At 35.7% G+C, this 60,948-nt stretch overlaps 9 protein-coding genes across 12 annotated transcripts; 5 read left to right on the top strand and 4 right to left on the bottom strand.

Annotated features, from left to right (window-relative positions):
- Positions 1-1,396: 1,396 nt before the first annotated feature.
- On the bottom strand, positions 1,397-2,419 carry LOC113697339 (EG45-like domain containing protein). The gene is made up of 3 exons (XM_027216922.2): positions 2,220-2,419; positions 1,674-1,947; positions 1,397-1,567 (listed from the first exon to the last, which is right to left on the bottom strand). Exons 1-3 carry the CDS (start codon positions 2,326-2,328, stop codon positions 1,561-1,563), a joined length of 390 nt encoding a protein of 129 aa, XP_027072723.1. The 5' UTR covers positions 2,329-2,419; the 3' UTR covers positions 1,397-1,560.
- Positions 2,420-14,305: 11,886 nt separating this feature from the next.
- Positions 14,306-15,357, bottom strand: LOC113695400 (EG45-like domain containing protein). Its single transcript, XM_027214485.2, has 3 exons — positions 15,151-15,357; positions 14,577-14,850; positions 14,306-14,476 (listed from the first exon to the last, which is right to left on the bottom strand). The coding sequence occupies exons 1-3, from the start codon at positions 15,257-15,259 to the stop codon at positions 14,470-14,472; spliced, it is 390 nt and encodes a 129-aa protein (XP_027070286.1). The 5' UTR covers positions 15,260-15,357; the 3' UTR covers positions 14,306-14,469.
- A 3,914-nt stretch (positions 15,358-19,271) lies between these two features.
- LOC113696358 (F-box protein At3g07870) lies at positions 19,272-20,471 on the top strand. The gene has a single exon (XM_027215784.1). The coding sequence runs from the start codon at positions 19,272-19,274 to the stop codon at positions 20,469-20,471; it is 1,200 nt and encodes a 399-aa protein (XP_027071585.1).
- A 1,577-nt stretch (positions 20,472-22,048) lies between these two features.
- On the top strand, positions 22,049-23,572 carry LOC113696357 (xyloglucan galactosyltransferase XLT2-like). The gene is made up of 3 exons (XM_027215783.1): positions 22,049-22,823; positions 23,116-23,230; positions 23,347-23,572. The coding sequence occupies exons 1-3, from the start codon at positions 22,049-22,051 to the stop codon at positions 23,570-23,572; spliced, it is 1,116 nt and encodes a 371-aa protein (XP_027071584.1).
- Positions 23,573-24,818: 1,246 nt separating this feature from the next.
- Positions 24,819-26,325, bottom strand: LOC113694964 (EG45-like domain containing protein). The gene is made up of 3 exons (XM_027213903.2): positions 26,176-26,325; positions 25,364-25,643; positions 24,819-25,283 (listed from the first exon to the last, which is right to left on the bottom strand). Exons 1-3 carry the CDS (start codon positions 26,285-26,287, stop codon positions 25,277-25,279), a joined length of 399 nt encoding a protein of 132 aa, XP_027069704.1. The 5' UTR covers positions 26,288-26,325; the 3' UTR covers positions 24,819-25,276.
- Positions 26,326-28,455: 2,130 nt separating this feature from the next.
- Positions 28,456-29,418, bottom strand: LOC113694674 (EG45-like domain containing protein). Its single transcript, XM_027213527.2, has 3 exons — positions 29,265-29,418; positions 28,648-28,921; positions 28,456-28,542 (listed from the first exon to the last, which is right to left on the bottom strand). Exons 1-3 carry the CDS (start codon positions 29,395-29,397, stop codon positions 28,536-28,538), a joined length of 414 nt encoding a protein of 137 aa, XP_027069328.1. The 5' UTR covers positions 29,398-29,418; the 3' UTR covers positions 28,456-28,535.
- A 7,202-nt stretch (positions 29,419-36,620) lies between these two features.
- Positions 36,621-41,162, top strand: LOC113696355 (uncharacterized). Of its 4 annotated transcripts, none has more exons than XM_072055257.1 (3): positions 36,621-37,577; positions 38,443-38,528; positions 38,714-41,162. In XM_072055257.1, exon 3 carries the CDS (start codon positions 39,998-40,000, stop codon positions 40,955-40,957), a length of 960 nt encoding a protein of 319 aa, XP_071911358.1. In that variant the 5' UTR covers positions 36,621-37,577; positions 38,443-38,528; positions 38,714-39,997; the 3' UTR covers positions 40,958-41,162. The 4 variants fall into 4 exon arrangements, with proteins under 4 accessions (XP_071911358.1, XP_071911357.1, XP_071911359.1 ...); XM_072055256.1 differs by having other exon boundaries at positions 38,650-41,162; XM_072055258.1 differs by lacking the exon at positions 38,443-38,528.
- Positions 41,163-42,790: 1,628 nt separating this feature from the next.
- Positions 42,791-43,342, top strand: LOC113696354 (uncharacterized). Its single transcript, XM_027215780.1, has one exon. The coding sequence runs from the start codon at positions 42,791-42,793 to the stop codon at positions 43,340-43,342; it is 552 nt and encodes a 183-aa protein (XP_027071581.1).
- Positions 43,343-53,897: 10,555 nt separating this feature from the next.
- Positions 53,898-58,617, top strand: LOC113695220 (uncharacterized). The gene is made up of 5 exons (XM_027214239.2): positions 53,898-54,051; positions 55,268-55,352; positions 57,131-57,244; positions 58,117-58,218; positions 58,326-58,617. Exons 1-5 carry the CDS (start codon positions 53,948-53,950, stop codon positions 58,368-58,370), a joined length of 450 nt encoding a protein of 149 aa, XP_027070040.1. The 5' UTR covers positions 53,898-53,947; the 3' UTR covers positions 58,371-58,617.
- Positions 58,618-60,948: the final 2,331 nt, after the last annotated feature.

Here is a 60,948-nt window from a genome sequence, read left to right as displayed (position 1 = left end):
ATTAAATCTTGGAGAAAGTGATATTGTTTAAACAAGGATCAATCAATATAATGAAAATTCTGGGGATATAGTGGCAAAAGCCAGGCGCTGGTATGCACCTTTAATTGCGTAAACTGCAACTTTCTTGCTCAATTATTTTGATAAGTAATGAGAATTAAGATCATGGTGATTCAAACGCCATAGTGAAGACGCTTTTCAAGACGGCGAGGTTTTTCTTGAACTTGCAACAGAAATGGTCGAGGAGGAGAAATTTGCTAGCAAGTGCATTAATCAAATTTTGACGGTATCTCATCAATTAAGTACTGCAGGCTGTCTATTTTGACTTTTGGGACCAAACTTTAATTGAAGAACATGGTCAAATTAATCGGCAAAACATTCTGCACTCGATTTTTGATGGTTGCGGTGTACTGGTAACTTCCTTTTGCAAATCCACATATGTTATCATATTAGCAATTTGGCAGTAATGGTGTGAAGTTAGAATGAAAAGAAAATATCAACTTTGCCACTTCCACCGATATTGCATATCTTGGGTGTATCCATGCACATATAACAGGAAAAAGAAAATCAACATGACTGAAATTTTACTGCTAATTTTTCTTTCTTCTCTTTTCTTCTCCATTTAAGGATTCCAACAAAAGGAAAACTTATGCGTTATGTTATATTCTATTTAGTCCTTAATCTTTAATTTCACCGTTTAATGTCCTTTCATAGATGTTTTGAGTCAATTGAGTCCTTATTTGTAAATAGTTCACTTCGTTATTACACCCAAAAGATCCTAAATATACTTTGACCCAAACTTCTGTTCTGCTATTGAATATATTCCTTTTCAAAAAAAAATTTATACGACTAAATAATGTAGAACAACGCAATGAGCAACGTATAGGTCATCAAATTTTTATCACTATAATGTATTAGTTTTGAGCACTTTCATAAAGTTTAATTTCTCGAGTATTAATTATTTGAAAAAAGTGAAAGGTTCAATCCAATAGTGGTTTTTGACTGTATTGTGGTAGCAAATTAATTAGTGGAATAAACTGAGGACTTAATAGAAATTTTCAAAAGCTTTAGCATTTACTGAATCTTTTGGAATACTCTAGGAGTTTCAGAAGTAAATTTCACAAAATGAAAGAAACTAATGGGGGCCAAGTAAACTATCGGACTTGGGGGGAAAAGCTCCTTTTCTTCCCTCTCATTGAGCTTCAGTCTATGGTCCTGAAAATTGCAAATGTTTCATCATACAAAATGAATGAAACAAGCAAGTGTAACTAGAAGACGACGCTTAAAATTAGTCATAAATTTTACTCCAAAGGAAAAGAAGAAGAAGAAGAAGAATCAGAAAATGGTAACTCAAGAAAAAGAAAAAGTTAAAATCCAAATGAAACAAGCTAATGCACCATTAAAGTTTCAGAGGCTTTCACCAGATGTAATCTTATTTACTCATAAGTTCATGCTACAAAGTAGTAGCTCATACATAGATTTTGTAGCGTACATATTCCCATGGGAAATCTACTTATTTCTGGACATCCTTTTCGGCCTTCTGAAAGCTTTTAAAATTCAACTTCAAACCCTGAAAAATACGAAGAAAGTTGGAAATCAATTAGTATTTAGTACTTCAAGTCTAAGCAATTCCGTTAGATGAAGAAAATTTTTTTGTCAAGACATAATAGGCTTACTGGTGATATTCAATGTTAACTTTTCCAGCATTTGGATCAGCAATGATAGCAAACGCTTCTTGGGAGAGATCAATTGTTCCTCTACAGCCGGGTGGACAGTAATCAACTATTTTAACCACAACACTGCCCCTGCATGGTTGAAGGACACCTAGGTTTGTACGTCCAGTGCATGTCACTCTGTAGTTTCTCCCACAGGCAGCCCTATTGTCCCAGATTGCATCACTTGCAGCTGCAATCATCACCCCATTGTTTTGGAAGCCATAACAAGAAGAGGCTGGTTTACAAGGCAACAAAAGTACAACATTTGTGAGAAGAGAAGGTCGTAATACTTTTGTCTGGCTAATATCACATGTTGCACTTTAAATTATACTAGTGATAGTACTAAAGAGACACCCTACGAAAATGCTGAGAGATTAAAGAAAACGATAAAATAACTAGGAATCATGCAAGACGTATACAAATATATCTTAACTAGTTATCTCTCGAATTAAATGACAGATTTGCAAAATCTTGTGCAGTGCATGATAGTACTGAAGAGAAACTTACGAACATAAGGTGGTGTATAGAAAGTTGCAGTCCCCGTAGCTGCATAGGAAACAGAAACAAGGCTTGCCGCCATGGCAATCATCATCAGAACTCGCATTGTGGCTCCCATTCTTTTTTTTTTTTGGCTCTCTCCTAAAGGATTTAAACTCTTCAAGGTTTCGCTTTGAGTTTGAACTTTCTTCAAGAGCTTGCTTGATGAGAAAACTGGGCGATGCCTCTGCCTTTTATAAGCGAAATGTTGAAGACATGGGATGTTGCCCATGTTTATGAGGACCTCAACCGAATAAATTAATTCATTATTCAAGCCCCGCCAGGTTTTACTTTTCTTGATTCAAATCGTATTACTTGGTATAAACAATGAATTTTTTGCTTTGATGGTCGGCGATAATTTATCTCCTGTAGCCGTAGGAATAGGGTCAATTTGTTGGCAAACAAAACTAAATCAATTAAGTTTAGAAATTATTGCTGAAAAAAAAAGGTTAGAACTTACAATCACTGGTTGGATTTTTTTCCCCTTATTATAGTCAAAGTGTAAGAGTTTTTTTTATTTTAATATAAGTGAAAGGATTTGAATCTGAATCTCTCATTTACAATCTCGTCCTCAAATCACCCAACTATCCATCTCCTAAACTGTAATAGTATGCTTACCTGCATAGTTGTCCGTTATAGTAGTTACTCTGGCTTCCGAGAACTTTCTTTTGCAGTTTACACAGAGAAGGTTTCATTTTTTTCTTAATAATTATACTGAGATTATACCTCTTTCAATATACTTTGGAGTTAAAAATGTTCTCTCTAATATGATTTATCATTCAAGAATTAGTGTCAAAGCTCAGAATTTGAGCTCCCCACGATTATAATTACTTTCGCCCTAACTTTGACCGTGTCCCATTATTGTTCCTTCTTGTCTTCCATTCTGGATAGCGGAGAGAGATATTGTGAATTAGTCTGATGGCTTCGTTGCAGGCGGACAAATACAGAAACAGGGTTTCTCCTTGTTCCGGGACGGTACAGGTCTGTTTGGATTGTGAATTATTAGAGATATTTTTACTGTAGTACTTTTTGTGATGTGATGTATGTGAGATAAAAAGGTAATTGGAAAGGTAAAAAGGTGTATTGGAAATTGTAATGATGATGTAAGCAAATAAATTTGGGAAAATAAAGCCCAATCCAAACAAACCAGAAGCATTTTCTGAGACGAAAAAATGACCAGACAATTTTTTCTGTGCCGTGACACTAGGGGTATTGTACAGTTTAAATAGACCGCAATCGATGAGGTTTAAGCGTCTCATGCACGGTATTGCTCTTTCCATTTTCTATGTGGCTATATTTAGAAAAATGTGTAGTAGACTGTTCTATATAAGAAAGGTCAAACACTGGACAAATAATTTTTGAGAGGTTGATAAATGAATGGATGCCAAAGAGCCATTTGCAAGTTTAGATTCTTTTTAAGTGAAGAAAAAAAGAGCTATAAGTGGTCAATGCAGTCCAAGAAATAACTAGTGATCATATACAAGCACCTAAATAAAAAAAAAAAATTTTTAAAAAACCTTAATAAGAATGTTGCCATGTTTGTAGACATATAAACTTTCCTTTAGTTTTGTCTTTGCGATTCCCTGGGACGAAGAGGAGGAGATAACTCAAGGAAACATTGAGCTGAAATTTCGACTCAAATGTATTAGATTAGATTAGATCCAATTTATAGCTGTAAAAAGATAGATTAGCTGTTCTTTTTGTGGCAACATGCTTATGAATCTTGAATATTCTTTTTTCGGCCAATTTTTAGTTTCAACAAAATCGGTTTGGCAAGACTAGCAGTCATCCAGGAATATCACTTTTGACTCGTAACTCTTGGATAGAGTAGAGTGGTACTGCAGATTCGATGCTGTTTGTTGACAATCTGGCCTTATGTCTTGGCAGCCAGGCACATCCCATGCTATCAAGTGTAAAGAAAGTCCATGCTTCAAGTTAAGGAAATTAGGCCTGACTTTAAAAGTCAATATTTAAGCAAAAAAACCAGGGAAACCCCACCAAACAAAAAAAAGAGAGTTCAGATTACTTGCTAGGCTTTTTCACCTATCTATTACATCTCGATGTAAAAAATTGTATGAAAACTTAGCAAGTAATCTGAACTTTTTTACATCTCGACTACAAAGTCATACAATTTATTTATGATGAATTACAAGATGTTAATTAATTAATGAACTTGTTCCTGGTCCCAAATCTAACACGTCTTCCCTTAATCTGTTCTTGACTTTTAACCTTATTAGACGTGAACTTCTGCTAAACTTCTTCTATTCTCAACAAATGTGATTCTACGAACTTAGCCTCCTAGCTAGGATAAGCAAAATTATTATTGTAGTCCTCTTCCACTCGAATCTATAAGTTTGAATCACGAATATTGTGTAGTAGATGTGTGATTTTGTGCACCATCGTCACAGGATTATGTCTGCCCTCGTAACAAATTGAAAAGACAGTTTCTAGTTCTTTACATTGAAAATACCAACAGTTTCTTGTTTTTGGGTCAATGACGAAACAAACAACAAAACTTTACTACTACAACTTATTAAGTCTCTAACTAATTTAGAGCCATTACAGAGATAGGATTGAGTGGTTGGGGATGAAGGAGGTTAGTGGAATCCCTTGGCGTTACATGCAAAAATATGTATATCATGCATGTGTACGTAACATTTTGCTTGTGCTGTATAGGGGTGGGCGCGGGTCGGACACCCGCCCCATTCACCATTTAGTTGACTCGACCTGCACACCATTTTCTGACCCTTACCCGCCCCACATATTAGCGGGTACCCGATTATGATCGGGTTAGCGGATACCCGCCCCGTCCCATTTATAATTTAATTTTAAAAAAAATGATTTATACCAATTTAATTTTATATTTTACACATTCATCTAAAATTTAATAAATTTTTTTTCTACAAAAAGGTTTCCCACCAAGAAACAAACATGTGAAGAAAATATAAGATAAAGGAAAAAAAATTAAAAGAATTCAAAATCAATAAAAGTTTGAAATAAGTAGCACAATTTTTAATATATATGTTCCACATTAATTAATCTTTTTTCTACAAAATATAAGATCATGGCCTCTACAAATGAATTTTGTAAATAAATTATAGTCTCTCATATTTGTAATGTAATTTGTTCAATAAAATTACTTATTTAGTTCTAACTTATTATTTTATAGTGTGTGTATAAAAATAAAAATAAAAATAAAAAATATATATGCGAGGCGGATCGGGTACCCGCAGGTTTTTAATTATGTGACCCTAACCCGCCCCGCATCTTAGCGGGTACCCGACTCTCTTTTGACTCGATCAAATAATAAAAATCGGATATTCTAATTTTCGGATCGGATCGGATCGGATCGGATATGACGGGTTTTCGGGTTAACGGATAATTTTGCCCACCCCTAGTGCTGTATATGTCTGTTATTAAGAATTTTCAGCTGTATTATTTTATACTTAGCAATACTATGCGCTTCATGTGAGGCCTATAACTAGTGAAATTATAAGACAAAGTGGCATACATAGCAGCCACTAAATGGCATCCAAATAACTGGTTTGGATAAACATTAGTCTCTCTCTTTTATTTTGTTTGACATTCATGTTACATCATAAAAAGATGTTTTGATTTTGAATGTAAAATGGAGCAATGTTAATCTCAATCATAGGATGGTAATTCGATAATAGAAGTATGAGACAGACATACACACTTAAAATGCTTGGTATAGAGGAGCTATCGTGCTAACTAATAGCATTGTTGGACTAACCAAAATTTCATTTCTAGCTAGACTCCTTTATTTTTTGTCTCTTCAAAAATAATTCATTTAGATATTTCAAATATGGGCATTGATATTCTGGAGTTTTCTTGGAAAATAGTTTATTTTGACGGGACTAAAATAGTTAGTTCTTACTAATTCTTATAATTCTGAATCATCATAAAACATCAATTATGCATTATTCATGGTACCTACTAGTATTATTAATCCTGTTGTATGATCGATCAAAAAAAGGTCTTTTCGTAGTCCTTTCATCCCTCAATTAATGCATGCATCCAGCTGAAGGACACGAGGATGGCCTGTGAGTTTTGAGCCCATGTCGTCCTACCTGTTTGTATGTTTTTTTGATAATTTTGAATCCATAAACTTTAGGCAAAGAACGACCCAAGTCTCAATCGAGCCGAAATCTTATTTCAGCCCATCAATATGTCTCTTCGTTTGAAGTGTGTCGTTTGTACTTTATGTGCTAGTTCCGTGAGATGCTTCAGAAATTTCTCTATCCATTTGAGTTACAAATGGCTCTTTTTCTAACATAGACTGAATTGCCTAAAAAAAAAAGACATAGACTGAATTTTCTTTTTAAATGAAATTAATAATTGTATTAGATATTGTGAATACAAAATTCACTACAATTGGCTGGCTAGCTCAGCTCCAATTACCGATAGGACAAAAAAAAAAAGAAAAATGAAAAAAAGAAGAACCAATGGAAAAACTGTGACAGCCCCACTTCCCCCTAAGGCGAACCAAAGGATTCGGCGGACCGCCTGCCAAACTCTCGCCAGGACTCACTCAAACTCTTCAAAAGAAATAAGAAATGACCTCGAGGATAAAAAAAATAATTCCCAAACTTGAAACACATACTTACATTCATTTCTATCTCAAAATAATATACAATTCCCAAATAAAACGAACGTTCTCAGTTCTTAATACATCCAACCATATTCAAGCACTAGGGCGAGAACTATTACAAAAATTCAAAAGAACTAGACTAGATTAGTCTATATAGATCTCTCGTCCTTGCTCGCATCCCCTATTAAGGAAAACAAAACTAACGGAATGAGCTAAAAGCTCAGTGAGATTCCAAACACATAATCAAACAATAAGTCCAGTGCATTAATAATAGATATCCAATAATTCAAGAAATACTTACAATGTAAAGCAATAATAACACATTCATTAAAAGGATACGTGCTCACATGGAGCCATTCATTCATTCATTCTCCTTTCATTTCCTTATTCCTCCAATTATTTGAAATGCATTTTTGTAAGTAAAACCCCTTCATTTACATTACCACTCGTTCATTCATTTTATTTCACCCCCTTCCGGACGTTGGCCGAACTCCACCTGACAACAAGGTAATACTCGAGTATACCAATAATTCACCCAGGGTTACCAAATCGCCCGATCGAGTCCGCTTCTGGCTCGAGTCGATCGGTAACGAAGGGCAGGAACCAGTTCAGCCATCAGGCTTACATTCATGCACATATAATCATTCAATCATTGTAAATTTCACATTCATTTAGGTCGAGTGCGATAAAGTACACACTCGCCTAGAAAACTCGTTTTAGCAATCATAGAATGCATTTAACATGTTATCAATCATTCATAACAAGCCATATAATCAAGAACATAACAAATAAGAAACACTCACCTATTTAAACAAAAGAACGTCCAAAGTATTCTTCCGGGTGATACCCTCAATCACCAAGGAACCCTAATATAACCAAGAGAAACTATCACAGTTCAACCATCAAAAGTTTAAGTAATTCAAAGAAAATCCGAATACTTACTAGTACAATATATAAATGTGACTTTTAAAGTAAAAAGTGTACATTTAGATTTTACGGCCGAGAAAAGGAAAATAAATAAACCCTAAATTCACACCTAAAGCCTCGCTTGATAAAATTAGGTTTTACGGCCAAGAAACCCTAGAAAATTCTTCTTTGTTTCGGAAAGAAATGAGTAACCATTTGAAGTTCAAAACTTGACATTTGTAGCTAAGTAACATGCTTAAAATGGTTGTCTCATTCACCATGCAAAAATGTAGAAGTTCAAATGAAAGGTAGCTCAAATAACACTATTAAAGTGGACCTAAGTATGTCCAAACAAAGTAAGTCCAACGCATCACCAAATCACATTTCAAATCTCACTTTTATGCACTCAAACTACAAGAAAACAAACGGACAGCATTCTCCCTTACTTTCTTTACTTTCCATCCTACAATCAAACAACAACTCACATTCCAAAACAACCATAATTTCACATACAAATCATAGGCGATAAAATACACATTTCGGCATAACAACCACAACTGAAGCTACACTTATCGGATTGAAACGAATCTTATGGCGTTTCGAAACCAAGACATATACCTACATTTCTTATGAAGACCTCAAAAGCCAAATCATGCATTTTCAGGGTCAAAAATGAAAATCTCCACGAAAACAGAAAGCTGTCCGCGGAACAGGGCTCATGGGCAGTCAAGGGTATTTCAGTCATTTCACAAGATACAGTGTTCCGATTGAGCTAAAATTTTACAGGTAGCTAGCTAAATCAATTACCAACAAATTTCATGTTTGGAGCTAAACCCAATTCGGCCTCCATCATGGCCGAATGACACTGGTCAGAACATGGCAGAATTGAAATCCTAAAACTGAAATTGAATATAACTCTAGCTCAACCCATGAAATCTTCCACAAAACAACGTCTATAACAACTATAAACCACTAATTAACAATTAATTGAAGTAAAGAGGAAGTTCTTGGCAAAATACCTTGGAAACTCAAGAAAAATGGTAGCTTAGACTTTCCTCCTCCAAAACAATTCCACCAAAACCTTTAAACTTCCTAGTTGAGCACTTGTATGGTGTAGTTTGTGATTTGGGTAGTTGAAACTCAAGATTTGAGCAAGAATTGAGGCTAGAAAATGAAGAAGTTTCCTTTCTTGTTTTGCTCCTCAAATGGGTCGGCCAAGACCAAGAAAATGGAAGAAATTTGGGTCAAAAATTGGTTTTTAGTAAATGTGAAAGTTAGGTCAGGGACAATAGGTTTGTAACACTTGGCACTTTGAATGTTTAATGTTTATCTTCTCACTCCCAATGGTTAGTCTATCTAACTAACCTCTAATCATCTCCTAGCACCTTGTAAAATAATAACACTTAACACAAAAATCACGTAATCACCAAAATTTTATCGCACTAGCGGGTCCCACGTCTATAATGCGTTTCAAATTTAACATACACTAATTTATACTAGAAAAATGATTTAAAACTGTACTTGCTTATAAAAATGAATAGAAACTTTAATATTTTAAAGGCAAGTATAAAAATGTAGGCAAAAATAAAATAATGCCTAGAAAAATGTGAACATTGTCGGATTCTCACAAAAATTCTTTTTTTTTCCCTTTTATTTTAGGGTAAAATACACGGAACCCCCCTATGGTTTCGCGAAAAGGCACATTACCCCCCTATTGTTTAAAAACATACACATAAACACCCTAAACTTCATAACTAAAGTGGAAATAGACTTTTTAACCGGTTGAGTTACTGGCTACAGGTCGAATACCCAAAATACCCTTATTTATAATAGAGAGGGAGAGAGAATCAAGAACTGACTCTCTCTCGTTCATTCTGTGTGAGAACAACAAACCCTAAAACAAGGGATTTGTATACTAAATTGTTGCTGAAATATCATGAATCTGAGTTGAAAACGGCGTGGCTGCATTCGGTCGCGAAGAAAAGAAGGTCAGATTGGTGGTTGTATCTTATCGTGAAGCTGCATTCGGTCGCGAAGAAGGGAAGGTCAGATTGGTGAGGAAATCTGATCGTGAAACTTGTTCGACATTTCTAGGTAAGAATCAGAACTTATTGTTCAATATTCAATCCATTTGATGTTTAGGATTTGTATTCTTTTTCCAATTTGTTTATTCCTTTTCCACATCACCCCCTATCTGTCATTTTATAGTTGATGGTCCATATGTGGGTGATTTATCAGAGAAAATGGGGTTTAAAAATGTAAAGTTCTTAACTTTTTTAGCTTTTTTGAAGAATGTGGGTCTTTTTTGAAGTATGTGGTTGATGTCAGGAGGAAATAATATGTGTCGGGTCTGGATTTGACTACTAAATCAGATTTCACTATATAATCTGATTGTTGTTATAACTAATTGTTGTTATAATCTGAAAGTGTGATGTAGCTTAAGATAGTTTATTAATCTATATTTGAGTTCTGAAAGTGTTGATTAAATAATTTAGGTTGGGGACCATGTCAGATCCTTTTAGGACAGTGGATATCCACATGCACTATGGTGGACGGTTTATACATCATCCTAATATTAGGTATACAAGTGATTTAGTGAGAGTGTTTCACAATTGCGACCCTGATGAGTTATCAATATTTTCATTGTTGAACCTGTACTCCAAAATTGAAAAAGAAGTGGCGTGTGCACAATTTTGGTATTCTATTCCAAACCATGATGTGGATGTAGGTGTTATCCCAATAAATGATGACGTGGACATAGAATTGTTGACTACCTATTATGAAGGGATTCCTTATATGCATATATATATGTAGAGACAGGTCAGACCCTTATCTAAATTGTCTCATCGGATGACAAGCTCTTATTCGAAAGAGTGACAAATGATGGTCCACTTGCTTTACCGTATAATGAAGGTTCTTCAGAAATCAATTTAAATCTGACTAGAAATCGTGCTGGAGTTTCACAAAATCCTGTTGATCTGACTGGTTCAGATCCATATGTTGGTATGAAAGAGGGCAAGAAAATGACTTAGATGGCACAGCTGCTGTAGAAACTAATGATGGCACATAAAATTCCTTCGAAACAACTAAGAAAAACAGAAGAAATGGTGGTAAAACTCCAGTGAAGAAGAGGCAAACTGTGGTGCAACCTGTGAAGAGAGCAGCTAGAAAAACTGTTAGAAATTTATTTCAGCAAAATACCAGAATAGATGGCGTCGACAGCCAGCAAGAGGTTTCTTCAGTGAACCAAAGTGCAGAAGAATTTGGAAATCAAGGTAACTTTGACAGAACCTCTGTTGAGACCAATCAAGTCAACAATGAACAGCACCACAATGATGGAAACGAAGAATCTGATCCGGATTGATTGAGAGAGGGTCTAGAATTTGCAGAAGATGAGGATATCTTTGCAACTGCTGGTTCAACTGTACCACAAGGTGACTTGAATGAGCAGCAGCAAGGAGGAGACCAATCAAATCAGCAAACTGATGACTTGAACGAGCAGCAGCAACAACATCAGGAAGCACAATGTGAGGAGTCCACAGCACAAGTTACAAGTTGTAGATTACCTGATATTGGGATGGTCATTACTTGGATTGAAATTTTGACCCAAAAAAAAATTACTGGGATTGAAATTAATTTTTTTTTTTTTTTTTTTGTAATTTCCAGTTCAAAGTTTACATAAGTTAAGAGTCATGGAAAACTCTAAACCGTTGATTGAAGAGTGACACATGACTCCTTACAGCTTAACCCTAGTACTACCCACACCATTGCAAAGAAATTAATGGGCACTTTTTACCTGGCAAATAAGTAATTAAAATTGAGAAAAATGAATATATTGATTTTGGGAGGGGATAACTCCACACCCTATCAATTAATTTAGATCAAAACTCTAAAAGTTAGCATTAAATTTTTAGTGGTTAATAGTATTACTTGCAACATCTTGCAATTCTAAATTTACACTCCAAAATTACTCCAACACTTGGTCTTGTGGCGATTAAATCTTGGAGAAAGTGATATTGTTTAAACAAGGATCAATCAATATAATGAAAATTCTGGGGATATAGTGGCAAAAGCCAGGCGCTGGTATGCACCTTTAATTGCGTAAACTGCAACTTTCTTGCTCAATTATTTTGATAAGTAATGAGAATTAAGATCATGGTGATTCAAACGCCATAGTGAAGACGCTTTTCAAGACGGCGAGGTTTTTCTTGAACTTGCAACAGAAATGGTCGAGGAGGAGAAATTTGCCAGCAAGTGCATTAATCAAATTTGACGGTATCTCATCAATTAAGTACTGCAGGCTATCTATTTTGAGTTTTGGAACCAAACTTTAATTGAAGAACATGGTCAAATTAATCGGCAAAACATTCTGCACTCGATTTTTGATGGGTGTATTGGGTGACTTCCTTTTGCAAATCCACATATGTTATCATATTGGCAATTTGGTATTAATGGTGTGAAGTTAGTATCAAAAGAAAATATCAAATTTGCCACTTCCACTGATATTGCATATTTTGGGTGTATCTATGTACATATAACAGGAAAAAGGAGACCAACATGACTGAATATTTTCTGCCAATTTTTCTTTCTTCTCTTTTTCCTCCCCATTTAAGGATTTCAACAAAAAGAAAACCTTATCGTTATGTTATCTTCTATTTAGTCGTTAATCTTTAATTGCACCATTTAATGTCCTTTCATAGATGTTTCGAGTCAATTGAGTCCTTTTTTGTAAAAAGCTCACTTCGTTATTACACCCAAAAGATCCTAAATATACGTTGACACAAAACTTCTGTTCTGCTATTGAATATTTTCCTTTTCAAAAAAAAAAAATTATATGACTAAACAATGTCGAACAACGCAATGAGCAACGTATAGATCATCAAATTTTTATCACTATAATGTATTAGTTTTGAGCACTTTCATAAAGTTTAATTTCTCGAGTATTAATTAGTTGAAAAAAGTGAAAGGTTCAATCCAATAGTGGTTTTTGATTGTATTGTGGTAGCAAATTAATTAGTGGAATAAACTGAGGACTTAACAGAAATTTTCAAAAGTTTTAGCATTTACTGAATCTTTTGGAACACTTTAGGAGTTTCAAAAGTAAATTTCACAAAATGAGAGAATCTAAGGGGGGTCAAGTAAACTATCGGACTTGGGGCGAAAAGCTCCTTTTCTTCCCTCTCATTGAGCTTCGGTCTATGGTCCAGAAAAAATGCAAATGTTTCATCATACAAAATGAAAGAAACAAGCAAGTGTAACTAGACGATGACGCATAAAATTAGTCATAAATTTTACTCCAAAGGAAAAGAAAATGGTAACTGAAGAAAAAGAAAAAGTTAAAATCATCATGTTCCACTCCAAAGAAAAAGAAAATGGCAAGTTAATTTTGGAAGGAAAAAAGAAATGTTTTTTAACAAGCCTGAAGATCATCATGTTCCAGTTTACATTGCTCATGTTTTTATATCGCCCGTCCCCACTCATATAGCTTTACTTTTCCTTCATCACCCACGAGTCAGAGCCAATATTGATAACTTAATCTAAATTCGGTTTACCAATCAACAAAATTATTATTTTCATAGTGGATATTTAATAAGCTAGCTGCTGCATTCTTGTTTTCAAGTCTACAATTTGACGAAGTACTCGTGTTTTTGTTCATATACCTGATGTGCCTTTGTCTAATGAGCACGCCGTGATCTTCAGGCTTTATATCATCTTCGTTTAAAACAATGTTTCCCATGTGCAATGCCAATGCATCTTCCTGCAAACCCTTTTCGGTATGGAAAGAAAGTTCCTCGAAGAAACCCAGCAAGGAAAAAGGAAACTAAAACTTGGGTTCCTCTCAGAAATCTTGAATTTTCCTGCTAGATTTTAGTCTGCAAAATTTGTGTGTGTGATTGGGGTAGAAAGATAGTCCAGTGCGGGAGTGTCTGTGGGCGTCAATGATGCATGTTAAATTGCGCAACGGATCATCAAGTTGTCTGCTTGAATGGTGAAGATGATGAAGAGAGGACAGAGGTTGTTTGGGTTTTAGGGCTTTTTTAATTTGATAAATTGTGATTTTGATTAAAGAGTTTTTATTTTACTTGGTTTTGGTTAAAGAGATTAAGTTTTTTGTCCGGATAATCGATTAATCAATTTAACATGGTCCGAGTTGGGTTGTTTGAGGGTTTGATTTATTAAGGGACACTTGGCAAAATTATAAGGAGTGAGACAGGATGTGAGACAGGGTGTGGTACAGAAGATCCGTTGCGCACCTTAGGAGTTTCAAAAGTAAATTTCACAAAATGAGAGAAACTAAGGGGGGTCAAGTAAACTATCGGACTTGGGGCGAAAAGCTCCTTTTCTTCCCTCTCATTGAGCTTCGGTCTATGGTCCAGAAAAAATGCAAATGTTTCATCATACAAAATGAAAGAAACAAGCAAGTGTAACTAGAAGACGACGCATAAAATTAGTCATAAATTTTACTCCAAAGGAAAAGAAAATGGTAACTCAAGAAAAAGAAAAAGTTAAAATCCAAATGAAACAAGCTAATGCACCATTAAAGTTTCAGAGGCTTTCACCAGATGTAATCTTATTTACTCATAAGTTCATGCTACAAAGCAGTAGCTCATACATAGATTTTGTAGCGTACATATTCCCATGGGAAATCTACTTATTTCTGGACATCCTTTTCGGCCTTCTGAAAGCTTTTAAAATTCAACTTCAAACCCTGAAAAATACGAAGAAAGTTGGAAATCAATTAGTACTTCAAGTCTAAGCAATTCCGTTAGATGAAGAAGAAATTTTTGGTCAAGACATAATAGGCTTACTGGTCATATTCAATGTTAACTTTTCCAGCATTTGGATCAGCAATGATAGCAAACGCTTCTTGGGAGAGATCAATTGTTCCTCTACAGCCGGGGGGACAATAATCAACTATTTTAACCACAACACTGCCCCTGCATGGTTGAAGGACACCTTCGTTTGTACGTCCAGTGCATGTCACTCTGTAGTTTCTCCCACAGGCAGCCCTATTGTCCCAGATTGCATCACTTGCAGCTGCAATCATCACCCCATTGTCTTGGAAGCCATAACAAGAAGAGGCTGGTTTAACAAGGCAACAAAAGTACAACATTTGTGAGAAGAGAGGGTCATAATACTTTTGTCTAGCTAATATCACATGTTGCACTTTAAATTATAATAATGATAGTACTAAAGAGACCCCTTACGAAAATGCAGAGAGATTAAAGAAAACGATAAAATAACTAGGAATCATGCAAGACGTATACAAATATATCTTAACTAGTTATCTCTCGAATTAAATGATGATGGAAAATCAAAAAGAGAGAATAACAGATTTGCAATATCTTGTGCAGTGCATGATAGTACTGAAGAGAAACTTACGAACATAAGGTGGTGTATAGTAAGTTGCAGTCCCCGTAGCTGCATAGGAAACAGAAACAAGGCTTGCCGCCATGGCAATCATCATCAGAACTCGCATTGTGGCTCCCATTTTATTTTATTTTTTGGCTCTCTCCTAAAGGATTTAAACTCTTCAAGGTTTCACTTTGAGTTTGAACTTTCTTGAAGAGCTTGCTCGATGAGAAAACTGAGCAATGCCTCTGCCTTTTATAGGCAAAATGTTGAAGACATGGGGGTGTTGCCCATGTTTATGAGGACCTCAACCGAATAAATTCATTATTTAAGCCCCGTCAGGTTTTACTTTTCTTGATTCAAATCGTATTACTTGGTATAAACAATGAATTTTTGCTTTGATGGTCGGCGATAATTTATCTCCTGTAGCAGTAGGCATAGGGTCAATTTGTTGGCAAACAAAACTAAATCAATTAAGTTTAGAAATTATTGCTGTGAAAAATGGTTAGAACTTACAATCACAAGTTGGTTTTTTTTTTTTTTTTGTTATTACAGTCAAAGTGTAATAGTCTTTTTTTTTAATGTAAGTGGAAGAATTTGAATTTGAATCTCTCATTTACACTCTGGTTTTCAAATCACCCAATCCCTCCATCTCCCAAAATGTAATAATATGCTTACCTGCATGGTTGTCCCTTATAGTAGTTACTCTGGCTCCCGAGAACTTTCTTTTGCAGTTTACACAGAGAAGGTTTCAATTTTTTCTTAATAATTATACCGAGATTATACCTCTTCTTTCAATATACTTTGGAGTTAAAAATGTTCTCTCTAATATGATTTATCATTCAAGAATTAGTGCCAAAGCTCAGAATTTGAGCTCCACACGATTATAATTACTTTCGCCCTAACTTTGACTGTTTCCCGTTACTGTTCCTTCTTGTCTTCCATTCTGGATAGCGGAGAGAGATATTGTGAATTAGTCCGTCAATGGTTATGTAGACCAATTACGTGGTAGAATTTTCTCCTGTCGAAGCATTTTCTAAGACGAAAAAATGACCAGACAATTTTTTCTGTGCCGTGACACTAGGGGTATTGTACAGTTTAAAAAGACCGCAATCGATGAGGTTTAAGCGTCTCATGCACGGTATTGCTCTTTCCATTTTCTATGTGGCTATATTTAGAAAAACGCGTAGTAGACTGTTCTATATAAGAAATGTCAAACACTGGACAAATAATTTTTGAGAGGTTGATAAATGAATGGATGCCAAATAGCCATTTGCAAGTTTAGATTCTTTTTAAGTGAAGAAAAAGAGAGCCATAAGTGGTCAATGCAGTCCAAGAAATAAATACTGATCATATACAAGCACCTAAATAAATTTTTTTTAAAAAGAAAACCTTAATAAGAATGTTGCCATGTTTGTAGAAATATAAACTTTCCTTTAATTTTGTCTTAGCGATTCCCTGGAACGAAGAGGAGGAGATAACTCAAGGAAACATTGAGCTGAAATTTCGACTCAAATGTATTAGATTAGATCCAATTTATAGCTGTAACAAAATCAGTTTGGCAAAGACTAGCAGTCATCCAGGAATATCACTTTTGACTCGTAACTCTCGGATAGAGTAGGACTGCAGATTCGATGCTGTTTGTTGACAATGTGACCTTTATATGATATCTTAGCAGCCAGGCACATTCCATGCTATCAAGTGTAAAGAAAGTCCATGCTTCGGAGTTAAGGAAATTAGGCCTGACTTTAAAAGTCAATATTTAAGCCAAAAAAAACCCCACCAAAAAAAAAAAAAAAAGGAAAGAGTTCAGATTACTTGCTAGGCTTTTTCACTTATCTATTACATCTCGACGTAAAAAATTGTATGAAAGCTTTAGCAAGTAATCTGAACTTTTTTACATCTCGATGACAAAGTCATACAATTTATTTATGATGAATTACAAGATGTTAATTAATTAACGAACTCGTACACAGTTCTGCTGGTCCCAAATCTAACACGTCTTCCCTTAATCTGTTTTTGACTTTTAACCTTATTAGACATGTCATATTTTGCTTAACTTCTTCTATTCTCAACAAATGTGATTCTACGAACTTAGCCAGGAATCCTAGCTAGGAAAAGCAAAAATAATTTTACTGTAGTCCTCTTCCACTCGAATCTACAAGTTTGAATCACGAATATTATTGTGTAGTAGATGTGTGATTTTGTGCACCATCCTCACAGGAAATATCTGCCCTCGTAACAAATTGAAAAGACAGTTTCTAGTTCTTTATGTTGAATATTTGATATTCTTATCAAATAATGCACGCTACGGAACTTATGTCTTACGAGTAAGTATATAATAGACAACATATCACTCTCTATGGATATTTTATAAGGAAAAAAAAAAACAAACAAAATCACCTTTAAAAATTTTCCCATTTTTAGTTTTTTTTGGGTAAGCTTTTCGAATTTACATCTATCATATCAATCTTGTCCAAATCTATGAGAGAAAGGCATAGTGAGAACATTCACAAAAGGGTGAGACTAATTGAATCCTATTGTTTGTGATCTGGGATTCATTTTTTTTGCTTCAAAAAAAAAAAAAAAGAAGAGGAGGGAATCAGCGACATTTTCCACCTTTCAGGGCAGACTACAGTGCAGTCATTGGTGCTTATTGTTTAGGCGGTTTACACAGAATAGGCGCAGACATGCAGCCCATTTGATCCCATGATATATATATCTTCAACTGACTCATCGAACAGGCGAAGACCCAAGCCTGGAACACTCTACGCCATTGCTTTCCATGGATTCAATTCATTATTTCGACATAAAGGATGAAGAAAAAGGAGAACCGAGAGCTCACAATTCAAAAGTCTCTTTACAGCTGAAGAATCAACTTGTCAATGACGAAACAAACAACAAAACTCTACTACTGCAACTTATTGAGCCTCTTAACTAATATAGAGCCATTATAAAGATAGGACTGAGTGGTTAGTGGAATCCATTGGCGTTACATGCAAACATATGTATATCATGCATGTGTACGTAACATTTTGCTTGTGCTGTATACGTCTGTTATTAAGAATTATCAGCTGTATTACTTTATACTTAGCAATACTATGGGCTTCATGTGAGGCCTATAAATAACTAGTGAAATTATAAGACAAAGTGGCATACACAGCAGCCACTAAATGGCATCCCAATAACTGGTTTGGATGAACTTTAGTCTCACCCTTTTGTTTTGTTTGAAATTCATGTTACATCACAAATGATGTTTTGATTTTGAATGTAAAATTCAGCAATGTTAATCTCAATCATAGGATGGTAATTCGATAATAGAGGTTTGAGATTCTGGAATTTTCTTGGAAAATAGTTTATTTTTACGGGACTAAAATACTTAGTTCTGACTAATTGTCATAATTCTGAATCATCATAAAACATCAATCATGCACTGTTCATGGTACCAACTAGTATTATTAATCCTGTTGTATGATCAACCCAAAAAAGGTCTTTTCGTAGTTCCTTCATCTCTCAATTGATGCATCGAGCTGAAGGCCACCACGATGGCCTGTGAGTTTTGAGCCCATGTCAGCCTAGACAATTTGAATCCAATAAACTTTAGGCAAAGAACGACCCAAATGTCAATCGAGCCCAAATGTCACTTCAGCCCATCAATGTGTCTGTTCGTTAGAAGTGTGTAGTTTGTACTTTATGTGCTAGTTCCGTGAGATGCTTCAGAAATTTCTCTATCCATTTGAGTGACAAATGGCTCTTTTTCTAACATAGACTGCATTGCCTGAAAAAAAAAAAAACATAGACTGAATTTTCTTTTTAAATGAAATTAATAATTTTACTAGATATTGTGAATACAAAATTCACTTCAGTTGGCTGGCTAGCTTAGCTCCAATTACCAATAGGACAAAAACAAAATGAAAAATGAAAAAAAAAAAGAAGAACCAATGGAAAAACTCTTCTTTTTTTTTTTTTTTTTCCTTTTACTTTATCTCGATAACTTTGTCATTAAAACAATAAAGTATTGCAAAAGGCATCAATTTGTTGTCGGATCAGGTACTTCAATAGTCAAAAGTAGAATTGGCAGATCAAAAGAACTCTATCCTCAGCAAAGTCATACAAAGAGAACAGAGAAGCTAAATCTGATCCACAAAAAAATGAGCAACCAGGCACCATTCTTGAATCTACCAGCACACGTTGTCTCTGATATTTTGTCCAGATTACCACCCAAGACTATCATCCAATGCAAATCTGTTTGCAAATCATGGCTGAGTCTGCTATCTGAATCTGAATTCACTAATTTACACCTGCTAAGATCTCCTCCTTGCCTGATCATAAACAACCTCGATTACCATCCTTCAGATTTGAATTGCTTCAGTTTAGTTGAATTCGAAGATCAGCCTGATCACCATGATTTTCAATATGTTGCAGGAACAAAAATCAAGGCCCCAAAAGGGTGTGTCGTGGAAAATGGTGCGACTGCTACCATGGTTGGCTCCATCAATGGCTTAATCTGCTTGAACGAATTCGATCATAATTATGATGCTGTTTGCTTGTGGAATCCAATCATACGAGAATCCATCACTCTTCCGATGCTAGAGGGGGTAAGTTCATATCCAAATATAGTAAGTTATGGATTCGGATCAAGCTCTGAAACTAGAAAATACAAGGTGGTTAGGATTTTTCAAGAGCTAGAGAAGCATACACGACGGATATTAAAGTCCAATTGCGATGTTTATACACTAGGGGAAGAAACAGAATCTTGGAGAAGAATTGGGCATGCCCCTTTCCTTTATAATAGTTGTCGCCCTCATGGTGTTTTCCTGAATGGTAATCTTCATTGGCTGATTGGTGATCAAGCTGGCTCTGAATTGATATCCTGCTTTGATCTTGAAACAGAGTTGTTTTCACCTTTCCCTGCTCCTCCAGAACTGAGCAAAGATTTCAATTTAGCTTGCTTGGGACTTTTTGCTGGCTGTCTGAGCTTGTGTGATAACACTTCTGATTTTGAGATCGTCATTTGGGTGATGAAAGAATACGGAATCACCAAGCTCTGGACTAAAGAAATTGTTATAGACAAGAAGCCCGCTGATCTTGTCGGGCCATCTTTTGAAGTTGTTCGAGTTTTTAAAGTTTTTGAAGATGGGAATATCTTGCTTTTGTGGAGGGATGACATTTTACTTTCCTATGATTCTCGGAGGCAAATCTTGCATCAGTCTGGCGTTCATAAACTCATCAAGAAAATTGATGATCAGATGAATGAAGATGGCTACCCTTGCATAGAAGTAATGGAATACGTTCCAACCTTTCTTTCCCTCGAGAGTTTTGGGATCCAGATGATGGAAAGCATAAACTAGAATCTTGGTACAGATGTTGGCTCAACTTTTGGAAGTTTCTCTTTCATTGGGATATTGTAAAAATACATCTTGTAGTACTACATCATGTATTGGGCAGAAACAATGATAAATGCTAGTGCAATTTATGCCCTGGTAGTGCAATAATAATAAAGAGAAGAAGAAGAAGAACTTCATTTTGATATCTCAAATATGGCATTGTCATCCTTGATTTTTGTTGGAAAATAATTATTTGCAGCTCCCTAATAATTAGTTCTGACTAATTCTCAGAATCATATGCCATCGTGAAGACAACCAATGCATTACTTTATAGCACCATGTGCTATTAATCTTTTTTGTACTTCTTAGTTGCCATTATACAGTTATTGTGGTTGGTTAATGGCTTAAGCCATTCGAGGGAATCGACATACCTCAAAATTTGGCCATAGATGCTGTACTATTCCTGCAAATTCTGATTCAACAGGCTGGCAAGTGGCAACTTCAAGTTACACGACTTAAAAAAGTACTCTAATTTACTTACCGAAGAATACGATGAAAGCCCTGTTGGATCCTTAATCCAACATTGGACTTATATGTGAATAATTATGTATTGCAAACTGTCAATTAAGGTTAAACCCAATTAAAGTGATCAAATATAGTTTGGATTTAATGTATCTAATAGGATGTTGGCCCTTTAATGTGTAGAAACTTATGGGCTCCTATTTCAATGATGGGCTGAAATAGGGCTCCAAAAGGTAACAGGAATGTTACCTATAAATAGGGTTATGGTCCCCAGGTCACAGGTATCGTTTAGTTGTCGTATTTCCTAATACCACAAAATAGCTCTTCCCTAATATCCCATCGTCAGGAAAGATACCAGAGAGAAACTAAAGGCTTCTCTCAAAGGATCGGTGAATACCTGTTGACCTGGAAGGCCACCCCAAATCTCTAGGGATTCAAGTATCAAGTTTATCAATATGGATTCAAGTACGCTTCCGCAATTATGTGTTAATTATTTCTCAATAATCGCCATAAAGATCTTGGGGTTTCATAGGTGATAGTTTTCACCAAAGGTTAAATACAAATAACCACCCTAACAAGCCCCACGTGAGTTTTGAGCCAATCTCGGCCAAATGCAGTGTTTTACACTCTTTGAATCCAAATATTTTAGGCCGAGGTCAACACAAAACTCATGACTCGTGCCTATCTGACCCATCAATTTGTCTCCAGGGTTGAATTCCCCAAGGAGTTGCAACTTTTTTTCTTCTTCTTCTTTTAACAATGCCAAGAATTTGAAATTGAATTGCATTCATAGATGAACTCCCAAGAAGTTGAAACACTTTATTTTTAAAAAAAAAATTTTGTAGTGAGTTAGCAGTTAATATTACTTTTTTGTTGCTCTTTTTAGGGAAGAAGATGCCTCCTTTCTTTGCAGTAATATTCTAGCAAATATCAACCTTTTGTGATTCGACAGTGAAGATGAACTGGACGACCGATGTATCATCCATCCATATCATTTAAAAAAAAAAAAAAACGGAAGCTACCAATCTCGAGCCTCATTGTTCCACTAATGGTCTCACCCACTACACTAATTGATCCCAATGCTTCCCTCTTCCAAATCCATATCCCAACTTAACAGTATTTATGGATATCCCAATGCTTCCCTCTGTCAAACCCTCATCCCAATTTGCTTGGGCCCTTCTCATCTTGCTCTTCCAAATTGGTTTATCGTCCTAGTCTTCACTATTACCACCTCTCGTGCTCCCAGAGTTTCGACGACGACGACGGCAGACGACCAATTATCCTCAGCCACCCATCCGCAGCAGCAGCAACGACAACAGATTACTCGACAGCTGCTTGCTCCTCCTCCTCCTGATCAGCATCCTGATGTTGTTGACCAAGCGCAATGTGAATACGGGAGGGTTTACGTATACGCCGACCTTCCTCCAATTTTCAACAAGAAACTGCTGGAAAACTGCATTATAGACTCTCGTAAATCCCAATGCGAGGCGCTGTCCGACGGTGGATTTGGGCCGGAAGCCACCACCGTTCTCGCCGGCATTGTCCCGCCTGAGCTTGCTCGTGCTTGGTACCGGACCCAGATGTTAGCGAGCGAACTTATATTTCACAGTCGAATTCTCAACTACAAGTGTAGAACCATGGAGCCGGAATCCGCTAAGGCATTCTACGTCCCATTTTATGCTGGACTAGCGGCCTCCAACATTTTATTCAGTGGCTACACTGCCAAAGAACGAGATGCACCCTTCTACACTTTCCTCGAATGGATCAAGAACCAGCATTATTGGACGAGATCCAACGGTTCTGATCATTTCCTTACTGTGGGTCGAACTTCATGGGACTTGAAAGTTGAAACGGGTCCGTGATGATCAAGCCTGGGGGACAAGCTTCCTCCTCATGCCCTTGATGAGAAAAATGTTCAGCTTCACAATAGAAAGAAGCCTAGGGGATCCAATGGAAGTTACCGTACCCTATCCTACCGGATTTCATCCCCGGACCGTGACCGAAATTAAGCAATGGCAGGAAGTTGTGCGAGGTAGAAAACGGACGAACCTCTTCACGTTTGTAGGGGGAAAGCGTTGATCTATAAAGAACGACTTCAGGGCTTTGCTGCTGGATCACTGTTACAACGAATCTGATTCCTGCAAAGCTATAGATTGTGCCAAGACAGCTTGCTTGGACAGCTCTACAGCGGCTCTTGAAATATTTCTGAGCTCAGACTTCTGTTTGCAGCCCAGAGGTGACTCGCATACGAGGAGGTCCACGTTTGATTGTATGCTGGCAGGTTCGATACCAGTTTTTTCTGGAAAGAAACGATTGTGGGTCAGTACGAGTTGTTTATGTCCAGTGAATTGAAGTCTTTCTCGGTTTTTATACACAGGAATCGGGTAAGGAATGGGACTTCGATAAGGAAAGTATTGGAGGGATATAGTGGAGAAGCTATCAAGAGGATGAGGAACACGGTAATTAACATGATTCCAAGGATTTCGTACAGCTTTTCTGGAGGAAGAACTGGCAATCTCAAAGATGCGTTTGATATAGCTGTGGAGGAAATGCTAAGAAGAATAGTTTCAAATAAGCCAAGCCCTAAGGGACCATCATCATGAGTCACACAATCAATTTTGATATACCTACATCTCAAAGGTTGTTACTGGCTGTGAAGATGACAACGAGTAGAGGAAAGTTTTCCCTTTTTTTTTTGTGGGGGAGGGGGGTGTGGGTGGGCTGGCGGTGTTCTCCAAAATATATACTTGATTGAATGGTGACTAACTTGTTCAATTGCTTTTCTGAGTTTAACCTGTAACTCATAGCCAATTTAAGGAAAGAATTCCTTGAATCTACCATACCACGTTATCCAGATTACTATAACCAAGACTTTCATCCAATGCAAATGCGCTTATGATCAGATGAATGGAGTTGGCTATGTCGAAGAAAGCTACCCTTGCATAGGAGTAATGGAATATGCCCTCAAGCTTTCTTTCTCTCAGAACTTTGGGATCGAGATTGTTAAATGAATAAAGTAGAATTGGTATGCTCGCTCGAGTAATATTTGAAGTTTCTTTTTTCTTTGTGATATTTTTTAAAAATATTTTACCGATATATCTTATAGCACCTTTTTTTTTTTTTTTTTGGTAAAAATATATCTTATAGCACTACTTGTTATATTGACGGGCACAAACAATGGCAAGTATTAGCTCACGTTATGCCCAAACTTTGCTCTTGGTATGAGTATGACGCGCCTGAATTTGTGTCTAATTAATGATGATATTCATTTTACTCGGGTTCTCTGAATAGTCAACTTCTTGCAAGACTTTACATTTTTTTCAAGTGGTTAGCCAACTAGAATTTTGTAAAGTCTCAAGAAGAGAATACTCTTAAGACACTCTAGTAGTAGTGTTATATCACAAGACGATGTAACGAGCTTGGAAGTCTACAAAGACTACCTAAGCATGTGCGATAATAGTTTGGATTTTGAAGTTTCTATTTGGATAATGAAGGATTTTGGTATCAAGAATTCGTGGAGTAAAGAAATTGTCATCGACAAGAGCCACATAGATCGAGTTGGTTGCTACTATGAAGTAGTGCACATTGTCAAAATTTTCAAGGATGGATAAATCTTGTTGATGTGGGATGACTTTTATTTCCGTAAAAACAATAATCGGACAAAAACATTGAAAGACGTTGACATTGTGTTAGGTTCATGAATAAAAAATTATATTTTATATTGATTCAAGAGATGAAGAAAGAACGATTAATATGTACCTAAGGATCCAATACCTAATAATTTAAGATTTTATATCAGAATTGAGTTTTTGACTTATATATTGAACTTTTTGATAAACTCTTTCGAGATGTTTCTCCTTAAAACACCAATGCACTCATTGGGGTTGAAAATTCCAGCTTCGAAGTAATGGATTGTGTTCCAAGCTTTTTCCCGCTAAGGGAGCTTGGATCGGAGATGGTAAAAGATACATTCCAGAACATAAGGGTCTCGTCCTGGATTGCTTCTTATAATCTTGACTTGGTTGCATTGTGATCCTTCCTTTATAAATAATTTATTTGATGCATATTCCACCCTCTTGTCCTCCTTAATTAAATATCACAGGAATTGTATCATTTTGTGGTTTCCCAAAGCCACCAGAAAATTTCAAACCTGTTTACTAAATGTAATCTTACATTTTGGTATATTTATGCTAAAGTAGTATCTGAAGCATAAATTTTATAGTATATGAAAGTAGCTAGCTACTTATTTCTCTAAATACAAATTATTGGCCTTTTGAAGGCTCTTCAAACATGATCCACCTCAAAGTTCAAACCCTGCAACATACGAGTCAACAAAGTTGATTAAATTAGATTGCTGAAATTAAAATGAAAATTTGCTAAGATAAAACCCTTACTGTTCATAGTCTATGTTGACTTTTCCAGCATTTGGATCGGCAATGAGAGCAAATGCTTCTTGAGAGAGATCAAAGGTTGCTCGACAACCCGGAGGACAGTAATCAATTATTTGAACCACAACACTACCCCTACAAGGTTGTGCGATCCCTTCGCTATTAGTTCCAGTGCAAGTAACTCTATAGTTTCTTCCACAAGCTGCCCCGTTATCCCATATTACGTTACTCGCAGCAGCTATCAACGGCAACGTCCCATTGACTCGGACGCCAATGCAAGCATTTGCTGGTTTATGACGAGAAGAGATTTCATATATGTGAGATGGGTTTTCAGGTTAAAGTCATGCATGCTTCAATCTTGCAGCTTTCACAGGCTGCAGATTTCATGAAAGTTGTCTTGCATGCTTATAGGCTAGTTACATTTCTAATTTTATTTTATATCTTTAAGCATTTTTAAAAATCATCCACAATTTTTCCCTTCAGTTGTGACATTAAAAGTTCTTTATTGAAAACACGAAGTTTTGTTTCTTTTCATTTCTTGGAAACATGCAGGAAATAATTTCATTAACCCCTTTCTAAGCTAGGGTTTTTAGTCAACTGTGGAAAAGGGTGTTAATTTATCGTGTTTCATACATGCCAATATAAGCACATAAACATATGGATGGATATCTATGTGATCGTTTGTGTATCATATCTAATCAATAGTATATCTTCCAAAGTGTTAAATTCCCATATAGAAAATGAAAATGAGAAAAGATGTTGCCCTTTTCAAATTCGCTAGTCTTGTGCTTTGAGTAATAATCGAAAGAAACACTTACGACTGTAGGGGGGTGTATAGAAAGTGGCTGTCCCCGGAATTGCATAAGCTACAGAAGCTAAACTTGCCACCATGCCAATAATAATCATGAGAACTCTCATCCTGGCTTCCATTTTCTTCTGTCTCAAAATGATTCGAATAGTAAACTTTGAGTTTGAGCTCAATTTTGCACGCAGAACGGGAACCAGCCTTTTATAGCGAGGGGAAGAAGATATGACAACTGGACCATGTCGTAGTATTTTTGTAAAGTTTATATTATATATAAACTTAGTGTCAAATTTTCCACCATTTAGGCAATTAGGTGACTGTTTTTCCAAAGAAAGATGGAATTGCGTCGCTGACCTTTCAAATTTTCAGACTGCATTATTTCTCAGATCTTATCACATTCCCACTTTGTTAATTCAAGAAAAGCTATTAGAAGTCAGAAGTATGTAGATTAATTAGACCATCCGCATAGGCAGAAATTTCTTCTGTACAAACATAAAAGTTGTTATTAGAAGTGCAAAACGGTCAAGATATTTGATTGTTCCCCAGGTTTTAGTGTCTCATCATGCACGGCATTGATCTTTCTGTCCATATCTCTATGTGCTAAATTGAGCTATCTCGTCTGCTATATAAGAGTAGATAATGGTGATCAATTTTGACGAGGAGGTGAATGATGATAGTTGACTGTTTTGAACTAAATAATAATAATAATAATAACAATTAAATGATAATTGACAGATAAAAAAGTAATCGATCAGAGTTTATTATGAGATCGTCTGAGTTGATTATTTATTTTTATTTTGAAAACTGATATTCACACAATCTTTTTAGATTTTTGGACACTTTTTAAAAGTATTTTACATCGAATGACAAGCATTTATGATGGGCATATCTAGTAGGAGTGTACGAGAAAATTTAAAAAAAAAAAAAAAAAAAAGGTGTGACAGAGGTAGCCGACCCCAAAATTTTGAAATTCCTAATTTGTGCCGTATACTTTTACTTTGACAAATTAAATTGCTATTAATCTTTGCTGCCAGATTTCATATCTAATCCTTGCCCGTAAACTTGATTATTAGTGACTTTTTTAATCACTCCATGTCCTTATCAATTTAGTAAATTATTTTTTATACATGACAATAATTAAAGATATTTAATAGGAGTAATTATCATTTCAAGCTGTATAGTATATATGTCCGTAATTTTCATGGAAAACTGTAAAGGGGGATGAGACCCGTCAATGGAATGCAAGGAAAAGATTTAAAAAAAAAAATGCTCGAGAACAAGTTTCAGGTTAACGCACTGACCCGGAAATAATGAACCAAGCCCCTTCTGTTGCATAACCTTAAAAGCTATAACAAAGTCTTTAATAATAGTTGTGTATGAAAAATCTGTCATAAAGTTTGATTGTTTGTTCCGTTGTGTTGCTTCAGCTTAATTTTGCTGATGATATTAAGTTGTGCTTATGAGAAGGTCATTGCTATATATATATATATATATATGATAATGAATTAAATCATGGATGAGTTTCGTCAATTGTGATTTGGGCGTCGACCAGCATTAATTATTTTCATCAACATTAATTGTCGACGTACGTAATTTTTGTCAAAAAAAGGCCGCTCTGGGATGATTGAAGGGGAAATATCTGTTGGTGCCAATTCAACTGCAATTAATTTATGTGATTGGTCAAAGTTCTATACCCTTGATGCTTTTGTGGATATTTTCAATCTGTTAATTTGTACTGTTTTTTCTTTGTACATTTAACAAGCAGCACCAAACCATTGAACCAATCTACTCTACTGAAATTAATTTAATTTATTTGATTCACCAATCTACACTATCTTCCTTTTACAGTCAAAGTGAGAACAAGTACTGTAGGACTTGAGAAGAGACATGGAAATTGGACAATTTGGCCTTATAGAGTTACGGTATAGCAGCCACGAACAGGATATCAAATCAAACACATCTTCCTCCCTGACTTTGCTCTTTTCCCTTTTTTTTTTAAAAAAAAAAATTGTTTTATCACCATCCCTTTGATTTAAGATGAAGTCAGGTGAAAGTCTGGCTCCTACTTTAAGAAGATGAGTTGAATTCTCCTTTCTTGCTGCAATTCTAGATAGGCAGATAGAAAGAATTTACTATCTCTTTATGTTACTAACGCATACAATTTGTAGGAGAAGGGAATAATATTGCCTGGTTTATATAATGCACCAAACAGCTTCGACAGCTTTTTGCTGGTTATTATATTTTGACACATATATGCTACTCAGTAGTAGCTCATACATAAATCTTGTACCATATAAAATCCCACAGAGAAGCTACTTATTTCTAAACATCATTTATTGGACTTCTGGGAGCTTTCTGATTCCAATCAAAAGTTTAAACGCTGAAAAAGTCAAAAAAATAATAATAAAGATATGTATTATTAAAAAAAAAAAATACTGCATGGTTATCTGAAGAGAAATTTTGCCAAGATATATAAGAGGCTTACCAGTTATATTCGATTTTAACTTTTCCAGCATCTGGATTTGCAATTTTGGAAAATGCTTCTTTGGAGAGATCAATGGTTCCAGCACAACCGGGAGGACAGTAATCAACAATTTTAACCACAACACTACCCCTGCATGGCTGTGGGATCCCCTGGCTTGTCGGTCCCGTGCATCTAACAGTGCACGTTTTCCCACAAGCTTTCCTATTGTTCCATATTGTGTCACTTGCAGCAGCAATCATCACCCCATTGTTTTGGTAGCCATAGCAAGAAGAGGCTGGTTTAAGAAAGAAGCGATGAACGAGATTTAACATAGGTCATGTGGATTAAGGTCATGCTTTAATAAGGCAGATAACAAATGCAGCAATGCCAATGGAATGCTTCCATGACTCGTAACAGCTGAGGATATATTACAGTTGCTTCCGTTTTCAACGTTCTGAGCTTGCAAATGTTTAGTGAAATCTTTCTATAAAATTGCAAGTGACTTGCACAGTTATTTGAAGTAATCCATCTCCTGAGAATAGCTAGAACTTCGTTGGCTACGAAACGTATTCTCTTCAGCATTGCTAGATCTTTGGCTATGAATAATGAACATATAGAGCAGTTTACAGAAAACTTACGAACATAAGGTGGTGTGTAGAAAGTGGCCGTTCCCGTAGCTGCATGAGCAATGGAAACAAGACTTGCCACCATCCCAATCATCATAACAACTCGCATTGTGGCTCCCATTCTCTCCTCTCCGAAAAGCATCATATAAATTGAAACAATTCACTCTTTGAGTTTTAGGTTGATGAGCAAACCAGGCGAGGTTTGTACCTTTTATAGATGAAACGTTGCAAAGGATTGGCTGTGGCCTAAGTCTATAAAATTTTGGTTAGGGACTCCAAATGGTCCCTGAACTTTTGGTTTACTATTACTGTGGTGAACAAACCCTCTTAATTGTCGTATTTTTTATTTTTTGAGCAATAGTATCTGATTTTTTCAACATGGTTCCACTCCAAGTTTGTGAGGAGAAAAATAGAACAGACATATTAGCTACTCTAATTAAGAAAGAAAAACGTTAAAATGAAGCCCATAATAGACAACAATCTAATTTTCTTGTATATGGATTTCCTATTTTTTTTCCCCTTCAAGATTGAAGGTCTAAACATAGAGTTACCACTAAAACTTGGGGGCTAGAGTGACACTGAGCAAATAGTTAAGGGACCTCAAGTCATTAACCAGTATAATTTTGTTAGATTCACTTGATAAACGAGTAAGCGTCTATGTCAAATTCTTGTTACTTCCAAGGTATTTTGCTTTTATAAGGAAAAACTAAAAAAAATATTAATCTGATGTAGATAATTAACATGTTAAAAGTATCTTCCATCCATTGCTTAAGTTTCTTAAATACCAAAGGACTAAGAATTTCTTTCTGGCCAGGCTACAGCTAAGAGGGACCAAAATTTTTAAGGACTTAAGCGTCTAATGCACGGTATTATCCCATTTCCAGTGCTCAATTAAGAGAAGTAATCGCCTATTGTACAACAGAAATCCCAAGTAAGTGGTAATCTATCACGGAAATGTAGAACCCTAATGACAATTTGCTGTGTCGATTGTTTTTATTTTATTTATGTTTGATTCTTGAGTTAATTGTTGGTTTCTGATTTTCATAACTTTCGAGAACCCAAAAAAAAAAAAAACAGGCAATTGAGGAAGATGAAATATACAAAGAAATTTTTCTCGAATTAGAATAATTTAGGTCGTGTGCTTCTTTTTCTGGGAAGGAAAAAAAAGGGGGAAATATCTGCCTGTGGCAACCTTGGACTACTTTCCTCAATTTCCTCCTGGACATGGTGTAGCATTTATTGAATAATATTTATCTCCTTGCGCCGTCGGAGACCCAGTTTCTCAATACCATAATTAGGCAGCCAACCTCGACTCCCAGATGATATCAACCCTATCTACCTCCATGATGTCACTATTGGAATTTTTTTCCCCACACAAATAACTGTATCGTGTGGGAAAAAAAGAATTCAATACTGCAAAAGAGCATTAAAAAAGAAAAAAAAAATGCTGCCACACAGAATAAAAGAAGTTCCCAGTTTCCATGTAGTTGATCTTATACTACTTTTGTTGAATCTTCGACATATGATCATCGACTTCTGACTTCGATCCTCATCATTTGATGCTTGTAGGAGGTTTCAAACTCTGCAATTAGCAAAACAAAGATGAAGAATGAAGGGGATAAACGAGATTATAATTCCGTAATCTAATCCACATAAAATTAATAACTGTAAATTAGAGGTGGCAATTTGTCCCAAGTCCCAATGGGTTACCCATGCCCATGGGGACTTTGGGCGGGTTGGGTATTGGAATTTGATATTGGGTTTAAAATGGGACAAATCCCAATTATACTCATTAATTGATGGGAAATTTTGGAAAATACTTGGGTACCCATTGGGCTCAAATAGCAAGGGCTCCGTTTGGATTAGCTGTTTTTGGGGGTATTTTTGAAATATTTTATTGTAACAGTGTCTATGAAAAAATTTTACTATAATTTTTTTTTAAATATTTGATATACTAATGTGGATGGGATGTTTTTTGAGTTATTGTATATTACTGTAACATTGTATTTGAAAATTTTATTTTTTGAAAAAATAGCCAATCCAAACAGAGTCTTAGATTCAAAAATTATCTTTAACAATTTTTATAGTCATACTAGCGAATATAATCTAGCAGTCTTCCTAATCATTATCCACAAGAATTTCCAACATTTCAGTCAGTTTAGCCCTGTCATCCTTGGACAATGATGAGGATAAATATTCAACACCCTAAGTGCCTTGGCCATCTTAATATATGTTGGAATATGGCTGTATATCTATCTTTTCCTTTATTTGTTAATCCAAATTTTGGTGGAAATCCTGAATATAAAGCACTTGTATGTTTATTTAATAAAACTAAAAGAAATTTAATAAATAAAAAATATTAAAGTTATATAAAAAATAAAAAATGAATTAAAGGAAAAAAATATGTAGAAAATAGATTTGGGTATTGGGCGGGATCAATCTAAACCCATCCCAAAGTAATCCCGCCCAAGTTAGTCCCAAAACACATATGGATAAGGTTGGGCCCAAACCCATATGACTCGGTTTCATCTCAAATCCAAGCAAATCCCGCCCATCCGCCCATTTTGCCACCTCTACTGTAAATGGACTTACTGATCGTATTCAATCAGGGTACGCCCCTCATCAACAGCTGCAATGACGGCAAATGCATCTGGACTGAGATCAAATGTGGCTGGACAACCAGGACAGAAATCAACTACTGTACTGTAACTTCAACACTCTTACTGACCACTGCATGGCTCTGGCACGCCTAGATTGGTTCCAGTAGTGCAAGTTATGCGATATCTTTTGCCACAGGCAGCACGATTTTCCCATTTTTCAGGACTAGCAGAAGCAATCAGACCAGTTGGGGCGTCATACCCACAACACGCTGAAGCTGCAAAAACAAATTTCGTTTTGATCATTTCAGGTTTCTTAATCTCATGTTTTCGAACGTAGGGCTTGTTCTTTTCTGTTGTACATTTTAGATAAGTTGATTATAGGAAGTGATTACAGGGAATTAATCAGAATCAGCTAAAACTACTCTTTGATAAATTCTAAAAATGTGTTTTTTTAACTATGTAAAAATAAAAATTTAGATGTAAAAGTAAGCGAGAACATCAAAAAGCACTGATTATTCAAATCAAAATGAATAATTAGGTGAAATAATCAAAGGAGGTCAAGCTTGTAATTAGGCATGTCCATGGGTCGAGTTATACCCATATCCAATACATTTTGGTAGGGTTTAGATTTAATTTTTCAAATTCAGATTCTATCAGACCCAAACCCTGTGAGAGAGTCATGGGTCTGGGTAGAATCTGGGTTTCTAAAATCCATATCTAAATCCAAACTCATATCAGACCCTATCCAAACTCATGTATATTTAATTAAATAATATATATTAGTAAGTTTATAAAATAATCTAATATTCTATGGTCATTTAATGTAAGATTTCATGACTGTTAGATTAAATGATACGTTCTTAACCTAATAAAACACTAATTAGTTCCACAAAATTACATTTTTTTAATAATGTTGAATATTTATATATGTTATTATTGTTTTCTTTTTTAAAAACTAATTGTAGTTGTCATTGTAATTGATGCAAACTTTTTCAGGAAAAGGAGAAAAGGTAAAGGCAAATAAATGAAAATTTTGGATGTGAATGCAGTTAAATTTTTGAAAATATACAGAAGTAGTTAATAATAGTTTTTTCTTTGAGTTCATAATATTGCATTCAACTTATTGAATGTTATTTTTATTATTTGAAAACAAAAATTGGATGGTATTTATATTATATATGAACTCTATACATTTTTTTATACATTTTTACTTTAGTGTGTTCAGAAAATATCCATGGATACCCATTGGATACCTAAATCAATGAGAGTTTGGACATGGATTTACTTTTTCAGATCTACAAGGATCTAGATCTGAGTCTGGGTTTAACTAAATTAAATGGATCTAGAATTGGATCAAAGAGATCCAACCCAGACCCTACCCATTGACATGCCTACTTGTAGTAATGTAAGAAAACCTGATAGATATAGGTCACATGGAGTTTAAAAAAAAATTAAAAGGTTAAACTTTCCTTCTGCATTTTAGCTTTAATGATGAATTTCATGTAATTGTTTACAAACACTTACGGTTAAACAGAGTGTAGCAAGTGGGAGAGCCACAATCCGCATGTGCAGCAAGAACAAGGCTCACCAATATCCCTATGAACAAGAATATTTGATTTATTGTTGCCATTATTCTTCTATACCAATTTACTCGAATGTGAAATGTAACTGAGACACAGCAGATGATCCCCTTTTAATCTTTTATAGGAGAGAAGGTTCACCAATATGGATCAAACAACAATTCTATGTTAGGGAAAAGGTCTAATGCTATGAAATAAAACAAAATATACATAAGCTCGAGGATATTCTCTAAAACTAACAATTATTTCTTACATTTATGCACTTTTTCTATTTAATCTTACCCACCATTCCTTATATTAATTTACTTTCCCTAATTAATCTAATATTTTTAAAAATATGACACTGAAAATGTATTTTTACGAGTGCCCAATGGATATTGAACGCCTGTTAGACTAACAGACTCTTTTTGCTGTACAATGTGTCAAGTTTTAGGACTATAGTCCCCAACGCTGTGATTTTAAACATCACAAACGCAACCTAAACGCGTGAGATTAAGAGATCAGAACAGTGTTCACCTTTCATGGGATATGTATATCTAAAGTTTTTGAATGAGATTAAGATTAAATTCAAAGATTGATTTATATTAAAATGCTATCACTGTTTTTATATTCTGGATCTCTACTCTATGATAGATTCCTAATTTTTGAACAAAGAATTCATTCTCGGGGAAGGTGATGCATATCTTTCTGCAGTAGTTGTTGTTATATATTTGGACAAGAACATTTTGCCAACTCCATTTAAAGCGTGGATAGATTTCAGGCGGAAGCTGACCCAACAACTTTCGATTGGGCTTGAAGTTAGGACATCAAATCAAACATCCTTGAACTTCCATGACAAACGGATTAAAAAATGAAGCCCAATGGTATTTAAGGACTAAATTAATAATCATCTAACAAATCATCAGGAAAAGCCAACTTGAACCCTTGTGAGCCGTGAGTTTGTGAGATCATCTTGGAGTAGTGGATTCATATTCAGCTTCACGTCCAACTAAGATAATATAAACAAGGGAAGGATAAACATTTCCTATTTTTCTCACTCCTGCTTTCACTGGGTGGAGGACTAAATTGACCATGACACGACATTTAAGAATCTCTTTTTCATGCATAAACGTCAAACACCTTAAGATGTCCGAAGTCTAAGTACACCCGACATTTGTTTGATTAAAATATCCGTCCATGAAAAGAACGCAACTTTTTTGAAATCAAATGTTGTATCATCATATATATCACGTACGTCCAAGAAAGGATGATGGCAACTTTTTGAACCAAGAATATACAATAGTAACCATTTACATGGGCTAGATAGACTAGGTTTATGTGCTCCACTATGTGAGCTATAGAGTTATGAAAAACTGAAAATATATTATGATGGAAGAAAAGTTATAGTATACAATAGATGATAAAACAAAACTACAGTTATAGATTTGTATGCCATGTTTTATATATTTTTTGACATTAATTTATACGATTTCTGACTAGTTTATTAATAATACTAGCTTCTATTTTATCTCAAAAAAAAATACAACTATTACATATTCGATGTAAATGCGACCGTAAACCACCACGTTTACTTGAGCATTTTTTTTTTAATACCATAAACTCGCCTTCCATTTCGAAATGAACTGTCTCTCTCAATCCCAAAATAATAGTCATTTTTCGTTCTTTTGTTTTTTTTTTCTTGAATTAGTATAAAAGTTCAATTTTCTGATAATGAAACAAAATCTATATCATGTGAAAAATTGGAATACTACCATGGGCTCTATCCGAGTGCGTTTTGTATGAACGTTAAATTTCTTCTAGCGGACATGCAAATTTTCTATCCAGTAAACAGACAAATTAGTTAACCATCAGCCTTAGGCTGATGGCCACCACCAAGCCTTTAAGGCTTTGGTGGGGTGGGAGGCAAGGGTTCGAACCTTGCCTCCCACCAATTTGCCACAGTTGTGGTTCTTCAAAAAATCCAGATGGGTGCGTGGTGCACCCATCTGGTCTGGTGGTGGTTCTGTCCCCATCGGTCCCCCCATAGGTCCAGTTGGGTCTATGGGGTTAGAATAGAGTAGAAATAGGAGTAGGGTTGACGATTGACCAAAAAAAAAAAAAAAAAAAAAAAACAGACAAATTAGCTATCACATCCACAGCTTCGGGACTTGCGACGGCAATGAAAGGGCGGAAAGAAACAACCTACAACTGTTACCATGTGTACGTATTTATTCCAATCCCGCAGATGTCTTTTCCGCTTTCTCGTGAATGCTCCATCCTCATCCGCATCCATATCCCTGGCAACCAGGAAACAACGGGCTGCAACTTGACGCGTCAGTTAAAGAAACCAGCAGCTACGAATCAGCGTACTAGTTGAGTGTTTGCTTGGCAAACATTTTCTCGAACCGTGTTCATCAAATCCGACAAGCATCTGATGAAAAAACAAAAAAGAAAGAAAGAAAAACAAACTTCAACAATTTTAGGCCTGAGAAGCTGGAACTGCCATACAGTTCGTTGAAACTTGATAGTATTAAAAGGGGTGGGGGATGATATGGCCAAAAACCAAAAACCAAAAAAAAAAAACAAATTAATTGATGTATGCTGAAACTAATCAAGAGGCTTATTAGTTTTTTGGCCGATTGCTTCTGATAATAAATTCAAGATTTACAGCTCAACTTATTCTCGAAATTTCATCATTACGAGGTAATGAATGAGAGTAACGAGCAATACCTTTTTTTTTTTTTGTGTGCGTGACTGCGTGGTTCTCAAGAATTTCATCATTAAGAGGTAATGAATGAGTAATGAACCATACTTTTTCTTTTTCCTTTTTTTGGTGGTTCGCATGTGAAGCTGATTTTCAATTGCCTGTGGTGGCACGACGACAAGTTACCATTTTTACAAATCACAGAGTACTGTTACGAATTGATGAATTGTAAAGGATGGTACTATTTACCTCCTCGGATTGAACGCCTGGAAAGCTCTTCCATTTTGCCATCCTATCTGGAAAAGTACATTTGGTGCCCAGATAACTTTCACAGCAAAGCACTTGAATGATTTTAAGGCTCAAATCAACTTTTGTATTAGTGGGGTAAAGATATTATTAAAGATTTGCGGAATCCTATGATTATTTCTAATCCTAAACCAAACAAGTCTTCGACCTTTTTGACCAAACAATTGTATAACCTACCATGCTCTGTCCACTGCAGATCAAATAGTACTTCGTTCATTACTGGTTGTACCTTATGACATACCAATTTAAGGAATAAAAAAACCCCCATCCTAGAACAAAAAAGAAAATGCCTAGAAAACCCAAAACAAACCGACGGGGCCTTTGCTCTTGAATAATCTCTAAGATTCCAGCTCTTTTCTTCTCATCTCACTTCATTCCATTTAAAAAACCTCCGTTTCCATTTCTCCTCCTGCATATTTATAGACCAACAAATATATAGGTGTCACGAACTTTATTTGTTCTGAATTTCTAAAATCTTGAATTGAGGAATTCACAAATTCCAACACCACATGCCAATCATCCAAGAAATCTCAGGAAACTACCACCGGCGCCCCCATGAACATGGCCAGAACGACCCTCAATCACCAGCGGCGCCACCTCATCAATTGCATCAAAATCGAAAACGAAAGATGGATTCAGCCCCAAGAAAGCTCCTTTTTCTCTTCCTCAAATGGATCATCATGACATTCATCCTGTCTTTGTTACTGATCTTTGTAGGCTTCGCTGCCCTGGTCCTCCTTCACATCCTCCTCACAACCACAGCGGTCCACCGCCACCGCCGACGCCGGCAAACCCGCCGATCTTTTTCCCGCACCTCCTCATTATATTCCATGCAAGACCTCTATGACCTCCTCCCGCACCTTAACTACTCTGCATCAGAACAGACCACAATGGATTGTGCAATTTGCTTGGAGGGTTTCAAGGAGGGAGAGCTTAGCCGGAAGCTGCCGGATTGTAACCATTTATTTCACCTGAATTGTGTGGATAATTGGCTTACGAAAAAGCCCAACTGCCCTGTTTGTCGAACACGGGTTCAGCTCCATTCTGGGGCTTCCAGGTCAAGAGACAGTGATGATGACGGGAAGTTTTGGTGGCCTGTTGGGGCCTGAAGATGGCAATGCTGGAATTTTGGATTTTAATGAAGGAAATAATTAAGGTACGTGAAGAAGAAATATATAAGAGAGGCTTTTTGCTGAGCTGCTTAAGTGGGTAATTTTAGTTAGCAACTTAGCATAGTGTTTTTTTTTTTTTTTTTAAGATCTACTCTTGTTATGTTTAGCTTTGTATCTAAATACTTCTCTGGAGGATAGTTTGATCAATTTGATTTTAAATAACTCCTCCTTGTTTTGGCCATTTAGGTATATCAGTACAAGTTCTGAGCTTGATTAAATGCTTTTAGTGTTTTACAACTCTTGCAATTTATTGAAGGTACAAAAAAAAATTATATTTGATCAATTTTAGGTAAAGGAGGTTAAAGTGTTAAACCGAGAGGTTTATTACAATTAACACCAAAATTGACCATATGAATGAACTGAATTCTGGTCCCTTTTCTGTTCCAGTGGCTCATGTCAATTATCTGACAGTAGGTCCGGAGGTGCTTCGAATATTCTGTGGTTAGTTTGTATTCTAGGTGTTGGTTAGATCAGGTACTTTTAATTACTATGTTCTAAGTACTGTTTTGGCATCATGTAGTTTATTAAAAATGAAGTCCCAGTCTGGTGGGAGCTTAAAAATTGTCGACCATAAATTGGTGCCCTTAGGGTGACAGGGAAGTGCAAGTGACTCAGCGAAGCAGAGAAACAGAACTGGAGTGTCAGCAAAGGTTGCTAATGATGGTTTATTTTGAATGACAAATTGGTGATAATAATTTGTTCTCCAGAGTTCGGAAATAATCACCGGATCACCTCTTGATAATATTTGAGGAGGCAAGAGTACTAGAGTAGTTTATGCCTGTTCTTGCTGCATGGTATGGTGTGTTATTTTGTTGACGGTGGTTGCTGAATTTAGACTAATTTTCCCAGGCAGCATCTTGCGGCCAACTGAGTGGCTGGAACCTGGAAGTGAGACGAACTTCTGGCAGTGGTGAACATTATTATGTTTCCAGATTGTAAGCTGTGCATAATGTCTCTAATCATACAGTAGGCTGACTTTTCTACGTACCTAATATATGTTGGAGAGGAAAAATCATCAAACATTTGTGCATCTTATGTGAAATTGGAATGAAACAGGGCATTCTTGATAGCTCAGCTTGTAAATGAGATGACATGAGCTGATTTAATCCTTGTGCCTCAGCGTGCTACTGACCATTGAGCTAGCTACTTCAACGCCCATTGAAATTTGTACCACCATTAGGGGGAGGGCAAAATGAAGAAAGGAAGAGCATAGGGAAAGAGACGGAAGTAGCTTTGGGTGGTGGAAGCCTGGAAGGGAAGTTCAATGTTAGTGGGTATGGGTTTTTCTTTTATTTTATTTTATTTTTCTGTTAAAAAAACTTAATGCCATTTTAGGGGATTCATTATACACATATAATGTTTTGTTACTTCAACGGTGGGGTTGTAGTATATGCTACTTTGCATATGTTTCAGTTCTCTATCAATAAAGTTTTGCAATTTTACTTGGAAAAAAAAATAGGGGGTGTAATATTGAAAACCTTTGGGGAACTCGGTGAAACTTTTAGAACTCTAAGGGGAGGTTTTTGAAATTATTCTATATCCTCTTGAAACAGAGCATTGAATTCTCCTTCTATGGTTTTGGCACAATCTTGACCTTTACACAAAAGTTGGAAATTCTAACTCGCCCTACTCGCAAGGCATAATTGGTTGGTATCTTGATTTTTTTTTTTTTTGTGATTTGCGTTTCATGGAAGGGTAGACCCTGTCAAACAAATAGGGTAAGAAGCTATCTAAAGAGTTTCTAAATTATTCTAATTATTGATTTTTGGCTCATTATCTATTTCAAGTCTTCAATTCATCCGTTAACAATAAAAAAAAAGGGTATTAAATTTTGATCCTTTTGTCATCCTCACCGTTTAAGTTGATAGATATAGGGGCAAAATTTTGACAGATCTGATGGTGAAAATGGACTGAAGTATCAAAATTAGACGCTTTTTTATTATTGAGGGACTAATTTAAGACTCAAAATAGATGAGAGATCAAAAGTTAAGTATTAAAATACTTTACGGTTCCCAAGCATTTTTATCCCAAACAAATAGAACGAGATGAAAGATTTCAATCTTTTATCGACGAATATTAATGTTTTGTGTAGACTTTCTGGTTCTGATTACAACCAGTCTCAATATTATCGACGAATATTACCTATTCTCAATCACACCCAGTCTTCCCTCCATAGTTGTCACCGGTCTTATAAAACCGAGGGTGGAACTTAAACTCCCTTTCCGCGAAAAAAGTCTCAACCATTGCGGGAGGACTTATTCTACTTGAATTTGGTAGTAGTATATAATACTATCCCAAAGCCAGACGACGACCAGAAGACGAAAGAGTTGTTTATGCCTTGCAAGTCACAAAAGCTAAGCAGAGTTTGTCAAGAAAATTTTTAGTCCTTGGAAGAGAACCAGCAATGGAGTTTTTACAGCCTATTGGTGCTGCTGTGATGGTTTTGCAAGAGTCAATTAAACTTCTTCCGAAGAATGGGAAGCTCGTAGCCTTAACAATTCTACCGACTCTTCTCTTTTCCTCCCTCTTCTTCTTGGTTTTCAACTTCTCCTACAAATCATTACTTCGCGATATGCTCATGAGGGAGTCTATGTTACCTCTTACCAGCGCCAACAGCGCAGAATTCTCCAGCATTCTCGCCCATCTCAAAGAAGATTTCGGCCTTATGCTGGTTGTTGATCTTACTTTCATTCTTGGCTACTATATCATCTCCCTCTTGTCGATAATTGCGACAATTCTAGTATCCACCATTTCGCATACTGAGAGGACATTAAGCAACAAGGATTTCGCTCTCCTAGTACTTAGATCCTGGAAAAGGCCGTTGATCACTGGGTTTTACACAACTCTTCTTGATATTGGCTATATATTTTTGGTTCTGTTCGTGGCTAGCCCTGTCATGATGTTCTTTAGTAATTCCATGGAGGAGGTCTTCTTCACCATTTACTTGGTGGGAATTGCTGCCTACATCGTTTATCTGTACCTATCGATCACCTGGATTTTGGGCATAGTGACTTCGGTGATTGAAGAAGATTGTTACGGGATTCAGGCACTGGGAAAAGCGGGGGATCTGATTCAGGGAATGAAGATTCAGGGATTCGTTCTGAATATGATGTTTGCTCTGCTATCTGTGGTTGTATTTCAAGGATTCAGGATTATTAGAGGACACAAATGGCTGGTAAATCAGACAATTTTCGGATTGTTTCTTGTGAATGTCTCGTGTTTATTAAGACTGTCACAATTTGTGGGGTATACAGTCCTATATTTCCAGTGCAAGAAGAAGCATGGTGAAGAGATTGAACTACAAGGGGAAGTTGAGTATACTAAAATATCTTCTACGCCTCTTGCTGATGTTGGTATGCCATAAATACGAGCATGACATGAACAAGACTTGCAACTTGCAAAGCTGCAACCTAGATGAATTGCAACCTAGATTTCATCTGCTGTTGTTGTAATTTTATGATATTATCTTTGTCATTCATTTAGACATCCCTTGTTGATTTTTACATTTCCTTGCTTTTATGATGTAATAAAGTAGTTGAGGTAAGAAAGTTCTGCTCATTGCTTGGTAACTGGTTTCTATTAAGCTGATAATTCTATGTCAATTTTGAGACTCTAATTTCTCAGTCATTATTGTTAGCACAAAAAATCACTCAACGGAATTTCCCGAAACATAGCCACAAATCATATTCTAATTATAATACATAAACACGGCTCAACCTATTTTTTAAACCAACTGCGACACCAAACCTAATATTATAGTTACCAAATAAAAAATATATTTCTAAATCTACTAAATAAATTTTCAAATGTTGCTTGGTTTAAAACATGTCAACAATTATGACTGTTTCTGCCTTGACCGCTGAGTATACCGTAGAAAACACAGCAAATAAAATATCTTTAGTCAGGTGCCTGCTGACCATGTCGTGGCCATAACATTGCCGACTGCTTATATGTTTCTTGACTACTAGATACATCTATGAAGATAGGATGCAGATACAATTAAAGGACACAAAAGCACACAGAAGCTTTTTGTTGACATTTCACATGTTGCATCTCTGCTGTTGTATTATGGACACCCTTGTTTATTTCTTGTGCTTCAGTCATTTTGATTCAATCTGCTATGGAATTTATTGCTATATGTCCAGTTATCCTTTTCAATTAACGTGGTACTTGTTTCAGGAAACAGGAAAACCTACATAGCCTTTTCAGCTTGACAAATAGATTTTGGGATAGTGTTTGTAATTATTCATAATCCTCAAGCTCAACGGCGACGGTAGAAAAATGACACATTTTCTTGTACGTTGTTTAGTTTTAAGAAAATTCAATCTCCTCAACTTGAGCAAACATTATTATGCTTAGGCCAAGTGCGTAAACCAAACCATCAAAAAAAAAAAAAAAAAAAAAGCCTCTGGATATCGCATCACGAAGTAGAGTTTGTTTAATTTATTGAAAAGTGTTCAATGGCTTATGAGCGAAAAATTTTTACTAGGGTTAATTTCACTTGACACCTTTCAATTATACTTTTTTTTTTTTCCTAACAAGTAGGTACGTAGACCTGACTAAACTAAGGAGGTGCTATGACACCATCCTTGAATTTTTATTGCTGCAGGTGGGGTTTGAACCCTCTAACCTGGTGGCCACTGAGCTTAGCTCAGTGCTTTTCAATTATACTTGAATTCTCACTTTAGTTTCTAACTATCTTAATGTGAGGCACGCGTCCTACTTTAAAATTTAAGGACCAAAATGAGAATTTAAATATAGTTGAAGGGTGGAAAATAGAATCACTTTTTTACTATTGTAACTGTACAGAAATAAGGCCAAGTCAATATGAATTTGCAGGAAAAGTTCTTATTGTCTACAATCTTTAACTGCATGCGGCAACTAATAATTACAACATATACTACATCGCGCTCATTTATTAAAGAAGAAAACTCTTCGGGCAAGTTCGAAATCTTAACCTAAGATTGTCAGCAATTGTGGGTTGAGTAGACCAGGTGACAGAATCCTTTTTTATTTTCCTTTTTTTTTATGTAAAATACTTTGCAATTAAAGACTTTTTTATTCTGATTACTATTCTTCTATTCTTTATCGTGACTAGGCTCTCTTAATTCGTATCATGGACTTTTATTACGAAAGCGAGTGTTGGCCCTTCAACCCCCTTTCCAGGATCAAGCCATGTGCCAACTCTCAAGCGTCCATGGCGTGGGGACTTGTTCAACTTAATTCACATATCTCATCTATCTGGTGCAACTTTTACAGAAAAAGCAAATTACAAGTTGCCCAAAAAAACTTGAAACCTTCAAGAGAGCTGGCAATGAAAGTTTTAGAGCCTTTTGTTTCTGCTGCGGTGGTTTTGCAAGACTCAATCAAACTTCTCCCCAAAAATGGGAAGCTCATAGCATTAACCATTACACCTGCTCTTCTTTTCTCCTCCCTCTTCTTCTTGGTTTTCAATTTCTCCTGCAAATCAATGTTAAGCGACATGCTCATGAGGCAGTCTTTCATACCTTTAACCAGCACCAATAGAGCTGATTTCTTGACCATACTCGCCCGTCTCAAAGAAGATTTCGGCCTCTGGCAAGTTGTTGGTGCTACTTTGATTCTTGCCTACTGTATCATCTCCCTCTTCTCCATAATTTCAACCATTCTGGTGTCTGCCATTTCATATACTGAAAGGACATTAAGCACCAAGGACTTTATTTTACTTGTACTGAGATCCTGGAAAAGGGCGTTGATAGTCGGATTTTAAGGTACCATAGGTCTTGATTTGGGCTACATTTACTGTCTTTTTTCTTTGGCTCGCCCTGGAAGTCTGTATTTTGGGTCTGTTGCCTTCTTTACCTTTTACTTAGCGTGCATTGTTTTCTACAATGTCGTTTATTTACACACATCGGTCTTCTGGGCTTTGAGCATAGTGATCTCAGTGATGGAAGAAAATTGTTACGGGATTAAGGCAGTGAAAAAAGCAACAGAACTCATCCAGGGAAAATCGATTCTGGGTTACATTTTGAATACGATATTTGCCGTATGACCCAGGTATAAGATCAAACGGAGTCTCTAATTTGACCGGACAAAGAATTGACCTGATCAAACGCGAATAAACCCATTTGACCCAATGGCTCAACTGAAAATCCATCCAATTTTTCAATTTATGCAGTTTATTCATTTAGTTTTTTTACAATTGTAAACTATATTTATATATATATACACACACACTTTTAATAAGATTCATAAATTGGATCTTCATTTAAATGTGCATAAAACTTTACCACTTGCTTAATTTTTATTTGATAATTAAATATTTTTTTAATAAACTTGTTTACTTTTTTATTTTACAATTAATCCTTTTAATTTTAGACTGACAATATTTGAGTTCTAGAAAATTACTTTGTTTTTAAACTAAAAGTAAAATAATGAAAAACTAATGCTATATTTTTTAAAACAAGTGATATAATTTTGTTTTATACTTGACTATATTGTTTATTTATGTAAAAGTACGATAAAATGAAATTAAATCTTCTAATAATTTCTATATATTCATTATATATCTTTCTAAGTACAATTATTAGTATCTAAAAGCACTTTATTGTATATTTTATGTATATTAAAATTGCTATTTATATTTATAAATATTAAATTAATGATCATCGGTTCAACCAGTGATCCATTGACTCAATCCATTTGCCGAATTTCTTGTCGGGTTGGGTTTAATAACATATAATCTCTTCTACCATTTATTATGATGTGATGTATGAAGTTAATTGAGAAGAAAAAAAAATTGATTGAAAAACGTGTTTGTGACGTAAACAAGTAACTTTTTTGCAAATAATGTGATATCCAAACAAATAATCTTGCCGAACTTCCATAAATTCTTACTATTTCAGCAATCTTGCATCTTCAAACAGTGATGCTACCAAGGCACCAGAAGACTGTCCTTTGTTCGAATGGCCACTTTACCGTGTTGAGGGCGGTGTACGTTGTCTATATGGATTAGGTTTACAGATCTATTGGACCAGAGAATTCGAACGTCTCTAGAAAGAGATGAATAGAAGAAATTGCATTTGACTGTTACTAAACATACCGTTGAATCCGTCAATTATTAGATTTTTCTGTGCAAACAACTAATCTTCAAATTGTGAATATGTCGATAACAAAAGCAATTTACCGAGCTTTGAGCACTCAATATCGTAATATTATGTGACTTTCAACAATGAATTTGATGTTAATTGTCTTCTTGACTATGCTTATTATTATTTTTTATTTTATTTTATTCGTGCTCATGTGTAATTCAAACATATATCCAATCAAAAGCGCACACGTAAAACTAACTCATTTGCTCAAAATGATTCCTAAAAGGATTCTCAACATGTTATTGCACACACGGCCTTGAGAGTTGAGTCAAGTCTACTCGCGAAAATCATCTTTGGATTAACCGTCCCCAGATCTGTTTTGTCATTTGTGCGTATCATATCATCTGTGACTTGGTCATTATCATATTAATTACTGTATTTTCAATTTCTTTTAGTTTATTATCTAGAAAGCTCCGTTCAAAGAAAAATGTAAGCCAAGTTACCAGCCAGTCAAGTTGCCTCCAAATAAGAGGTTGTTTAATTATATGTAATCTGAAACGGACAGCCTTTGGCAAACCGCTGCCGTGTGGACCAAAACAGACAAACATATCAATTTCCATGAAATTAATGTGGGACAAATCTCCTGGAAATTCCAGCGTTGACCTGAGCTTTTTCTCCAAGAAATACTAGATGGGAACAAAGTCTTTAACTATGGTAACTGATACCTGAGAAGGCTTATCTTTGTTTATGATCAGAAAAGGCTTACCTTAGTTAAGAAGGCTTTACCATAGTCACACATTGAATCCTTTAAAATCATATTATCCCTCTATAAAAAAGCTTCACACATCTGATATCCCCATAACTCTCCCAAGGAATACCGATGGAGAAAAAGTTGAATACAGTAGTGCTCTACATCAAGAGAGAATACCAGCCTTCTTTGCTAAAGGAAGCCTTCAAAATCACCATAAAAAATGGGAGTCTCGTGCTTTTTATCACCTTCATCATGTTTTCCTACTATTCCCTGATGAAATTTGCCGATCATCTTGTTTTAGATCCTGTATTATCGAGCTTTGTGGCCAACTCCAAGCTCCTGCCCAAAAATGGTTCATTCACGGATTCTGATCTGGCCTTATACAAACCATTTCTCAAAGATCTTCGATTTATCCTCGCTTTCAAATTCGTGGAATGGGCTTTCTTGTGCGTTGTTCTGATGTTTTCAGTTGCAGCTTCTGTGCATTCAACATATGAAGCCCATACTGCGAAACAGTTGGGCCTAAAAGATATGTTGTGTGGTCTGAGGGGAAAAATCAGAAGGCCTTTGAAGACGAGTATTTGGATGGTTATCATCAGCTTGGCAAGTGCAGCACTGTTGTTCTTTACAGTCGGAGTTGTTGGAGTCATGACTGAAGGTTCTGTTTCAAATTATCTGAGTTTGGCAGTGCTGGTTTTTGCTGCTCTCTATTATGTCGGAGTCTTTTCTCTGTGGATGCTCAGCCTTGTGGTTTCCGTGCTGGAAGAAAACTTCTCCGGATTGAAGGCGATCTACCAAGCCAATGAGCTGATGAAGGGCAAAAAGCTGAAGGGTTTTGGTCTAATGGTGCTTTTGATATTAATCAGTGCAGCGATCCATATGACCTTTGCTCTCTTGGCATCTCTCGCCATGGCTGAGAAAGTAGCATTCGTTGGTGGGGCAATCAGTACTCTGAAGATTTGGCCATATTGCCTGATGAAACTGTTTGTTTTTGCGGTGTATACCCTGTTTTACCATGAATTGAAGCAGAAGCAGCAGGCGGAGGAGAACGCAGCTCTGTATACTCCTATCTCTGCAATTGCAGAATTTTAGTGTGAAATTTGCAGCCAGATCTACTTCTTGTCTTTGTCGATGTACCAAACCTTTTGTATGAATAATGGCTCAGCCGTTGTGTAATATTACCAGCAAAAGAGGGCTGTATTTGTGTATTGCTTCGTGCCTGGTATTTGTTGTTTCGATCTCTGTCTCAGTAGACAAGCTTACAATTTTCGGAAGAATTACGAATAATATACTTTCCATGAGAAACCAAGGACACGAGAATCTTGCAAACATTTCTAATCTAGTCCTAAGGGAAATGCAAGTCTACTAAAACAACCACCACCTAGCCACACACGGTCAAATACTTCATCTTGGTTTTCTTTTTTTCAGTTACTTAATCTTAGTTACTCATGGATATTTCATTTTGTGTCAAGTTCATAGAGCATTTGTACGATTCCTAATAACGTAATATTAACTGTGCTTATACCGCAATTTTCCTTATTCAGTCATGCTGCAATTTTCCTTGTGAGATGTGCAATCGTTCATCAACTTGTGTTTGAATGAAGGCTACGTTTTAATAGAAGAAGGAAAGTTATTTGGAAAGGTGAAGGCCAAGAAAGATGTGAGGTAATAAAAGGGTAAAAGTTACTTTCCTATGTAGTATGAGATTAACAAGAATAAATTTAGAGGACATAGGAAGCTAGCAATCCTTAGTGAAAACTCTTATTTCGAAATCTTTCAAATTTTGTAGGACGAAAGAAAGATGCACGAAGATCAATAAGAATAAATTCTCTAACTTTTTAAACAAACACACAAAAGAAACAAAATATAAAAAATGTCTTACACTTTCCTAAGCTTTATTATTATTATTTTTTTTTTTTTTACTTCCCAAAGTTTTACTTGCTACAAATACTAACAAATGAAGAGGATAGGGAAAAAAGATTATTTGATCGTCATTTACAATCACTTTTGTATTCTTTCTTGCATACGTTTTCTAATTACTTTTTTTTTCGTCTTTTATCTCATATAAATCTCATCGGACAAATGCTAATAATAAAAAATTTTATTAAAAAATGCAACGCAAATGGATTTCCACAAGTTGAGGGCTGAATTAACAATTTTCTGTCCTTGAAACTGCAGAAGCTTAACTAATTAACAAACATCTTTTCCAAGGAACTAATTAGAGTTTAGGAATCGAAAAAGAAAGTCTGAGGAAACGGGTTATTCTTTTTTTCTTTGTTAGTAATTTAATATTTCTCAATTATTTACTGCTTCCAAAATTTACTCAGAGATGGTCCACTCTGGTTGCTCAAAAACCACTCAAAGTTTGCCATGAACCGCGTTGTGAGCAGTTCTCATCTTTCATCCTTTGTGATAGTACGATGCATCCAATAATTGTCATCACCATCACTACTTGACCGAAGGCAAAGAATTAACGTCCTTTACCTAAACTGTTGCAGAATACCTTAGTTCTGACTTCTGACAGTGAAGAAGACATTATTGGCAAACATCTAGAAGCTGCCCCACTCAGTTGCCCATCTCCTCATGCAATGCATACAATAATAGGGAAAGTTCCGAGTGCACATTCTCTCTTCTTTCTTTTGTGCACCCTTCTTTTAAATTACTCGTAAGAAACATTGACCTGCATGAATGGAAAGTTTCTTTTTCTATTTTTTATTTTTTGAAAAAAGTTTATTGGAATTGGACTATGTTGGAATTCCAAACAACGTAGAGACTTTTTTTTTTATATTGGTTACGGTAATTTCGGTCACCTATTATAATTTGACGATTGGAGTTCTTGCATAACACGCACAATAAGTTAAGAAAACTGTTGAATATTCCCCTTCATCTTCTGGTATGAATGGTCAAACCATAATGTCTAATAGTAATTTTAATTTATTTTATTTGGGAATATCTTATATATAGTAAATTAGAGTAAACGAACAAATTAAATGTTATAATTCTTGCTTACCTGTCTTGTTTGAACCACTACCAAGTTATGAGACCTGGTCACATTCCCTTAATCTCACATGAATGCTCGGTGACACTCTGTAAACTTTTAGATGCTGCGTAAGAATTAAGTGACTTTATATGCATTATTAGTGACCAAAAAAGGAAAAAAAAAAATTGTGCCCGAATTAAATCCACATATTCTTTTTTTTTTTTTAAGAAAAGCATTTCAATGTTATTGTTCATGTGAGTTTCTGAATACTATAATAAATTTCATTATTTGGAAAGTACATAGAGAATTCCCATTGGATAGCATTTCAAAACCAGTGTGCGAGCATTACATAAGAAAAATGTCAACCCTTGTATTTAAAGTTACCTTCTAAGAATACTTTTTTTTTTAATGATATACATGTGACAAAACATTTTTTTATTTTGTATTTTTCAAATTAATCTTGTTAATGCACTGGGTTTTTGCAAAGATTATTTTGGATGTTCGAGCTGTTGCCATTATGTGGAGGAAGGTAAATATGAATAGAAGAAATTGAGAATTAAGCTTAGCTTGTGATTTTTTTTTTTTATCTGAAATCTTCTTGTTGAGTTAGCTTGTGATTTTTTTCTATCTGAAATCTTCCACTAGTATTTGGGCTTTTTATGCTCTTTCTGATTTGTAATAAAAGTTACACTAATAAAAAGAAAATTACTGCGCTGGGTTAAGATCTAGAAATGGTTGACTGGACGAAAGAAGTGTAGCACATCAACTTCCAGGAAAGTAATAAGAAGCAAGCCCAATGGGCTAAAAAAGCATCGACTTGTAGACTTTAGAGCATTGACTTGAGAAGGACCCAATAGGCTAAAAAGCATCGACTTGAGAAGGTCTGAAACAACAAATCCATTCTCAAAGACCGCAACCCCTTGGGAGCTCCTCTATAAAAGCTTTAGCATTAACACGTCAAATGCATAGAGTATTCATACACACTCCCAGAAAAATAACCAGATGGACAAACAACTAGAGATAGTAGCCCAAACCATCAAGAAAGTACAAAAATCTTGCTTATCCATTTCTCTGATTCTGAGGAATGCCTTGAAGATCACCATCAATGCAAATGGGAGGCTTGCATTTTTTATCACATTCGTCATGTTTTCCCTATATTCCCTGGTGGGATTGGCTGATCATCTAGTATTGCGACCTGTTTTAAGAGATTTAGTAGCCAATTTCCTACTTGTGCCCACAAAAGTCCGAATCACTGAAGCTGATCCGACCATATACATAGCTATTGTAAGAGATGTTCGTTTTCTTCTCAATTACAAATTTGCAACATTGTCTTTCTTGTGTGTTGTTTTCATGTTTTCAGTAGCAGCTTCTGTACATTCTACGTACGAAGCCTGTACTAATAATGATGCAAAAGCATTGAGCGTAAAAGAAATGCTGTCCAGAGTCACGGGACTAGGAAGCTGGAAAAGGCCTCTGAAAACAAGCATTTGGATGATTCTGATCAGCTTGGCAAGCGCAATCCTCTTACTAGTCATGTTTGGATTAATTGGAGTCATGACTGAAGGTCCTCTTTTCACTACCATGTATTGGATACTGGTGGTTTTAGGTGTGGTGTGTTGTGTTCGTATCTGTGCTCTCTGGATGCTAAGCCTTGTGGTTTCTGTGATGGAGGAAAACTTGTCTGGCCTGAAGGCTATCCATGTTGCCAATTCTGAGCTCAGGAAAGTCAAAAAGTTGCAGGGATTTGTTTTAATGATGCTTCTGGTGCTTGCTTCGGGTGCAATGCATCAGAAATTTTCTTTCCTGGAAGCTTATGCCAATTTGGTTGGTTTGGCCATTAGTGTTCCAAGAATTTGGTCATATTGCCTGATGATACATTTTTATTTTGTGGTCTACACATTATTTTACCATGAATGCAGAAGGAGCTATGCAAAGGTGGAGAATGCAAGGCTATATGCTCCTACCATTGCTGATGCAGAATTTTAGATAGAAAATTGGAGCGACTTCTTGTATCATATGTAATACTGATTGCAGGCCATTTTGTATGAGAAATTCAATATTCTCAGCTATCATGATTAACCAAAAAGCAGTTAATTGGAGGCCAGAAAACAACTAACGCCTACACACAAAAAGAAAAAGCAGCTAGAATCTAATCTGTCTTACAAATGTCTAGCTTGCAATCTTCAAGTACTTATAACAACACTCTACTTTTTTGATCAATTAGTTCATGGGGATTTGATTCAGCATTCTAGAATTCCCGAGAATTGCTAGTGAATTGGAACTTGATATGGGAATCTTTAATTTGCTAATGATTTGCTTATGACGTCTAAACTCATTTCATCCCATTATTTTCATTTTAAATCACCAAATTGGGTGTTTAGACAGTCGACTGAAAAGCAAGACTTACAAAGGCAACCGATTGACGTTCAGCTTTCTAACAAGAAAGACGTTTTCTCAATTTGTGTGGCGCAACTCTTTGAGGAGGTTGCAAGAAGATTCTTGTAAAGACATGATTTAGGTAGATTTTTTCCATTTTTTTTATTAGATTTTGAGTTTTTTCAGATTTTAATTATCAAATATGAAATTTCTTGGATCTATTCACGATAATATCCAGATTTGAAATAGTTAATTAACAAATTTAACGATTGAAGACATGCACGTTGGATTATAATTATTATCTTATATTTTGAAGTCCTTTTTAGAGATTTATTCCGTAATCTTTATCTATTTTTCAGATCTGTAGTATATATCCTTTAGATCTCTTTTTTCGATATCTATGTATGTTTGATGATGTATTTTGTCATTAGTACATATTTTAATAAAATTATGATATTTTATTCCAAAAAAAAAAAGTCAGGTATTTAGCAATGATCACCGACAAGGGGCAAAGCCCGTTATGTTACAATGAGGGTGGGCAATTCAACTTCTGAAAAATGTGAACTTGACTAGTACAAGATTTTAATTGTTTTTTTTCTTTACAATTGCACTCTCTAAATTTTTTTTTTTTTTTTGAATCTTTCCTTTTCTTTTAGAATGGCCCTCAAAAAATTGCCCAGATTTTCATCATGGTTATAATCACCTTTAGAGAAATAAAATATTTACTTCTATCTTATTAAAAATTAAAAGATTTACCATAGCATTCGAAAAAGATTTAAAAAATTTTTAAATTAACCTTATTTAGATCTAAAAATTATTTTGTTTATATAGTCACTGAAATAGTTGTCCTAGTCTCTAACCCTAACCGATTCAAAGTATAATAAACCTTATTCAAATTACAAGTATGCCTCACACCTAATGGGTTAAATAAACTCACAACTTAGTAGTGAAACTTGAATAGAAAATTTCCAGACAAAACATACAAAAGAAACTACTTTCACTTTCCTAGAATTCACAAAGTCTCTTCATTCCTTTGCTGTTCATATCCCCTGCAACACAAAAGTCAAAACTTTTCACCAAAAAAAAAAAACAAAAAAACAAAAGTCAAAACTTGTCGCTATTCAAGTGGAGGATAAGTACACACGTGGCTGGAATTTATGATAGGACCATTCTCCCAAATAGAGTTATTATTAGGCCTCAAAAAAGAAAAGGAATTCAGCAAATAAGGACTCGAGTGAAGCAAAATAGTAGGCTTCTAAATCCAATACGGATCCAGCCGTTGAAGAATTATCTACAGTAACTACCACCAAAATCTAGACCCAAAGTTTGGTTATATATGATTAACCCCCTGCAATTTTCTGTCTCTATATTCATTACCCCTTTCAATTGTCAAGTTTTCAAAATAGGCCTTCTTTCATTTTCAATCATTCGAGGCTCTAGTCCTGACTCCTGAGTGGAATAAGTGATTAATTACTTGGTTCCGATTTTACCCATTTCCCTTTGGTGCTAGCCATTGGCACAAGTCTTGTGGTGGACACTTACTTTGAATAATATCTGATGGTGTCTTTAAAATAAGTAAGAGGAAAAAAAAAAAACTTGTTTTGACGAATCCCAATATTAGTGGTGGGTGTCAAACCACCAAAAATAAAATTTATATTAGACCTACTACCAAAACTGAATGAGTATAGTGGTGAGTAGGGTCGTCTCCTCAGGGAACAGGTAGGCAAATCACACAGGAAAATGGGGGGGATTTTTAGCAGTAGTACCAACTAATTAGAAAGGAATAAAAACTGAAATTTAAAGTTGATTAAGATAGCAGGAACCAAACTACACAAATAACAATTAATTAAAACAACCTAGTCAAGGAATTAATCTTGGCACCGAAGCACACAACTGATCACAGATACAAGGGACAATTCATATACTCACGAATAAACTGGTTATAGTGGTCAAGCGACGCACCCAACCACCAATCTTTCCTTAATTTTATGGTAGTCAAGAGACGCTCATAAACTACCCTCTTGTGATTAGACAACCCCAGGAATGCTCACAAGATTTAATGTAGCCACAGCATTAGGAATTAGAAAGACCCAATTCTAGATGACAAACACACATGCGGGTTTATTTAGGCTAGATTAATTATCCCCACGATCCAAATTAAACCGCTTGCGAGGCGGTGAAATTGTCTCGTTTGCCACTAATCAAGATACTTAAAGGCGACGCGCCAACATCCTAATTGGCTATCAATTATTTAGACAATCGAATAACAGGCCTAATTATCCAATAAATCTAAACAGTAATAACTCAGGGAAAAATAGAGAATAATCAAATACCCATGAACATATAAATCAAAAATAAAACAATTAAAACGATCTCACAGTTATGGTGCTCCAATCCTTGATTTATTCCTCAACTAGATAAAAGATTCAGCCTTGCCACATAACGACGGAGCAATTCATAGTTTTCATGAAGTTTTTGCTGAACCCAAGACGAAGTGAAAAACAATGCGGCCGCTAAGCCACTCACAATGATAAAGCAAAAGCCGAGAGAAGAAAAATCCAAGACCAAGTGCGAAAACGAAAAAAGTCTCCCGACGTCTGACGGCTAGGGAACAAAAATAAGAAAACTAGAGCTAATCTCTCAAATCACAAAACGTGAATTCCCTTTTCTTTTGGTCCTTTTTCGCCTTTTGTAGCCGCCAGTAGTCTTCAAAGGGTTAGGAGGCCCACAACTTTTGTTTCAAGGTTCCAATCCAGTGCTTCGATTAAGACCAAATAACCACAAATAAAATGCATAATTATATCCCTATCAATTAGGCAAGAAGATATGTGACTGGGGTCTCAGTAATTGCTTGTTCCAATTGCACGAAACATTATTAATAAATATGGACCCTAAATTTGTAAGAATTAACCTTTAAACATTTTACATGTATTATCTATCTAGACACTCGATAACTTATATAGTGTCAATGAAGGAAGTAACAATCCAATTTAAAAATAAATAATTATGACGGTGTTTTCAAAAAAAAATTTCACGTTTTAACTCACCAATATTTTTATTCTGGAATTTCCACCGTAAATTACCTATTGTTGAGGCCCTCATCCAGAAAATACCTAGTCCTGCTGTCCCATAAAACTAATAAACTTTCAGCCCTCGGAGGGAAAAAGTTCGGCAAGGATGCTGTGTTGCTGGACAATGCAGGTGATGAACAAGGGTCTCTCCTTGCTCGCCCCACAACACTTAGCTCCCATTGATATCATCCGTTCTTCCTCTGATTTCAGGTATATTTGAGACATCCCACTTGTCTACTGCCTCATCTCTTTCAAGTTTTGGTTAGTTTTTGAATCTTTCTATTAATTATCGGTTTGGATATAGTAAAACACTGCAGTGGGTACCTTAAGAATATCCCTCTTTCACTTTGGGTCGATTTATTCGAGGCAAGAATCCATTTTTATCATTTCTTCAGAGAAAGAGCAACTAGTATCTTTTATCAGTTCTGACTTGTGCAAAAATTTGTTCTTTACCGCAACGATACTAAGAAACTGAATACAACACTCGTATTCCTAACTACGTACTTTGTGGATTTTGGATTTTAGTTAAGGGAGTAATAGACAGGGCTCATATGGATATTTGTCTGGAAAATTGTATTTACTATTATCCTGCTTTTGATTGTTTCTGACCTGTGAATTACTTGCTTTTAATTTTCTGTAGTCTTTTCTGGGTAAGTTTTGTGTTTTGGAGTTGAGACAGTGTGAAGTAAGTACACGGAGAATGTATTCATTTTTGGAGCATGAGTTGTATATGCTGTTAAGATGGTCTGCCGGTGTCAATCTTGACCTTATGAATTGGAGTTTTTTTTGGTTTTAGCTAACCGAATCTCATGAAACTTCTTCTAAACAAGAAGATGTTGGTAGTCTATTCGACAATGCTAGAAACATTGTTAATCTAGCAACTCTGTGTATGACATGGTAAATTGTCAGTTAGAATTGCTTGGATCAAGTTATTTTTAATTTAGAAGTCACAGGTGAGAAGTTGTTACCCAATTTATTAAACGCTAAGAAGTGCAGGCAGTGTTAAAAAAACTTTAGGTTTGATTATTTGGTGGTCTAATTGAAGTTTAGTGACAATCTTGGTAGGCAGATACTCAAGAAAGTCTTATCCACACTAGACCAAGAATAATGCACCAAACTGTGTTGTTTTGATCGGAAAAATCCTTCCTTTTTCATATTTCTTAGGAAAAAAGGATGGAAGTCCGCTGTGAGTGTGGGAAACTACCATGAGTTAAAAAAATTTATGACATCTCTTGCTGTCTTGTATTTATTGAGAATCCATTCAGATTTTTGTAGTTTTCTGTAAGAAATTGCTTGGAAAATTTGTGACATTTCTAGGACCTTATTTACACTTTCTGAATCTGTAACAATGGTTGTTATAAAATGAAGAAATGTCTTAGTTTTTTATTTGATATTGTTCTCCTTTCATTCTTTACTCTCTTTCTAGATGGGGATTGAGAAGAGGACAAGATGCAATACTAAGCTTGCAAAGTAGGAAGATTCGACCAATTCGCGTGTTGGCGAACCCTAATGTATGCATCACCTAAGGCTCCCACATTATCCTGTCAATCTGTTTGGTTTCAATATGCACACAAATGTTTGTGGGTATATCCTCGGTGTCCTATTGAAAGAGTATATTTGGAAGGGTATGTTTTCAGAGTGAGGCTCAAGTAATCCAAGACACATTTTTATTTGAAATTCAGCTGTTTTATTGGTACATGAATATGCAAAAATAGCAGGAATAAGTGCACTAGATATAAAGATTAGACAGTGTGAATTTTAGGCATCTCTTTGGTCATTTGTTGTACCAAAGTGAATTTTAGGCTACTTATTATGGAGTATGCTAAGACAGTGGTAACGTTGAACTCTACTGATCCTTTAACTGTTGTAAATGATGAGAAACTGATTCTGGGGGTTGCTTGGAGCCAGATAAAAGAACTAAGTATTGGACCGGTGGACTCATATTAAGTAAAAAAGGAAAAGAAGACGAAGGCTTTTAGGTTCATGCAATTTTAGGGGGAAGATATTTAATGAAACCATTTCATTGTATGTGGTCTCTCTTACATGAACTTTCTTCTGTTTCCTCTTCAGCTGGTGTTAGTTACCATGTCCTTTTTTAGATAATGTGTTACAAAAATTTGTTATCCCCTGATGCTTTGAATATTGTAATCCACATCTATCATGTCAATGCCACTAATAAATGTTTATCTAACAGTCTTCCTTGGGGAGATATTGCAAAATATCCAGCTAGTTGTAACTTATTTCATCTTCTATAACCATTACCTTTGCCATCTTGCAAACATAATACTTGTTCTGTTGTTCTACACACCCATTCTAACATTATCATGTAGTCTGAACTTATTCATTAATTTCCTTTTGAACTTCCATGAAAGATATCTTATGTTGTATCTATATTTACCATTATGGGGATGAAGGAATGACATGGACAGCTATGATATATTTTCTTTATATCCCACTTGTTTAAAATCCATGAGCATCATCTCTCTCTCTCTCTCAATAGAAGTCAAATATGGAATTGTCATCTCTTAGGCATTTGCTTAGAGCTTGACCACTTCTTTATCCTCATAGTTTCAGCCTCCTTATGTAGGGACTTTGGTATAAGATGCATCCTACTCCATCTAATGGTTTACTTGTCCAAAAGTATCTTCCAGTTGGCCTTTGTTTGTGCACTTACGTTTCAGAAATTATTGTTGTGCAGCCTACTATACCTATTTTGTTGGCAAACAACACTCTGGGAGAAACTAAGCAGACTCACCTGCATTTGTTTTTAGTGTGAGTCACAGAAAAATAAGAGCTTGTATGTAGTCTCTCTTAAACTTGGCAGAATGCTGTGCATGTTTTGTAGCAGGCAAAAAAAATTATGAAAAGGAAGAAGAAAAGGTTCATACCTGAGATCCTTTTGGCATAATTCTCAAATTTTTAAAGGGAAGACAGAAGTGTCATATTATAAATGAATGAACTTTTGGCACTCACACATCTGTAATTTAGACATCAAGATCTACAGCATCACGTTTTCAAGCCTGAAAACATCTCAGGTAAACTGGTTGAGAATTTCAAGGTTGCTACTAGATTTAGTACATAACCAAAATGTCAAAGTTCATCTTTTTCTGACAGTAAACATTCAATGCTCAAACTGAATGTGTAGCAGGGTCATAGTCAAAGCTAGAAGTCTAGAGTATCTAGATTGCTGTTTTGCACAGTGTTTCATTGCATTGTTGATGTATATCCTGAAGCCACAAGATTCCATATTATTTACGGTCCCATTTTTTTTTTTTTGGTGATTTTGTAGGTGCCTCCAGGAAGAAGAAGTTCAAGCAAAGTGGTGAACATGGTTGACCCGTTGGAAGCCAAGCGGCTTGCAGCAAAGCAAATGGTACAGATTAAAGCTAAAGAGCGACTAAAAGTGAGTCCAGCCCCTTGTTAGCATACTCTCCATTTTGCTATGTGAGGAACTTTTGCTTGTCTGCTTCTTCTCATCCAATTCGCAATTGATTGAGTAAAAATCATCCATAAAACAGGATTTATTAGCTTTATCTCAAACATACAGGTGTGCATGCAGGCACATATGTTCTCTGGGACTAATTCAAATGTACCCTGTAAATGTCATTGATTTCTTGTAAGATACATGCTTTCGTGTAGGGTTATTTACCCAAATATTGTCCTTTTTTTATTCAACATTAAGCTAATATTGTTGGTTTTAATTATTTTCCAAAAATCATTTAGCTGATGCTAAAACTTTCTTTTTTGCTTCTTCTCTTAAGCAAAATTCATCCTGGCACCTCTCTTCATGAAAGCTCAACTTTCTCCCTCTCTGTTCCATCTTCAAAATGTAATCTTTTCCGTTTTCCTTACATTTTGACTTCTCTCCCTTCTTTCTTTATCTGCTTTGATTTTGCCCGATGTGCTGTTTTTCAACCAATTCCAGTTCTTTTGTTGCTGGCTATTCTGGCTCAGCCTCCAAATGAAATTTTTGAGGTGATGCCTGCCTCATAGGGTGTTAAACGTGAAAACTGATTTGTCATTGTCGGAGGGGTACAGATATATACAAGCGATTTGTCGTCGTTGGACGGGCATAGATATGTACAATGAGCTGTGAGTTTGTTGTGACTCTGACACGCCATCATGTTCCAAGAAGATTAATTTGAGTTTGCGATCTGTTGTTTCCTTGTCCTTTCTTCTGATAAGGCTTTTCTTGTACCCTTGGACCTGTTTTGTATCTTTCCTACCGTGATTGTACAGATGATTTCTAATCTGTTCTAGTGTGATATGTTACAGAGACGTCGAGAAATCGAGGCCATCAATGGTGCTTGGGCTATGCTTGGTCTGACTGCTGGATTAGTCATTGAAGGTCAAACTGGGCATGGAATTCTATCTCAGGTACCTCATTCTCAGCTGCATCGCTCGTAGGGAAAGTTTCAGAAAGAGGGCTTAATTTCGTAAAGCTGAACACATTTTCTCTGTCTCTGTTTATTTCCTTTTAACAGTTGGCCGGATACTGGGCTGCATTTGTTGGCCTTTTCACAAGATAGAACATTCCAAGTCCACCTGAGCAATTCTTTCAAAGAAATTCTTGTAAGCGAAGCCCAGAAATTATTCAGTTGATTGTTGTGTTTGTAGTACTTAATTCATTCTTTTACATGTTCTTGTTTGTAAGTGTTGTGCCATTACACGTACTACAGATGTACCTAACTTGCTACAGGGCTCTCTATCTTTTCGATGCCAAATTTGTCTCCTAGGAACAAATACGAGGGCAATGTATTCACTAACTTTATTCTCCGTCCTCTTTCTTTTTCTTTTTTTTTTTTTTTATCTTTTGTTTAAAAACCATTTGCTATAAAATCGCTTCTATTCTGTATTACAATCCCAAGTTGGCATACGCGAATCAAACTCGCCGTTGTACTACTTTTGAGAGTACAGAAAAAGTGTCCCATTATTACGAGCTGTGGATTTCTAATCTCCATATACCCCTATATGTACATACATGTGCGTGTGCTTATTTCTTACGGTTAATTCCAACAAAACTCCCTCAATAAAAATGCCACTTTCTCATATAGCCTCCTTGAATGTTTTTTTGAACTAATCCACCTCTTCAGTCCTTACAATTTTGCCAATCAGGTTAAATTTGTCATGCTGACACACACACAGTTTCGTGAACTAACCAAATTACCCTTCCACTGCTATAGAAATTTTTTTTGTAAAAACTCTTAAAAGTGATAAAATGAATCAAAATGAACCCCGAATAATTGCAAAAGCTATTGAACTAATAAAACATGAATTATAAAAATAGTAGCAACAGGCTAATATATATTGAAATAAACGTCAATTGTGATCATAAGTCAAACATCACACAAAACGTAGAATTGTTAACAACTGGATTGTTTTAGAAAGTTTTTCAACAAGAGCAGGCACTAAAAAAAATAGCAATAAAGAACTTGTGGGGTAATTTGGTCACTTCACAAAACCATGCAGCTAGCAATCATATGAGCTTCTTGATCCAATTGTACTAGATTGGGAAAATTACACGTAGCACAAGAAGCGAATTGATTCAATTAAAGAGAAACAGACAGATATATTTTGTGGGGGTTTATTAGAATTAACCCAATTTATTATTTGAGCGGTATAGTATAAGCCTGAAGATTCTTTCTTTAGACGCTAATTCGTCTTCCATGAACAAACTCCATAAAACCAATATACTATTACCTGTAGTGTTTTTTTATTTTTTATTTTTTACGCTCTGGAGGGGTATCCTAGAATCACCCGGACTAATTTCCCCAAGCTGGGCAGAGCTCGCCCCAAAGATGCCCAGCAACGGTAGCAAATGGGTGTCAAACCTGAGACTTTGCTGTAAAAACAGACGACTGGAACCAGCCGAGCTACCCACTGGGACTACTATTACCTGTAATAGAAAAACGGATTTTTTGCTTTCTCGTTCTTGCCCACTTCTTGCTAGGTGGTAGACGTCTTGTGTTAATAGCCCAAGTAGAGAAAGCCCAATGCCAATTAGAGAATACAAAACAGAAAGCTTCTTGGTTTCGCAGGAGATAATGAGGCAGAATTTGTGGTAATGATAATGAAGGATGGATGGTGTTTATGCTTGCCACTCGAATGAAAAACAAGGGCTAGTCCAACATGATACAAAATTTGTCCTTGTTCTTGATAAAGGGTGTAATAGGAAGACAATATTTTGATCTTGAGATTAAAAATTGGAAATTCCTTTTTTTTTCATTAAGCTTGCAAAACTTTGTTTCTGTTTTTTTTTTCATTTTTTGTTAATTTTCTTTAATGGGTCAAACTGCTTAATTTGGGCACATCTGCTCTTCAATTGAGGCAGGCAAAAAATTGCCAAGTAATGGTATGGAGTGCAGAAGTCAAAAAATTAGTAAATGGTTAAAAGGACAAACATTTTTTTTTTTCCCACAGATGATATAAAGAAATGCAATAAAGTACACATCACTCTGTCAAAAAATCTACAAGGCAATTTGTCTTCTGCAAACAAAGAGTCAACGGATGTTATTCCTTGTTGCTGACAAATTTTCAATTGATTCAACTAGTTTCTTGTTTTTTTTCCCTGAAGAGCCCAGAAGAGTTGAAGAATATGGTGAAGTATTTGTGAGAGAAGTAAATGCATGTTTTCTTCAGATATTTTTTTTTTTAAAAAAAAAATACCTATACCCTGATATTCTTCTCTGAAGATTCCTCCTACCTACGTCGTCACATCTTTAGTTTTTCTTGGTGCAAATTGTTTCAAAAAAAAAAAAAAAAATCTTACCTAATGCTCCAAACAAAATAGTTGTATATGAAATAACCCAACGAAGCATATGGTACATTGATTGGTGAAATTAAATGGCCCTCTAGACTAGAGAGAGATGAAGCATGTGATGAAGAAATTTTCGAACCCAAATGGATAAGAATTCACGTTTGGCAGTGATGGCTACTGAAAACTGAGGATATCTATTCTCGTCTTGTGAAAGAAATCTATATCCTTTTGCATGGTGCTGCGTGGGGTAGGCATGGCCGCATCCACTAGAACCTTACCAACTCAGCCGATAAAACGTAAAAGGTCGTCCTCATATTGATATTAGTGTTACTGTTCTCTGCAAATTTATC

Source organism: Coffea arabica, chromosome 6e (assembly GCF_036785885.1).
Source record: "Coffea arabica cultivar ET-39 chromosome 6e, Coffea Arabica ET-39 HiFi, whole genome shotgun sequence".
NCBI lineage: Eukaryota > Viridiplantae > Streptophyta > Magnoliopsida > Gentianales > Rubiaceae > Coffea > Coffea arabica.
Note: the sequence above shows the minus strand (reverse complement) of the source record. Positions and strands in the feature narration are given on the sequence as shown.

Coding starts and splice junctions, on each gene's coding strand:
- LOC113696357 (XM_027215783.1), top strand. CDS start 22,049: ATGCTTCCCTCTTCCAAATCCATATCCCAACTTAACAGTATTTATGGA. Junction 22,824..23,115: donor GGACTTGAAAGTTGAAACGG/GTCCGTGATGAT, acceptor ATTCCTGCAAAG/CTATAGATTGTGCCAAGACA. Junction 23,231..23,346: donor TCGCATACGAGGAGGTCCAC/GTTTGATTGTAT, acceptor TTTTATACACAG/GAATCGGGTAAGGAATGGGA.
- LOC113696355 (XM_072055258.1), top strand. CDS start 39,998: ATGGAGTTTTTACAGCCTATTGGTGCTGCTGTGATGGTTTTGCAAGAG.
- LOC113696354 (XM_027215780.1), top strand. CDS start 42,791: ATGGCGTGGGGACTTGTTCAACTTAATTCACATATCTCATCTATCTGG.
- LOC113697339 (XM_027216922.2), bottom strand. CDS start 2,328: ATGGGAGCCACAATGCGAGTTCTGATGATGATTGCCATGGCGGCAAGC. Junction 1,948..2,219: donor CTATACACCACCTTATGTTC/GTAAGTTTCTCT, acceptor CTTGTAAACCAG/CCTCTTCTTGTTATGGCTTC.
- LOC113694674 (XM_027213527.2), bottom strand. CDS start 29,397: ATGATGCTTTTCGGAGAGGAGAGAATGGGAGCCACAATGCGAGTTGTT. Junction 28,922..29,264: donor CTACACACCACCTTATGTTC/GTAAGTTTTCTG, acceptor TTCTTAAACCAG/CCTCTTCTTGCTATGGCTAC.
- LOC113695400 (XM_027214485.2), bottom strand. CDS start 15,259: ATGGGAGCCACAATGCGAGTTCTGATGATGATTGCCATGGCGGCAAGC. Junction 14,851..15,150: donor CTATACACCACCTTATGTTC/GTAAGTTTCTCT, acceptor TTGTTAAACCAG/CCTCTTCTTGTTATGGCTTC.
- LOC113695220 (XM_027214239.2), top strand. CDS start 53,948: ATGCTGTGTTGCTGGACAATGCAGGTGATGAACAAGGGTCTCTCCTTG. Junction 55,353..57,130: donor GCGTGTTGGCGAACCCTAAT/GTATGCATCACC, acceptor GTGATTTTGTAG/GTGCCTCCAGGAAGAAGAAG. Junction 58,219..58,325: donor GGCATGGAATTCTATCTCAG/GTACCTCATTCT, acceptor TCCTTTTAACAG/TTGGCCGGATACTGGGCTGC.
- LOC113696358 (XM_027215784.1), top strand. CDS start 19,272: ATGAGCAACCAGGCACCATTCTTGAATCTACCAGCACACGTTGTCTCT.
- LOC113694964 (XM_027213903.2), bottom strand. CDS start 26,287: ATGGAAGCCAGGATGAGAGTTCTCATGATTATTATTGGCATGGTGGCA. Junction 25,644..26,175: donor CTATACACCCCCCTACAGTC/GTAAGTGTTTCT, acceptor GTCATAAACCAG/CAAATGCTTGCATTGGCGTC.